Source organism: Callospermophilus lateralis, chromosome 2 (assembly GCF_048772815.1).
Source record: "Callospermophilus lateralis isolate mCalLat2 chromosome 2, mCalLat2.hap1, whole genome shotgun sequence".
Taxonomy (NCBI): domain Eukaryota; kingdom Metazoa; phylum Chordata; class Mammalia; order Rodentia; family Sciuridae; genus Callospermophilus; species Callospermophilus lateralis.
The window spans coordinates 131,016,174-131,088,262 of NC_135306.1; the positions used below are offsets into that span (position 1 = coordinate 131,016,174).

The window sequence follows — 72,089 nt, forward strand, 5'->3', positions numbered from 1 at the left end:
AGTTATATGAATTTGTCTATAGTTTATTCCACTGGTCTTCATTTCTGTTTTTATGCAAATACCATGTGATTTTCATTACCATAGCTCTGTCATATATTTTGGGATTGAGTATTGAGATGTTTCCAGACTTGCCCCTGTTACTCAGGATTGCTTTGGTTGTTCAGGGTCCTTTATTATGCCTAAAAATTTTAGGACTATTTTTAGTTCTGTGAAGAATAACGTTGGTGTTTCGATGAGGATTGCCTTGAATATTGCGTTTGGTAATATGACAATTTTAATTTTACCTATCCATGAACATTTTAAGTCTTTCTGTCTTCTAAGGACTTCTTCAATTTCTTTCCTTATAATTTTCATTGCAGAGGTCTTTCATTTCCTTAGATTTATTCCTAAGTATTTTATGTTTTGGAGGTTATTGTGAATGGAATAGTTGGGTTTTTTTTATTTCTTTCTCAGCAGATTCATATTACAGCATAGGAAAGCTACTGATTTTTGTGTGTTGATCGTGTATACTGATACTTTGTTGAACTTGTTTATTAAATCTAGGAGTCCTTTGATGGAGTTTTTTTTTTTTAGGGGGTCCTCCAGGTATTAAATTCATGCTATCAGCAAACAGAGATAATTTTACTTCTTCTTTTTCTATATGTGGTCCTTTAATTTCCTTCTCAGGCATGATTGCTGTGACTAGAGTTTCAAGAAACACATTGAATAGGAGTGGTGAGAGTTGAGATCCTTGTATTATTCCTTATTTTAGAGAAAATGCTTTCAGTTTTTTTCTTTTTAGTATGATGTTGGCTTTGGATTTAGTTATATGTGGCCTTTATGATATTGAGGTAAGTTTCTTCTATCCCTAGTGCTTTTAACATGAATGGATGCTGAATTTTGTCAAAAACTATTTCTGCATTTACTGAGATGACTATGAGATTTTTGTGCTTGATTCTACTTATGTGATAAATTATTTGTTGATTGAACTAATCTTGCATCCCTGGGATAAATCCAACTTGATCTCGGTGTACTATTCTATTAATATGTTTTGAATGTAGTTTTCTAATATTTTATTAAGGGTTTTGGCATTTATGTTCACAATGGATATTGGTCTGTAGTTTTCTTTCCTTGATATGTCTTTATTTGGTTTTGGTATCAGGGTGATAATGGCATCATGGAAAGAGTTTGGAATGTTCTTTCCTTTTCTATTTCATGAAATATTTGAGGGGGATTTGTATTAATTCTTCTTTAAAGGTCTGATTGAATTCAGATGAGAATCCATCTGGTTCTGAACATTTTTAAATTTTATTTTTCAATATATTTTAAAAATTGTTTAGTTATGCATGGACAAAATATCTTGATTTTTAATTTTTTTTAATGTGGTGCTAAGAAACCTAGTGCCTCATATGTTTGGGGCAAGCATTCTGCCACTGAGACACAATCTCTGCCCAAATATATTTATTTTTAAAAAATTTGTTCTATTTAGTTGTTCATGATAGCGGAATGCATTTCAAATCATCATAAACAAATGAAGTACATTTCAATTCTCTTGTTGTACACGATGTGGAGATGCATCATTTGTGCAATCATACATGTACTTAGGATAATGTTGTCCATCTCATTCCACCATCTTTCCTACCCTCATAACCCTCCCTTTCCTCCCCTTTGCCCAATTCAAAGATCCTCTATTCTTCCCATACCCACCCCCCAGCCCACCATCATAGATAAGCATCCACTAATCAGAGAAAACATTCAGCCTTTAATTTTTTGGGATTGGCTTACTTCGCTTAGCATAATATTCTCCAACTCCATTCATTGGCCTGCAAAGGTCACAATTTTATTCTCTTTTAATGCTAAGCAATACTCCATTGTGCATATACACTACATTTTCTTTATCCACTCATCTGTTGAAGGGCACCTAGTTTGGTTCTAAGTTTAGAAATTGTGAGTTGAGCTGCTATAAACATTGATGTGACTGTGTCACTATAGTATGCTGATTTTAAGTCCTTTGGGTATAAACTGAGGACAAGGATAGCTGGGTTAAATGGTGGTTCCATTCCAAGTTTTCTGAGGAATCTACACACTGTTTTCCAAAGTGGCAGTACCAATTTGCAGTCCTACCAGCAATGTATGAGTGTACCTTTTCCCCTACATCCTCTTCAATACTTATTATTGCTTGTGTTCTGTTTTGTTATTAATTTTAAAGTGTTTTTTATTTCTATTTTCAATTATCAAAGTTCAATTGGCATACATATCACAATATATCATATATAGAATTCATCCATGTGTCCCCATATTTACAAAATATATATTCACAAGATTCACATTTTAATCTTCCCTGTTTTGGATCTTGTATATTTATACATGGTTTCACATGCATTTTCACATATCCTTTTTTAATGACTATTCATATTTTCCCATATTAATCTTAATTTGGTAGCCTTAACCCTAGCTCAGTACAAAATTTGATATTACCCTTTCCATAACTTTGTATATAAGCCTAAAGTGACTTAAATCCCCATACATGAATATGAAATTTAAAGTGTATTTTGACTTCTGTTTTCAATGTTATGTTTGCATACATCTCACAATATATCATATATAGGATTCGTTCATACCTTCCATATTTTCAATATATATATTTATAGGATTCACACTTTACTTTTCCTGGTGTCAGATCCTGTATATTTATATATATTTTCACACATAATTTCACAAGTATTGTTCTTGTGAATATTCACATTTCCCCATGTTAATCTTCATTCTCTAAGCCTAACCATAGCTCAGTATAATATTTCATATTATGCTTTCCACACTTTTTATATAAAGCTAATGTGACTTTTACACATGTACAAAAAGATAACTTTTAAATTATTTTGGCATTTATTTTATACTTTCAATATATATTTTAATGTATATCAAAATATATCATATATAGGTTTCATGCATGCATCCTCATATTTACAAAATATATATTCACAGGACTCACAATTTACTCTTTTTCTTTCCCAAGCTGTATATTTAATATATGTTTTCACACATATTTTCAAAAGTATATTCTTATGAATATTCCTATTTCCCCATATTAATCTTAATTCTCTAACCCTAATCCTGCATCACTACAAAATTTGATATGACCCTTACTATACCTCTGTATGTAAAAATAATGTGAATTATATTTATATGCAGAGTATGAATTTTAAAGTGTATTTTGATATTTATATTCCATATTCAAGGTAAATTTCCATACATATAACAATGTATCACATATAAGATTCATCCATGTGTCCTCATTTATACAAAATGTATATGTAAGGAGTCACATTTTACTCTTCCTGAGTCTGATCCTTTATATTTACATAACTTTTCCATATTTTCATATGTGCATTCCTATGAATATTTATATTTCCCCATATTAATCTTAATTCTCTATCCCTAACCCTAGCTCACTACAAAATTTGATATTACCCTTTCCATACCTCTGTATACAAATTTAATGTGAGTTATATCCATATACATGAATATGAATATTAAAGTGTATTTTGACATTTATTTTCTATTTTCAATGTTAAATTTGCATATATATTACACTATATCACATATAGGATTAATCCATGTGTCCCCATGCTTACAAAACACATTTTCATAAAACTCACACTTTCTTCTTCCTTGTGTCAGATCCTGTATATTTATGTATGTTTTTCCAAAGATTTTTTAAACACATTCTTATGTATGTTTCCTTTTTCCCATATTAATCTTAATTCTTGAAACCTAACCCTAGCTAAGTACAAAATTTGATATTACTTTTTCCATACCTCTACATCTAAAATCTAACATCACATAAACCTATGTATACAAATACGAATTTTTAAAATTTTTATTTATCCTAATTAGGTATATATGACAGAAGAATGCAATTCAATTCATGTTACGCATAGAGCACAATTTTTCAGGTCTCTGTACACAAGGTAGTGTCACACCATTTGTGTCTTCATACATGTACTTAGGGTAATGATGTCCATCTCATTCTACTGTCTTTCCTACCTCCATACCCCCTGCTTTCCCCTCTCTCCTCTTTGTCCTATCTAAAATTCATCTATTCCTCCCATGCTCCCTCACCATTCTGATTATGAATCAGCATCCTTGTATTAGAGAAAACATTCAGCATTTGTTTTTTAGGGATTGGCTTACTTCACTTAGCATAATATTCTCCAACTCCATCCATTTACCTGCAAATGCCATGATTTTATTCTCTTTTAATGCTGCAAATGCCATGATTTTATTCTCTTTTAATGCATATATATACCACATTTTCTTTATCTTTTCATCCACTGAGGGTCATCTAGGTTGGCTCCACAGATTAGCTATTGTGAATTGTGCTGCTATAAACATTGATGTGGCTGTGTCCCTGTAGTATGCTGTTTTTAAGTCCTTTGGGTATAGACCGAGGAGAGGGATAGTTGGGTCAAAACTGACACATTTCCAGTTTCCCAAGGAATCTCCAAACTGGTTTCCATATTGGCTGCACTATTTTCACAGCAATATATGAGTGTGCCTTTCCCCCCACATCCTTGCCAACACTTATTATTGTTGTATTGTTAATAGATGTCATAGTTTTGATTTGTATTTCTCTAATAGCTAGAAACGTTGAACATTTTTTCATGTTGGTTGATTGATTGTATATCGCCTTCTGAGAAGTGTCTGTTCAGTTCCTTGGCCCATTTATTGATTGGGCTATTTTTTTTTTTTTTTGGTGTTTAGCTTTTTGAGTTCTTTATATACCCTAGAGATTAGTGCTCTATCTGATGTGCAAGTGGTAAAAATTTGCTCCTATTCTGTAGGCTCTCTCTTTACCTCAATGATTGTTTCTTTCACTGAGAATACGCTTTTTATTTCGAATCCATCCCATTTATTGATTCTTGACTTTATTTTTGCACTTTAGGAGTCTTGTTAAGTAAGTTGGGACCTAATCCTACATGATGAAGAATTGGGCCTAAGTTTTCTTCTATTAGGTGCAGGGTTTCTGGTCTAATTCTGAGGTCCTTGATCTACTTTGAGTTGAGTTTGTCACATGGTGAGATATAGAGGTTTAATTTCATTTTATTGTGTATAGATTTCCAGTTTTCCCAACACCATTTGTTGAAGAGGTTACCTTTTCTCCAATGCATGTTTTTGATGCCTTTGTCTAGTAGGAGATATCTGTATTTATGTGTGCTGGTGTCTGGGTCTTCTATTGTGTATCATTAGGTTAGGGCTCTCACAACCCATTGGCCTACATGTCTATTTTGATGCCAATACCATGCTGTTTTTGTTACTATTGCTCCGTCATTATAGTTTAAGGTCTGGTATTGTGATGCCTCCTACTCCTATTTTCTTGCTAAGGAGTACTTTGGCTATTCTGGGTCTCTCATTTTTCCAAATGAATGTCATGATTGCTTTTTCTAGTTCTATGAGGAATGTTGTTGGGATTTTAATTGGAATCTCACTAAGTTTCTATAATGCTTTTGGAAGTATGGCCATTTTGACAATAATAATTCTTTCTACCCAAAAGCATGGGAGATCTTTTCATCTTCTAAGGTCTTCTTCAATTTCTTTCTTTAGCGTTCAGTAGTTTTCATTGTATTGTTCTTTCACCTCTCTTGTTAGATTGGTATCCAAGTATTTTATTTTTTTGAGGCTATTGTGAATGGAGTAGTTTTCCTAATTTCTCTTTCAGTGCACTCATCACTGATGTATAGAAATGCATTTGATTTATGGGTATTGATCTTATAGCCTACTTGTTTTAGTCAGTTTTTCTAATGCTGTGACTAAAGGATCTGACCAGAACAACTAGAGAGGAGGAAAAGTTTATTCAGGGGCTCACAGTTTCAGAAGTCTTAGTCCACAGCAAGCCAGCCACATTTATCAGGGCTTGAGATGAGGCTGAACATCATGGCAGGAGAGTGTGGCAGAGGGAAGCAGCTCACATCACCGTGATCAGGAAGCAGAGAATAAGAGAGTGAGAGACTCCACTCTTCAGAATCAAAATGTATACCCCATAGCCATGCCCCCAATTAACAACTTCTTCCAGCCACACCCAACCTGCCTCCTTTTGCAGGAATCAATTCACTGATTAGATTAGGACTCTCACAACCCAATCATTTGTTCTCTGAACCCTCTTGTATTATCTCATACATGAGCTTTTGGGGGAAACCTCATATACAAACCATAACATTGCTACTTTGCTGAATAAATTTATTATTTCTAGAAGTTTTCTGGTGGATATTTTTGGATCCTCTAAATATAGAGTCATGTCATCAGCAAATAGTTATAGTTTGAGTTCTTCTTTTCCTATTTGTATTGCTTTACTTTCTTTCCTCTGTCTAATTGCTCTGGCTAGAGTTTTAAGGACTGTTGAATAGAAGTGGTGAAAGAGGGCAACTCTGTCTTGTTCCAGTTTTTTGAGAGAATGCTTTCATTTTTTTTTCTATTTAGAGTGATGTTGGCCTTGGGCTTAGGATAGATAGGTTTTATAATTTTGAGGTATGTTCCTACCACTCCTAGTTTTTTTTTTAGTGTTTTAACATGAAGGGGTGCTATATTTTGTCAAATGTTTTCCTAAATCTATTGAGATGATTATTTAATTCTTATCTTTAAGTCTACTAATGTGATGTATTACATTTATTGATTTTTGCATGTTGAACCAATCTTGAATTCCTGGAATGAACCCCACTTGATAGTGGTGCACTATCTTTTTAATATATTTTTGTATGCAGTTGGCCAAGAGCTTACTGAGATTTTTTGTGTCTATGTTCATCAGAGATATTGGTCTGAAGTTTTCTTTCCTTGATGTATCTTTGTCTGGTTTTGATATCAGGGTGATGGTAGCCTCATAGAATGAGTTTGGAAGGGTTTCCTCCTTTTCTGCTTCATTGAATAATTTGAGGAGTATTGGTATTAGTTCTTCTTTGAAGGTCTTGTAGAACTCGGCTGAGAATCTGTCTGGGCTTTTCTTGGTTGGTAGGCTTTCAGTGGCATCTTCTATTTCATTGCTCAAAATTGATCTCTTTAAATTGTCTTATGTCCTCTTGATTCAGTTTGGGTAGATCATATGTCTCTAGAAATTTGTTGATTTCTTTGAGATTTTCTGTTTCATTGTAGAATAAATTTTTCAAACAGTTTCAAATTGTCTTCTGTATTTCAATAGTGTCTGTCATGAAATTTCCTTTTTCATCATGGATTTTAGTAATTTGAGTTTTCTCTTGCTTTCTTTTCATTAGTTTAAGGATTTCATTAGCTAAGGGTTTATCAATTTTATTTATTTTTCCAAAGAACCAACTTTTTGTTTTGTAAATTTTTTGATTGTTTCTTTTGCTTCCATTTCATTGATTTCAACTCTGATTCTATTTATTTACTGAATTCTACTACTTTTTGTGTTCATTTGTTCTTCTTTTTCTAGGGCTTTGAGATGTAAGGTTAGGTCATTTATTTGTTGGCTTTTTATTCTTTTAATGAATGAGCTTAATGCAATGAAATTTCCCCTTAGCACTGTCAGAGTGTCCTCCTGTCCACAACCCCCTCCAAACCCCTAGTGGAATGTGCTGAGAAATAAAAGCTAAGGGAAATAAAATGGTGAGAAAACCACAGAACACAGAAAGTAGTTTCAAAAGTGGGGGCCGGTCGGGCAAGCTGCTTCTAGACAAAATGGAGCTCGTGCCTGGGAAACATTAAAGAGTTTCTATAGATTTTTTTTTTTCCAAAAAAGGCTAAAGGTGGGCTGTTCAGTTCCTAATAGGTTACGCCCATCTCCAGAGCTACTATGAGGAACCTTCCTACCAGAATGGAGGGAAAGGACATGTGCATTGGGCAATCTTGCCATGAGAGAGCCACGGAAAGTTCCCAATGCCAGGCCTATCTTTCCCTGGCCACCATGTTGAGAGAAGATCTTCGTGTATTTCATGGATGGCTTCCTGCAGTGTTCTGGAGATTTTGATATATTGTATTGGCATTCTAATTTACCTCTATGAATTATTTTATCTCCTCCCTGATGTCTTCTACTATCCACTAATCATTTACTAACATATTATTTAGTCTCCAGGTGTAGGAGTAGCTTTTATATTTTTATTTTATCATTGATTTCTAATTTTATTTCATTATGGTCTGATAGAATGCAGGGTAGTATCTCTATTTTTTTGTATTTGTTGAGAGTTGCTTTGTGGCATAACATATGGTCTATTTTAGAGACAGATTTGTGTGCTGCTGAGAAGAAAGTGTATTCACTCGATGATGGATGAAATACTCTATATATGTCTATTAAGTCTAAATCATTGATTGTATTATTTATTTCTACAGTTTCTTTGTTTAGCTTTTGTATGGAAAATATATCCAACGGTGAGAGAGGTTTGTTAAAATCACCCATTATTATTGTGTTGTGATCTATTTGATTCTTGAAATTTAGAAGGGTTTGTTTGATACATGTAGATGCTGCATTGTTTGAGGCATCAATATTTATGATTATTATGTTTTGTTGATGTATGGGTTCCCTTAAGCAGTATGAAATATCCTTCTTTATCCCTTATAACTTTGGCTTGAAGTCCACTTTGACTGATATGAGGATGGACCCCTGCTTGTTTACCTGGTCTATATGAGTGATATGTTTTTTCCTATTCTTTCACTTTCAGTCTGTGAATGTCTTTTCCTATGAGATGAGTCTTTTGAAGGCAGCATATTGTTGGGTCTTTTTTAAAAATCCAATCTGCCAATCTATGTCTTTTAATTGATGAGTTTAGGCCACTAACATGCAGGGTCATTATTGAAATATGGTTTGCATTCCCAGTCATTTTGGTTTACTTTTGGTTTTTAACTTGACTTGGTTCTCCTTCGATTGGCCTTTTCTTTAGTGAAGTTCCTCCCTTTGCAGATTTTCATTGTTGTTGTTTTTAATTTTCTCCTAATGGAATAGTTTGCTGAGAATGTTGTGTGGTGCAGGCTTTCAAGTTGCAAATTCCTTAACTTTTTTTTTTATCATGGAAGGTTTTTATTTCAAATCTGAAGCTTATTTTTGCTGGATATAAGATTCTTGGTTGGCGTCTTCTTTCAGAACTTGGTATATGTTGTTCCCAGACCTCCTGACTTTGAGGCTCTGGGTTGAAAAATTTGCTGAGATCTGTATTGTAATCTGAAACTTTTCTCTTTCAGCTTTTAAAATTCTATGCCTATTCTGCATACTAGGCATTTTCATTATAATGTGCCTTGATGTAGATCTGTTGTAATTTTGTACCTTATGTATCCTGTCAGCCTCTTGTATTTCATTTTCCATTTCATTCTTCATGTTTGGGAAATTTTCTGGTATTATTTTATTGAAGAGACTGTGCATTCCTTTGGTTTGTATCTCTGTGCCTTCCTCTATCCTGATAATTCTTTGATTTAGTGTTTTCATGTTGTTGCATAATTCTTGGAGGTTCTGTTCATGGTTTCTTACCATCTTCACTGTGTGGTCAACTTTATTTTTACGATTATATATTTTGTCTTCGTTGCCTGAGGTTCTGTCTTCTGAGTGATCTAGTCTGTTGGTGATGCTTTCTATTGAATTTTTAACTTGGTTTATCATTTCTTTCATTGCTAGGATTTCTGTTTTTTTATTTTTTAAAATCTCTATCTCTTTCTTGAAGTAATCTCCCTTGCTACCTGCATTTGCTTTCTATCTCTTTCTTGAAGCAATCATTTGTTGCCTGTATTTGCACTTTCATATCTTCCTTTACTTTGCAGATCATTTTAACTATGTACATTCTGAACTCTTTCTCTGACATTTCTTCTGCTGCACTGTCAATGTATTCTATTATTGTAGCATCTTGGTTTGTTTGGGGCACTTTCTTCCCTTGTTTTCATGTTATCCATGTGTCTTGTCCTCAAGCAGTGCAGATTTGAGGTATTACAGTTTTTACCCTATAAACTTATAGTGTCCCTGGAGGTTTGCCATACTTCATCTTCAAGAGGGAGATTCATAGTCACAGCACCCAAAGCAAACACTATGCAACTTCAAACCAAACAGCTCCTATTTAGACAATTACAATTTTGTTGCTATAAACAGAAATGATGTGTTCAATTATTATCTACAATGTAAACAGTAGGCTTGAAAAAGGGTCTACAGTTTCTAATGGTGGACAAAGAGAGAATGGAGGTGGGTGGGATGTGACATTTTTGAGGTAGGAGGTGAGAATATAGAGGTATTAGATAATAAGAAGAGTGAGGGAGAAATCAAAAGAAGTTGTATCTTAGAAGGTAAAAAGAGAGAAAGAGACTCTGAGGAAACATAAGTGAGAGGAAAATATATAGAGAGAGTAAAAAAATATAAAAAATAAGAAAAAAGAGATAAAGATAAAATGTAAAAATAAAAGAATATATGAAAAAACTATAATATACTATTCAGACATCTCAGTTCTGATAGTTTGATGCATGAAAAGTACTTGGTTTCAAAAATGTTGGGGATATAAGAGTGGACAACAAAAGAAGAAAAAAGTCTCAATGAAAATTGAACAATTGTTTCTGTTGGAGTTCAGTATCTTACTGCTTCCCTTCTCACCTGGTAGGTGGGATTGTCTGTTGTTTGCTGGTATCTCCATTCTCAGGATGGTGAGGGATACTAGGGTAGGAGGGTTAGTCTTGGAGGTAGAACTCCTGGAGGTAGGTAGGGTATAGTGATTGCTGGTCCCCATTGGCAGACTGCACCCCAGGAATCTCCTTTGGTGTCCACTGGTGAGATGTAGGAGCCTGGTCTTAGGCCCTTATATTATCTGTGAATCCCACAATTCCTGGTCTCTATATTTGTATATTTCCTGCCCTGCCCTTTTACTTCCTAATTAGGAACCTCTCTCTCTTGAGGTCTTGAGGGCTGAACATCTGGACCTGTGGGCCCATAGGTACCATGATGTTGGGATTCCAGGCCCCAGTTAGTGACCCAAGATAAAAGTTGCCCCAACTAAAGATGGCAATGATGGCAGTGGAGGTGACACAAGATGGAGGTGGGGCAGCAAGGGCAAGCTGTGCAGTGGTGTTGGGCGGCATGTTCAGAGATGCAGTGCTGTGGCGGGTAGTACTGTGGTGGGTGGCTGTCTCCAAGTCCTGTCTGGTGTCCTAAGGTGGAGGCTACCAAATGGAAGGGGCTATGGCAATGGCTGCTGTTGGTAGATTGGGAGCAGCTCACTGTACTGCGCCACACTGGGATTCTGCATGGGTTGCTCATGGGAAATTTCCATTGGTTCTGAATGATAGCTTTCCTGGATATAGCAATCTTAGCTGGCAACTGTTTTCCTTCAGAGCTTGAATTACCATCTCATTTCAAGCCCTCCTGGCTTTAAGAGTCTGAATTGAGAAGTCTGAAGTAAGTATTATTGGTCTACCTCTGAATGTGATCTGACATTTTTCTTGTACAGCTTTTAATATTCTGTTCTTATTTTGTGTTAGGTATTTGGATTACAATGTGTCTTGAAGAGTTTCTTCTTTGATCTTGTCTATTTGGAGTTCTATATGCATCCTGTGTGTGCATGTCCATCTTGTTCCTAAGGTTTGGGAAAATTTCTGCTATTATTTCACTGAAAAGATTTTCAATTTCATTAGCCTGTGTTTCTAGGCCCTCTTTTATTTCATTGTCTCTTCAGTTTCATCTCATAATGTTGTCTCAGAATTCTTGTATATTCTGATCATGATCTTTTTCCCCTTTTACTGTCTGCCAAATGTTCCAGCTCAAATACGCTGTTTTTGAGCCCTGAGATCCCGTTTTCTGTGTAATCTAGTCTGTTGATTATACTTCAAGTGAATTTTTCATTTTATTTATTGTCTTTCATTTCTAAGAGTTCTAATTTTTTTCATTTCAGAATTTCTATTTCCTTATTGAAATTATCTCTCTCCCCTGTAATTTATCTCTTAGTTCATTCATTAATTTCTTAAATTTTATTTTAGCTCATTAATCATTTAAATAATAAATTTAAAAAATATTTCTCCAGAATTTTATCCCCTTTTATTTCTTTTTTTAAAATATTTTTTTTAGTTGTAGATGGACAGGATTTCTTTATTTCATTTATTTATTTTTATATGGTGCTGAGGCTCAAACCCAGTGCCTCACAGGCACTAGGCAAGCGCTCCACCACTGAGCTACGACTGCAGCTCCTCATCTGCTTCTATTTCTGTGTGTTGCTTTATTGTGGGGTTATACCTTTTAGGAGAAGGCATATTTGCCTGTTTCCTTATGTTTTCAGAGGTCTTGGACTTGAACTTCTTTTGCGATGGATTCCGCCTTTGTTTTGTTTTTGTGAGGATGTTCCTTGGTATGTAGTTGTTTCTTTCTCTGAGCTTTAACACATGGGCTCAGTGTAATACAAGTGTTATTTTCAACTATCAGTACTTCTCAGTTTGCCACTAAAGAAATGCAAAATTTACTCTTACTGGACTGCTATAATATTGTGTGTTTTCCTGCATCTTCTTTTTGGAATCTTTCTCTGATTTTGCTGGAGGAATAGATGGCTAAGAGTGGACCCATTGCCTGCCTCTAGTCATTCCTACTTGGTGCCTAGTTATTGGTTTCGGGTGTTTGTCTCTCCTGTTTATGTGTTAAAGTATTGTTGAAGCTTGAGCTGGGTTGGTTTATGTGTGGAGGAAGATGAGCTGTCACTGTGCTGAGTTGTGGGTGTAGTTCAGGTATGGAGCCTCTACCTTGTGAACTTATAGTCACCTCTCAGCCCTTCTCAGAAAAAGGGGAATCAAGCAACAGAAATAACCATAATGATCAATATACAGTATTAGAATAAATGTCTGGTGCCTATTTTGGCATGTTCACTGTTAATTACCACAAAAAGAGTAATGGCAGGGTCAGCATTTAACAACAGAATCAACAGTAAATATCCATGAACTACATTGATCACTAAAGTAAACAGTGTGTGTCAACTATGCCTTCCCATGTTACTGACAACCATAGCAACATGACTGGTGGGGCAGTAAGTACATAAATAAAATTGTTCTTAAAGATAGTAAAATTATTGTCCATTAAAATAAAATGGATAGTCAGGTACAAGAAAGTTTAAAATAAAAGGCAGGGCTGGGGTTGTGGCTCAGTGGTAGAGCACTCCCTAGCATGTGCAGGGCCCTGGGTTAGATCCTCAGCACCACACGAAAATAAAATAAAGATATTGTGTCCATCTACAACGAAAAAATAAAATATTAAAAAAAGGCAAAAAGAGTCAGGAAAGAGGTAGCAAGTGATGGCTATAAAGAAGGAAGAGTAAAAAATAACTAGAAGAAATAAAAAAAATAAGTGAGAAAGAGGGAACAAGAAAATCTGGCTGTTGAAGGGAGGAGAGAGGAGAGGAATAATAAGAGAAACAATAACAAGAGCCACTACAAACAAATTTAAACTAAAACACCTAAACAAAACACCTTACCCCTCTAAAATCAAATAGCAAAATAACAAATGGTTCATGAAAGAAAAAAGTAAAAAAAAAAAAAGAGGGAAAAACATGGTAAAAATGAAGGAAAAAAAAACATATTCATGAGCCAATCAACACAGCTGGAACACAGACATTCACATTCACACATTGACACTAAAGCTGGAAAATTGAGAAAAGGAAAAAAATCTTAATGAAGAATGAAGGGGTTGTTTCCACGGTGGTCAAAATTACTGACAGGAATGGATGATCACCATTCATGATAGACTCCTCTTTCTTTTTCTTCCTGGGCTGTGCACCCCTTATTGAGAGCAAGCACTGGGTGTTGTTAAACCCAACTTTGAGTTGTTCACTAAGCTGTCAGCTAGAGTGTCCTGCAAGAGAAGCTGGTTATATTGGCCCTCAGATTCCCTTTTCACCAGTTTAAGAACAAAATGGGAAGTAGTGACAATTGGAGTTTTATCCATCCAAATTATGTAGGTGCCCTCCCCGGGCGTGGCTGAGGCAGAGTTCTAAATGTGAAGTTCGGGAAGCTGGTTGTTTAGTTCTGACTGACCTTCCCAGCTTTGTCATGAAGTGTCTGGTGTACAGAGAATATCTCCAGCCACATTTTTGCTAGGCATATGATGATTTCCACTGTGCATCTAGTTCTGGAGCAGGGGGTCCTGAGAGCCCTTTCTTGGGGCAAAGCAACCAACTTTCTGTTTTTCTCATATACTCCACCCCCAGAAAAGTGCTCTTCTCAGGATCAGATCCAGAGTGCAAATGTGTGCACCTGACCACCTTCTGGTATCTCTTCAGCTAGTCCTGCAAGCTCCCAAACTCAAAGGTAAAACAAGAAGCACTCCATTCCCATATCTCCAGGCTGAGCACCCCTATCAGTAATTTCCTCTGTGCACCTCCTCAGTCATATCCCACCAGGAAGACTCTAGATCTCACAGCAGGTACATGCAGAAACAGTCCTAATGCTTGTTATGAACTCCCCTGCTCCCTCCACAGATAGCTGTATAGAAAGTTTCATCAGAAAGCCACCACACAGGGGCTCCTAGGTGGCATTCTATCTCCTCTCCAATCTCTCTCCCAGAAGCATGGAGCACCCCTCACATGCTTCCTCTGCATCTCTCAAGTTCAGATGGCCTCTCTGTTCCACCAAACCTGATACATTAATGGTTATTCATGAATAAATTTTACAAGTTTCTGTCTGTCATTTAGACTTTGGGGAATAGTTTTAAGTATTTTTTTTCAACAATTTTGTCCAATTTTTAAATGATTTCTATTGTCAAAAGGAATTACCTGGGCTGGGGATATAGCTCAGTTGGCAGAGTGTTTGCCATGCATGCACAGGCTCTGGATTCAATCCCTGGCACCATGAAAAAAGAAAAAAAAAAAGAAAAAAGGAATTAGCTGACCTTTTCTATGCCATCATTATAGAAATCCAATTCTCTATTTGATGTTTAGAATAATTTCTATTTTGCTGCAGAGAATTCACCATATGCTTGTCATTATGAATATATTTTCCTTTAAAATATCTGAATATTTATAATAGTGGCTGCTTTAGAGTTGCTTGCTTGCTAATTGCAACATCTAGGTCATCTCAAAGTTGTTTCTATTGTTTGACTTTTTCCCCTTAAACATGGATTGTATTTTTTTGTTTTCTTTGTGTGTTTAGTGATATTTGATGGATTGTATACTGGGCATTACAATGGTATTTAAAGGAGAAAAGATTTCTTTTGGCTTACAGTTTAACAGCTCTCAGTGCATTGTTGGCTAGCTGCATTGCTTTGGGCCTGAGGTGAGGCAGAACACCATGGTGGAAGGACAAGGCAAAAGAAAGCTGCTCAGCTCATGGCAACCAGGAAGTAGAGAGAAAAGGAGAAGAAAAAAGCAGGGACAAGACAAAGCCCCAGTGGCATGTCCCCATTGACCAACTTTCTTCAACCATGTCCTACTTTCTGCAGGTTCCTCCACCTCCCCATAGCCAACTCAGCCATGGTGACTTAATTCTTCATCGAGGTTAGTGCCCTTGTGATCCGGTCATTTGCTGACAGCTCCACCTCTGGACAGTGCTGCACTGAGGATCACGCCTTTAAGTACAAGAGTCTTTGTGGGGCATTCCAGACCCGAGCTACAATAAGGAGACTCTGGATCTTGTTTCTCTGAAGAGTTTGTTTTTCTAGTTTTTGGTCTTTGCAGGCAGTTAGCCTTGATATCCCCTATAGTGTGCATCACCCCAAATCTCTACTGTTCCCAGAGCTGCTGCCTGCTGTTTTCAGGTGGACTCTCTGGGCTTCCCCAGCATATGCATAGTTTAATAATCTGACAAAGCGTTGATCTCAGCGTATATTCAGATTTTGGGTCCAACTTTCTGAACCTCCCTCTCAATTTTCCCCCTAAATTTCCAGCTACTAAGGAAGACCTGAACTTTGCCCTCTGAGCCTTGTGGGAAATGTCTACAGATACAAAAACCTCAAGCTCCCAGATCACACCAGTTGTGATGATATTTTAAGAGTGGACTACAACTCAATTTCTACCTATTTTTTGTCATTTCCAGTACATTCATATAGTTGTTTTGAGATATTTTTCTGAATTTTTAGCTATTATATGAATATCATTCAACCCAGTCCTTCTGCCATTATCACTCTATATGAGATTTTATGGTAATTTCTCACCTTAGTCTTTCCACGCCAACAAGTATTTTAAATTTGGCCCCATGTCCAAGCTAACTTAGATTTTAATTCTTTTGAGTAACTCTATTTTCTACTCATGGCTCAGGGGGAACAGGAAGTTTCCATCACTTCTCCCACACCAGCTGGAATTGAGTCCAACTTGCACCTTTAATTTGGTAGCATAACCAGGCTTCTAGCTTTGGGTAGGGGTCTCCACCAATGGAACTGGCTTCCATATTTATAAAGCATCTATCATGTATAATTAACCCTATATTCCCATGAGCAGTACTGATATTACCTCCTACTCACCAGTTGAGCTGTTAGTTTACTTCTTGGTTTTAACATCTGGATTTTCTCGTTTATTAGTTTTAAACACCAAAAAATTTCTTAGTTTTAACATCTCTATATTTTGTAATTGGTGTGGAGAATTCTGTATCAACCCAGTCATGCATCTTGGACAAACCACCAGAATAAACTTTGCATAAGGACTCCATAAAGTGTTTTTCAAAATTCAGCTTCTCTTATGCATTAACTACTTGAGAGATGGCGTGCAATTTAGTCAACTTAAAGTTAAAAGCTTATTTAAGTGTCACTGTGAACTGAAAATCAAGCAGAAAAGATGAGCACATTTCAGACATGTTGAGAATTCTAAAGGAAATTGTAATTTTATATATAAATGAAAACATTCAAGAAACACTGATGAGATGCCACTACATAGCTATTAGAATGACCCAAGTCTGGAACATGAACAATACCAAAGGCTGGGGAGGATGTGGAACAATGGGAACTATCACTCATTGCTGGTGGGAATAGACAATGGCACAGACAATCTGGAAGAGAGTTTGGCAGTTTCTTACAAAGCTGAGCATACTTTTATCATATGATCCGGCCATTGTGTGCTTTGGTATTTACAAAAGGAGCTGAAAATTTACATCTGCTCAACAACCTGCACATGGTTGTTTATAGCAACTTTATTCAGAATTGGCAAAACTTGGAAGCAACCAGAATGTCTTTTAGTAGGTGAATGGGTAGGTAAATTTGGTACATGCCTACAATGAAATGTTATTCAATACCAAAACGAGGTGAGCCATAGTGCTATGAGAAGATATGGAGGAAAATTAAATGCATATTATCACGTAAAAAAAGCTAACCTGAAAAGATTACATGTTAGCTAATTACAATTATACAATATTCTGGAAAAGCTGAAACTAAGGAGATGGTAAAAGTATTAGTGGTTTTTAGGCATTATGGGGGAGGAACAGAAGAATAGGAACACAGATTTTTGGGGATGTAACACTCTTCTATGTGATATTATAATATAAACACACATAACCATACATTTGTCTAAACCCATAGAATGTACAACACTGAAAGTGAAACTATAGACTTGCACTCAGGACAATAATGATATGTGAGTATAGTTTCATTCATTGCAACACAAGTACTCCTCTGGTCAGGGCTGTTGATAATAGGGGAGGCTATGCATGTATAGGACAGTGGGAGTCCCGGAGATCTCTATACCTTCCATTCAATTTTGTTGCAGTCTAAAACTGCTCTAAAAATTCTTCTGAAAAACCAAAACAAATGACAGGAGTAATTAATCTGTTTTCTCATTTCTCTTAGAAATGAGAAACTTTTTTTCTCAAGCTTTCTCCACTTCCTACTTTTGGTAGTTGAATAGTCGTTTCAAGTCCATCTAGTGGTATTATTTTAGTCTGCTTGGGCCGCCATAACAAAAGCCACAGACTGAATGGCTGGAACAATAGAATCCATTTCTTCATATTCTGGAGGCTGAAGTCCAAGATGAAGATGTCAAAAGGGGTGGTATCTGATGAGGCCTCTTGTCCTGGCTTGTAGACGTCTGCCTGCCATCTGTGTATCATACGGCCTTTCTTCTGTGTGTATACAGAGAGTGGGATCTCTTCCTCTGCCTAGGAGGTTACTAGTCCTATCAGCTCAGGTTCCACCCTTATAACTTGGTTTTACCTTAATTACTTCCCTAAAAGCTTCAATTCAGTGGATAACAGATATCCCTATAAATATTTTGCTTAAACTTCCTTTTCTGTTTTATCACATTTATGCCATTTGTTTTGATCACCTATCTTGAAAAAAATGACCAGAGTAGCTTCCTGTATTCATCCTAAGAGGAAGTTATTGTGGTTGGACAGCGATTAGAAGCTTAAGATACTTTAAAGTGTTTTGAATTTAGGTTTTGAATGTGACCTGGGTCAGTTCATAGAGGAAGAAAACTAAAAAGGAATTTGATGGCACTTTGAGTAACCAGTCAGCCCCAGAGGGGTGGAATACATGACTTTTGATGAAAATATATTTTGGAGGGTAGTCAGGAGCCAGGATAGACATTTTAACATACATCATTCTGAGAGATTTGTCCAAGTGTTGGGAATACCCTTTGAAAAAGCCAAGAAACTGTTGTGAGTGAGATAGAGCAACTGGCAGCTGTTTTTTTTTTCTCCCCTTCTTTATAATAAAAGCTCATTAAGTGTTATTTGGTGAGTATGCAGAATTGGAACCATACAGTGCCAAAAATAAACATATAAGAGGAGATATAGAATGGAAGGTCACCATCAACAACAACAACAAAAAAGCACCGCAGTGGGGGAAAAAGTACAAAGAGGGAGCGAATAGCTAAGCAATGGTGCTAGATCATTTTTCATGTATTTTCTCCAAGGAGAAATAATTTTTGAGCCTCAGTGCCTTGGCAATGAATAATTTTTATTTTGTTATCCCCCAAATTCATTTTATTTATTACCAACTGGGGCATGATCTTGAAAGTAAGAAATAAATTACTGTTGCCAAAGAGTCCAAAGAAAAGTGGAGCTGTTTTTTGATGAAGGATGACAACATAAGTATTTCAAAATAATACTTTAATTTATTTTTTTCTAAGTCTTTCCAACTAAACTAAATAAGGAGGAATGAGTTGAAATTACTGCAAGAAGCAATTAGGTTTGACAGAAGGGAGAAATTCTCAGAGCAGTCCCAGCATGAGGTTTTAAGACATGGAATTGTTTCTCCAGGAAGGCTGAGAAATTTCTCTCCTTGGAGGTGCTTGTTGGGGAAGCAGGGCCCAGTGGGTACTGGGTACTTGTCTCATCCTGTGACTTAGATGCAAGGAGAATCACTAAGGTGCAGTAGTGAATGTCAAGTCTCTGCTAGGATCAGACAAATTGGGGCCTAATTCCATCTAGGCCAGTTACAACCTGCATGTTCTTAGACAATTAAACTTCTCTGAGTCTTAATGCCATTATGTGCAAAATGGGTTTGTTGTAAGGAGTAAACAATATATAGTGCTTATGCTTTAGTAATTGTTCAGAAAACAAGTACCCTAATTGTACCTATAAGATTCCCTACACAACTCAGAAAGGGATGATGTGAAATAACATCAGGGGAGCAGATCATGCCCAACTACAGGACTTTCCATTCACTCTCCCACTTGTTTTCACAACCCTGGCAAGCTTTATTCTTGGCATTCATTCTCCCCTTTGTTCTCATTCTTGAGGATTTTGCTTTGGTTTGTGATGCATTTGTTTAAATGGCACCCAAGCAAGTAGCTTTGAAGGCCATTGCTCCTGAGAATGTTTTGGGGTACCAAGATGTGTACACTATGTTCTAGCCTGCCTTGGGTACAGACAAGATGCCTTGACATGATGTTGGTTCCTAAAACTAAGCTCCCTCCCACACTGAGGCACCACCACCTCTTATTTGATAAACTTGCTCCCACATTGGAAGAAAAAGCATCTTTCTCCCATTCTTTGTCATTACTACCTCCTAAGAGCATCGTCCTGAGTAGTTAGCTCCTCTTTGCTGACCACAAGAGAAAGGAATGGAGTTCTTTTTTGTTATTCTCATGGGAATGTTTATGTGTATGATCGTGTGTTGGTTACATTAGAATTTTACAGGGTCTCATTTTTAATAATCATTCCTTTAACCTGAAGGTTTTGTAAAAGCAAAAACTTAAGCTAACATGTAAATTTTCAGTTATTAATGCATTAGCTTATGTTCCCAGCCACTGGAATTAGTGTGAGGCAAGTCAGATGCAAGGACACAAAGGGAAGGAGGCACTTGCACAGCTCTGAGAATGTCTATTTAAATTTAGTGCTCATGGAACCTCACTCTGCTCCCCTACAAAACCTGGTGGTTTCCATACTGGCAATCCCCATGCCAGTCTTACTACCCCCAATTCCCTATTCATGCCATATCTTGAATTGATGCAAACAGAACCTGTCCTCCCTGATTAAAACTGTCAATGGCCCCTGTCTCTTACCAAAGCCTTGCCTCTTAACTTCTCTTCCTGCTCAGCTGGACTGTTTATTTGAAGTTCCTTAGACGTTCTGGATCTTTGCAAAGGCAAATGTTCCTACTTGGGAGTCCGTCTACACATCTACTATCCCCCAACCAAAGCCAACTTTTTTTTTTTCCTTTTTCTTTTTTAACTCCTGTTTTTCAAGTAGCAGCTCAGGATCATGCCCTCGCATTCTGATCCTCCAAATCGAGGTCAGGGCCTTCTTCTGTGAAAGCAAGGAAGCCTGACCTTGCAGCTCCTTGTGTCACTTGCTCCCTGGCTTGTCTGTCTCTCCTGTTAACTGGGTTGCTGCTACCTGAGGAAGGAATCAATGCCTTACCTTTCAGTGAGACTCTCTTGAGTGCCCAGCATAGAATAATTGGGAATAAATGTTGGCAAAATGTGTTACATAGACCATATTTTACAAATGCTTCTGCAGTTCCTCCTCTTAACCATTTTTTCCTCCATCCCAACAGCTCCTGAGACATTGAGACTAGGCCACAAGTCTTATTGCCTCAGAGAAGCGAGTTGCCAACTTGGAAGAAAGAAGCCCAGAGAGCAAGGTTGATGGTAGATTGGACACAAAATCAAGCTCCTTCCAGGCAGGAGTTGGGGGGGGGAGGGAAAGAGGGAGAGAGGGAGAGAGAGAGAGCAGAGAGAGAGGAGTGACAGAGAAATAAAGACAGACAGACCGACATGGGTGCTGGAAGGAAGAAAGGAGGACAGAGGTGAAGGCAGGAGGGAGGGAGGAAAAGAGAAAGAGACAGAGAAAGAGGTAGAGAAGCCAGTGTCCTTCCTAACCCATGCTTCTCTCCCAAAGCTTGAAGGGCCAGAGGTAGAAAGGTTAGGGTACTGGGGACACCTATGCTGGTGCTCTTTTTTCTCAGGTATGAGCTGAAGAGATTCCAAGCTTCAAAGAGAGGCACATACCGTGTCTCACAGGGCAGGGAAGCAGGAAAGCAGACAGATGGAGATCCTGTATGATTATCTATAATTATTTAATTGTTCTTATTGTGTCCCAGATGTTCCATCTGCCATTTATTTCAGGTACTTCTTAGGTACCCAATTTCAGTATAAACCGTGTGGTTCCATTTCTGGGAAAAACAAAAACAAAAAGCAGAGGAAACTTTGTACAGAGGTAATAGCACCTGAGATATGCTCAGAGCCTGTGAGCTCTTTCAGCTGTCCTTCTGGTCCTTTCCCATTAGGGGTACAGGCCAAGAGACACAAAGGAATCAAACTGCTGTGAAGCGGGCAGGCTTTTTCTTCAGCAGAACATAAAAAGCACCTGTGGTAGAGTGGGTGCTTGTGTGAAGCAATTACCCTGATTTGTGCAGGAAGCGGGAAGCAGATGAAAGGCATGAAGTGGAAATCAAGGGCAGAGAGATGAGAGCGCTGGGTATTCACATAGGCATTCAGCCATTAATTCATTAAATATGGGTTAGCACCTGTATTTGCCAAGCGCAGTGGCAGGAAACACATGTAAAACTGCTAAGGTCTGATGTTTTTCTTTTAGGAGGCTAATACTTTGGTTAGAGGAGATTAAAAAAAAAACACACATGAATATATCAGACACACAGGCAATATATTTGAGGGAGTACAGAAAAGGGAAGATTCATTCTACCGGGAGAGGGGAAGGTCTTCAAGATAGGATGAATCTAGTTAGTGCTCCATTTCCACTCTGTCTTATCTAACACCATACTGATCTGTCTAGTGCAGTTCAGTTTTGACATTAGCTTCCTGGAGGGAGCATAGATCCTGCAGGCTTAGAGCAAACTCCTCTATGGGACTGCTGCCACTTCAGATGCTAGATGCAAATTCCAGGGGTTCCCAGGCCACCTTATGACCACCTGGTGGCAAATTTAGGGGTTCCTATTACTCCTTCAGGCTGGGTAGTTTGCTACAAAGACTCACAGAACTCAGGAAGGAGTTATTCTTGGGATTACAATTTTATTGTCGAGGACACCCACAGGGTGAGGTCTAGGTAGGACCTAGAACCTCTGCGCTCTCTCTCCAGGGAATCAGGGTGTGCCACCCTCCTGGCACATTGGTCTGTTCATCAACCAGGAAGCACCAGGGAGCTTCAGTATGCAAAGATTTAATTGGGATTTTATTATGTGGGCATGACTAATTAAATTATTGGTCATGTCATCAAACATGACCTCCAGATCTCTTCTCCTTCCCTAGACTCCAGGGAATCTAATCACATGGTTGGACTAGCTTCCCTCCTCTTGCTATCTAGGGACCTACCAAAAGTTACCTCATTATCAAAAAAAAAAAAAAAAAAAAAAGATTATTGGCATTAAATTCACCATTTTAGTTTGGGAGCCATTTTATGTAGAGGCTCCAAAGTTTCGATTCTGAGCCAAAGCTACTTAACTTCCCATAAGAGCATGTGCCTCCTAAATGATCGACCCCACCCCAGCTTATGACATAACTCCTAAACAGCTTATGAAATTCCTCTTGCGGGCTATAAAGCTGCCCCGTGAGTGCCCACACTATGCTGCTCTCCTCGGAAGGGCTGCCTTGTCAGTTTGCTTGTGCTACTGACAATCAATCTGCATGAGATTCCAGTGTGTGGCATGGTCTTTGGACTTTGCGTGAACTCTGTGAGTGTCCTTTCAAAGATACTCCCATCACTTAGAAAATTCTAAGAGTTTAAAAGCTCTGTGACAGGAATCCAGGATAAGGAGGATACAGTGTTTTAATATAGTACATTTCATTTAAAAATGTTGACTAGAAATTCAGTAGATGGATACCCTAAGTGAGTCACCAACTTCCTGTATGACTTCTAGAGGCCTTATATGAGGCTTTGTCAACTCTGGCTTGAACCATCTTTGCTTATTCTGCCCAACGCAGGAACTGTAATTTCTACTATTATGACCACTAATAACTGAAGTTAGGGTGGAAATGAACTTAATTAACTTGGTGAGGAGGTGGATGAGCAAAGACTTATTTAAAATCCATTACCAGGTTAGCTCTAGTGGACAGCAGGATCTCGGGAGGGAGATAGCTTTAAAGCAGAAAAGGCCATGGTTTAATGGAGTTTGGTTCAAAGCTCAGCGGGCCGCTTACCCAGAGATCTTAGCTAAGTAACTTAAGCTTCCTGCCATGTATTCTCATGTGTAGGGTGAAGAAGGTTTGAGACCAGGTGCTCTCTAAAAGCCTGTGGCTAACACTACATATTGGCCCATATCACATCCATTCTGAAAGGCAGAGAGAACCCCAGAGTTGCTGGTCTAAACTTCGGGACCTAAGCCAGCCACCTACCTCCATGTGAGCAAAACAAGTCCATATGTATCTGAGCCGCTGTTAGTTGGATTTTCTTTATATGCATTTGAACCCAATCTAGTATGAGGTTTCTATACATCTAGGGTTCTAACTACTTATTGAAGACTGATAATGTATAAAGCACTTGTGAGATGCAAGAATAATTATTAAATATAGTTATGCCTTCAGGAATGTGCAGCATTTGGGGAAGAGAAGAGCACAAGGCATGTTGTATCCTCTTTGAAGTCAGGCTATTTGGAATCAAAAGGCTCTGACACATATGGTGTATAATGTTGAACCAGAAAACTGCACCCACTCTTGGTAAACTCACTCACAAAATGGTGACAGTAACACTGACTTCCCAAGGGATATGGTAGGATGAGAAAGATAATACAGATGTTAATGTATGTGTATATTGTGGAGGCTGAAGGTTAATCTTTATAGGTCTATTCAAAACACAACAGCTTTGCATTGCCCTGAAATCCAAAGAATTTAGAGTATGCTTACTCTCTACTTTGTTTTGTGTTCTAACAAGTGATTTTGCAGAGCGAGTGAGTCACATTTTCCCCAAGGCCAACCAAACAGCTCTTAATGTTGTTTATACAATTACCTTCCTTTGTTAAATTCCTTATGTCCTCTTATTGATAGTGTTTTATGGTCCTCCTGGTAGGGAATTATTTCTCATATTGGATAAGTTGAATTTAAAGTACAGTAGATGTCAGGAATTTAAAAATACTTGAAGAAGCAAAGAAGTTATTTTATGGCCAAGGAATTCTAGAGAACTGTGGAAAGGAGAAAAGACCATGCTCCCCTCCCCCACCAAAACCAAACCAAACCTAACAAAACAAAACAGCCAAATGTCAGGGTTAAGCTCTCTTCAACCTTTTTTATAAAAGCACTAATCCCATTTATGAGGACCGAGCTCTTATGACTTCATCTCTTCTGAAAAGGCCTTATCTCATAATACTGTTAGATTCTAACATATGGATTTGCAGGGCAGGGGGTACTAATACTTAAACCATAGCATGTTTATACTTCCCCCTTAATTTTGTTATGAGATACTGTAACAGTGTTCCACTTTATGCTTTGGATATAACCCTTGCTGCTCTACCATTGCAACTTATTTTTAAAATGGACATGTTTCTTTTTCTTTCTCTTTCCCTTGCTCGTCCCTTATCTTTCCCCCTCCCTAATCTCAGGGGAAACAGGTTACTTTTCTTCCCCATCCTAGACAGAGTTATTTGCCCCTGAATACATACCCACTATAGGAAGGAAGTAATCCAGACTTTGGGGGTGGTACCAGAAGAGCACAGAAATGACTGTCTCTCCAATTAACAAGTAAATTACAACTCCAGACTGAGAATACGTGGAATGTAGCCTTTGAGTCACCTCTTTAAAATCTCCCTGTTCTTGCTGATGGGCAGAATCACAGCCTTTGAGACAGAACTCCCCTGTGTTTCTCCTTTGCTAGCAAAGCAATAAACCTTCTTTTTCCTTTTTCTCAAAACTGTATCTTCATTATTGGATTGGCATTGGGGACAAGGACTGAGCTTTTGGTGACACCTTGACTTTGGACTTCCCAATCTCTAGAACTATGAGAAATAATCTTTTAGGATTTGTAAATTATCCAGTTAAGGTATTTTGTTATAGTATCCCACACAGACTGAGACACATAACACAATGAAACATGGGAAGAGCTCAGATGAACACTGCCTAGGTCCCATAGGACTCTAAAGGACTCCTGAAGGTTCTGAAGCTGTAGGTGCCACATGGGTTCACTGCCCTCATGGGTAATGGTGCCAAATCGAGAGGGTGGTAGTAGAATTGAGTTGAAGAAGAACTTTATTGAATGTCATGGATAAAACATTTAGTGCAACTCCTGATGCATACAGGTCCCCAATAAACATTTTCTCTTGCCTTTCCTTGTCTGCTTCCTCCCCATTCTGCCCAAGGCAGTCCAAATCGAGCAGAATTGGAGTACAAAGGTGAGACAGTGCAAATGGCCTGTGGAAGTAGTCCCATGCCAGAAGCAGGGAGGGATGGGAGCAGAAGCGAGAGTCTTGAATTTTACCTGAGCCCCTTGATCCTAAGAAATGGGGAAGGGTAAGAAATTTCTTTACCTGTGTTAGCTGCAGGTCAGGCTGAATAAATGTTAGCTTCAGGGTAAAACTGAGTACCCATCTCCCACCCCCCATTAGCCCTTCCTTCTCGGCATGGTTTTTTGGCGCCTTTTCCCTTTACTTCCTATTGTTGGTTTTCAATTTGAAACTCGCGCCTAATTCACTTGAAGGCAGAGATGACACTCTTAGCAACTACTGTGTGACCCAATCACTGTACGCCAACAAGGCAGTTTGCAGACTCAGAGACCCTATTAGACTTAAGCAGCACAGCAAAGGGCTATAAAAACCTTCTCCTGCCAGGCCCTCCTCTCTCTCCTCTTTTTCTCCAGTTGATCAGATACTGCCTCAATAAAGATCTCCTGGTGGCTCCGAGTGTCGTGGTCATTTTCCTTTCAATCAGCAACAGTTTTCTGCAAAGAACAACCCTTCTCCTTATGATCTAATAAGATTCAAAGATGCTCTTTTTGGTTACCAGGACAAGACCAGATAGAGACATTCCAAATTCTCATTCTTTGCCTCATAGTGATTAGATTACTGTTTTGTCCCATCAGATCAATAGAAGCAAAATGCTTATTTACTAAACTAAAATTATCTTTTTTCCCTAGACCTCTGAACTTTGACCAATCTCTGCTTGAGCCAGCAGAGATTAAGGGTCTTTCCCAGAAAAGAGATTGGCCTCAGGATAAAACATCCTCTCAACTACTATTCCTTCATCTCACTACACTGGGTTCTTTCTAACTGTATGTTCCTCTCTATAAAAAAGAAATCTCTTTTAACTATTAGCTATTAGAACTATATGTCCTACCTATTGCAATAGTCCCCCTGCCTCTGTTACAACAGTCTTTTCCCTTCTTGCAACGATTCTTCCTAAAAAAGTCTCTTATGCAGTCCAGATCTGGCTTTTATTGGAAACAGTTTTGTGATAGACAGCCTCCAAGATGGCCTCAGGGATCCCTACTTACTCCCCTGTATAACCTCTACTCTTTGAGTGGGTCTTAGTAGGCTGGACCTAACTCTTTGCTTATAACGACTAGACTACATGGCAAAGGTGATTGATGTCATCTTTGAGATTAGGTGGCAAAAGACTAATTTCTGCATTCTCTTTCTCTGACTGTCCTTGGTTTGCTGGTCTTGCAGAAACAAGCCACTGTGTTATGAGCTGTCCTATGAAGAGGCATGTGTCATGAGGGACTAATGGCAGTTTCTGGCTAACAGTCACTGGAGAGCTGTGAGCAGGACAGCTGTGAGCTTGGCATCCTAGTCAATTCTTAAACTGACCATGGAACTGAGTGATACTTTGACTATATCTTCGTAAGAGACCTTGAGCCAGATCAATTAAACCATTCTTGGATTTCTGGCCTACTGAAAATGTGTGAAAATGAATGTTGTAAGCTACTAATTTGGGGGATAATTTGTTAGCTGGTGCTATGGTTTGAAGGTATCCTCAAGAACATGTGGTGGAAACTTTAACCCCCAATACAACAATGTCAGGATGTGGGGTCTAATTAGAAGTGATTGACCATAAGGGCAGAGTGACTAGATTAATGCTGTCATCATGGGAATGAGTTCCTTATAAAGATTTGTTCCTCTTTTACTCTCTCTTCTGCCTTCTTACTTTCTCTTGTCTTTTTACCTTCCACCATGGGATGATACAGCAAAAGGGTTCTCAGCAGATGCAGGTAGCTTGATATTGGACTTCCCAGACTCCAAAACTGTGAATGTACCCAGGCCTAAGTATTCTGTTGTAGCAGCACAAAACAAAGACAATGGCAACAGATAACTAATACAAAGTTGATCTTGGGAATTGTCTTCAGGAGCCCAGGATCTGGTGAGACAAAGTCTGCCTCCTAGGGGGAGTCCCTGGGTGGCTGTAGGAAGGGCAGACCAAGCATGGTGTTTAAATACAGAGAGACGAATGTATACACGGACAATGGACAGACCATGTATTACAATGGAGCTCTGCACCAACCAGGCCAAGAAGCCAAGCCACAGCTTCTGTAGCAATTGTCCCCAAATGGTGAGGACTTGGTCCCTGACTGCCAGCTACCTTTTCTTTGTCCTCACTTCCACCTCAGATGCAAGCATAGGAAGACATATACTCCCCAAATCAATCACATAAGATGCTTCGCTTTTAATCATTCTGCCTCCAACTTTTCCATCACTCAGACTCCAGTCTGAACATACCTGGAGCTATCCACACACCCTATTTTTTTTTTTTAACTATAAAGTCTTCTCCCTCCTCTAACTGCTTTTGAGTCTCGGCTAAAGAGCTGACTCTCTTGTAACAACCTCTGCATAAGCATCCTGTGCGCTCTCATTTGGGAGGTCTTTATTTCCACAGCGTCCTCTGTCCCCAAGCACATGCGTTCTGCAGCTTTCTGCTGGTCACCCTATGAAGGCTGACTTTGCTTGTTGACCGGAATCTTTACTCTAAACAAATTAGGGAAGGGGAAGGGAGTCTATAGATAAAATAAAATATTACTTTCTCTTTCATTCCAGTGCTCAAAAGAGTGACATGGATTCAGAATGAAGTTATGGGGCTTTCCTTTGTTCAGACTGTGAGAGAAAACTCTGGGTTGTAAGCAGGGTGGAAAGGGTAGACTCTATCCCCAGCCCAGATTACTGTTTTCTAAGAAATAGGGCTAAAGAAGGAACTTGAAGTCTAACTGCCTATATTATGGATAGAAAAGTCTGAAGAAAGAAAGAGAATCCTAGGGTGGCAAAATAAGTTTCACTTCACATACCATCAGGATAGGGGCACCATGGACAGTTCAGGATGGAAAACTCACCCCCTCCTCCCAGCAGTCCACTCTTCCAAATCTCCCTGTCTCTACTCTGTACCACTTAGCAGAGCCAGATGGTAAGACAGTTCTGCTATGCCATAGGAAGCTAGTGACGGTCACTGTGTGTCTGCAGCTATAGTACTCTAACATCCAACAGGGCTGTACAGGACAGGTCATTCTGAAGGGAGGTGTAGACGGCGGGGGGTACACATTTGAGGCCTTAATGAGAGAGGACTGAAGAATTGTAGAGTAAATTTGGGAATCCACATATCTTTGAAGCTCCAGGAAAAAAAAAAAAAGCTTTGTTCTATTATTCAAAGAACAAAAGCTGGACCCAGGGAGGGGCAGCTAATAGTTATGTCCATGCTCATTTCTAACACCCTGTGATTTCCGGCAGTGAGGCTGACTTACCTCCTCATCAGAATTCAGTGAGGAGAGAGTGAAAACTCAGGAGTGCAGTGTGCACCAGAGCTCATTCACAGGCTGAGGAAACCATGTCTCTGCAGGCCATAGGTTCCTGTGGAAATGTCCTTAGAACAGTGGCCACAGTGGAGACGTGTGAGATGATGGATTCCCCCCCTGCCTGTTTCTTTCTTGCTGGTAGGCGACTAATTGTGGGAGAGAAAAAGGAGGCATCATGTGGGTTATATCCATAAAAGAATCTTGTTCTGATTTGTTTGACCTTCCTTATCTCATCTCCTGGCCTGAGGAACCTTGGGGCTCAGGAAGAGATGTTCTGTGCTTGATGGTGTTTCCTGAAACACAGGGTGGTTGTAAAGATGGGAAGAAATATCATATGTGGAAATTCTCAGTGGAGAACTGAGCTCATAGGAAACCCTCAGTGAATTGTAGTAGACTCACATTGAGGACCCAAGACAGGATGGGAAATAAAAAACTGCTATTGGCTAGACCCTTTTCCTCAGCAGTGCTCTGGAAATTTTAGTACAATTGCAATGAAATATAGAGAATTTTTCTTGCCATTGGGTTAGGTCAGGTAGGAGAGAGAATAGCTTTGCTGAGCTTTCTTTTCTTCCTTTCCTTGTAGTATGGGCCTTTGCCCAAGCTATACCCCATCTTCTTCCTATTTCACCAAATTCAACATATTTTTTTTTTCAGAACTCTGTTCTCCCTGGTAATAATTCATGTTGCATATTATTATTTTTTTTTGTGATTTTGTAGCAAACTTTAATAAGTACTTTATGTGGTTTAGAAGTCTCTTATCCAGTGTGGCTGGATCATGTTGCATATTATATGTCAGTGAAAGAGTGCTGATTACAGTTGTTAAATTAAAATTAAATATTTTGGGAAGTAGTCTCCCTCTCACTTCTGAGCCTCACTGAGCTAAGAAATGGTGGTTACTTAAAAGTGAAACGATAGTAACATATTATTTAATGTCTTGCTGTGGTGATTTTGATGGGGAGGGGGAAATAACCACATGACTTATATCCACAGAGAATAAACTAAACTTAGCTATTGGTAAGAAATGGGCATCTTCTGCTTGTTTCTTTGTTCTGGTCTATGATCTGACTTCCTGGGGCTGTTTTCTGAAGTGCCAGATTCTACCCCAGGAGAAATTGCTCCTTCTTTCTAAAGCTCACCTTTGAATAGAAATAATCACAGCCTGATAAGTACTGAGTTTCTTCTGGATGAAGCAGAGGGTCTGAGCCCATCAGCTTCACAATCAGCAGCTGTTCTAGGATTCAGAGCCATAGCCTCTGTCACTGCAGACAGATGCAGAGCTTGGAAAAAGCTGTAAAAGATTTAAGATTTTTGCTTTGTCATGGCTGGGGCCAACTTCTACTCTGTTTATAAAATTTCCTGACCCTGGAAATAATCCTGTCTCAGTTTTTTGAATCTCGCCCTTGGGTGGGTTTTAGTCTCTGGAAAGTCTGCTCTTGCCATATGGCTGAGGATACACAGGCTGTTTGGGCTGTGAACTTGGAAAGCTGACCATAAAGCCCAGCTGCCTAGGACTGGCATTGTGGCCAGAGTACTCCCAAGGGTCCAGAGATCTGGGCTTGTAAACTCCAGCAGGTGGCAAAGTTCTGATGTCAGTTGAGCTGACAGTTTATATTTGAAGCATTTTAATTCTATAATCATTCTTAAACACTTTTTTTTTCTCCTGTCTCAATGGAAGAGGGTCCTACCTCTGCTAACCTTTGTGTTAGCTCTGGATTACCCACTCCTTAAACTCATTTCCTCAGCTCTCTGCCCTCTTTTACCTTCATCTCTACTAGCACTTTGAATTCATCCTGCAGACATGCTTCTCAATTGCAAAATGATTCCTCAAGCTACCTGCTCTGGTATTGTGTCAATCTCTGAACTAGCCAACTTCTCCACCTGTGTGCTTCTTTTCTGACAATCTTCTTCTTCTTCTTTTTTTTTTTTTTTTTTTTTGCCGGCAGGTGGGTACCAGGGATTGAACTCAGGGGCACTTGACCACTGAGCCACATCCCCAGCCCTATTTTGTATTTTATTTAGAGACAGAGTCTCACTGAGTTGCTTAGCACTTCACTTTTTTTTTTTTTGGCTGAGGCTGGCTTTGAACTCTTGATTCTTCTGCCCCAGCCTTCTGAGCTATTGGGATTATAGGTATGCACCACCGCACCTGACTCTAACAATCATCTTCATTACAATTCTTATAATTTTTTTTGTTTACTTATATTTTGCCTGTATGCCCCATTACAATATCAGCTTTTGGAGGGCAGCAATCTCATGTTTGCCTTATTCATTACTGTGCCTTGTAGAGATAAATGAGGACCATCCAAGTTGAGAACAAGCAAAGGCTATTTATTCAGATCGTGTTATAACAATGTAGTCAGTCAACCTCACTTGCATTTTGGCAGAGATTCAAAGGCAGGCCGAGCAGTGGGAAAGAGGAATGGCAGGTCAACCCTGGGTGGGTGCTATTGATAGGTGAAGATGGAGGTAGACTAATAAAAGCAGGGTACCCTGTATTTGGCTTTCCCCTGTTGGTCCTTCTTTGGAAGCAGGAGCCCAGAATAGGGAAGCTGTAAGTTATTAATCAGTTTCTGGCCATTTGGGGTCAGCTGGTACAGAGATTATTCTTTGGCTTCTGGGACTGATTTCTATAGACAGTAGGTTAGCTGTGAGTTAGAGTCCTGTTTTATGCATATTTGTTTGTATATTCAGTCGTTCAATCCCCAGGACCAGCACAGTGTCTAGCATAGAGTAAGAACACGGTTAAGTATTTATAAATTAATTGATAGGCAGATGGCAACTCAGAATTTGACATTGTGCCCCTGAGATACAGCTCCCTCTTTACTAACTCCATTTCCTTCTTTACTAGCCCCATCTCCCTGTCACTTCCTAACTGTGGGTAAGTTGGACAGACTCTCCACAAGCTTTTCATGCATTTCACAGAGAACTACTAAGTTCCATAGTGCCAAAAAGCACTTCCCAAGGAAATTGAGCTCTGGATTCTTATTTCTAGCTTAGACCTCTATTCTGCACTGCAGGTCAACTGTCTGATGGACATCTCAATGACAATGTCCCACCAGCCTCTCAAGGCCCATCATCAGCCCCTCCTCCCCGGGAAGGCTTCTCTCTTTTTTTTCTATTTGTTTCACTTACGGCAAAAACACTCCTAAAGTGGTTTTTGGTTATATGGGAAAGTAAATCAGGATAAATGTGAGTAGAACACAGGGAAGGAGGGAAAATGAAAATTGTGGGACTGGTGGTATTAGCAGGAAGAGGACCCCTTTGGAGTACATGAGGGGGCTGGGCAGTCAAGGCATATCAAGGACTGGAGCTGGGAAAACGATCTGATGTGAAAGATACAGCTGGGAATCCCAGAATAGTATCTGAACCTGGGTACTTCAACAGCAAAAGCACTGGGACATTGGGAAGCACCTCAGAAAGCAGTCGTTTCTGTAGGGGGAAAGAGTGAGCAGGGACGAGGTGGAGGAGGCACAGGAAGGGTGTTCAGACAGTGAGGTGTATGGGACATGATCCCTGTGCATGTGTGCCAGGTGAGACCTCTTCTGCACTCAGGAAGGGGTAGGGATCTTAAAGTAAGAATAGTATACACCAGAGACTCTCACGTTTGTTTTTGCTTTTTTATCTGCCATCTAGGATTTCCCAGCATTTTCTGAGGAAGGGCTTGAACAGGGTTGGGTGTTCTCATCATGGAAAAGTGATTGGGTTGCATCCAGTAGGAGCATCTCCTCTACCTAAGACCCAGTGCAGTCTAGGGTAGGGAAAGAACCCCCTACATTGCAAGCTTTGGGAGTTGAGTTATCCAAGGCTATTGGCCTTGGTGATAGTTCTCTTTCCCACACTCCATCTTACACCTGTCTTTGTGACACTTCATGCAAAAATATGATCTAAACTTCTATAGGTTCTGTCTTCCTAATAGTTCTTGAATCTGCCCCTTCTGGTCTACTGCCTGTACTGTAGCGTGGCTTCCTACCTCCTAGAAATTCACTCTAATTGGGTGCCTGGAACCTTCATTTCTGATCTCTCTCCTGAAAATCCATCCTACACAATGCCCCTCATTCCCCTTGTCTTCCATTTCACACTCTTTATTTTATTTTTTATTTTACACAACACTTGGATCTTTTTAGAAAATCTGCAGTTGCAGGACACAGAGGGTGGAACCGATACCTGGGATCCCACTAAAATGGTTGTTTATTTTCAAGACCCATATGTTTTTACCAAAAGTGTGTGAAGAAAACCACCTGAGCAAAGAGACTTAAACAATATTTAAAAGATGAAAAGCATGAGAAAACACATCAAAGGGAATAGGGGAGACCAGAGAAAGTGGAGGAGCAGCTATAGTGGAAGAAAATGATCTTGCAGTAGAACCTTGGAGGGTCTGGGCTTATTGCTGGCAGGCATGGGGAGCAGAGAGGGAAAGTCTGCACTTAGACTCACCTCCATTCCTCTGGTCAAATCAGAGGTCAGGTAGCCCAATATTAGCATATGGATAGGGGAACTTACATGGAGGAGCTCTTCTCTAAAAAAAAAATAAATAAATGAAATTCTGGAGAGTGCTAAGTTCACATTGTGGGTTTTAGCATTCTAGAGAGAACCATCCTCATTCTGGCAATATAGATCCTACCAACTCAGTTTGGAGAGACTGAGTATAAAAGATGATGGCCAGACTAATTATAAAAACAGATCTCTAGCCCATTATCTATAGTAACAAGTCCAGAAATCAGCCCACACAGAATTATACTATCTGTAAGTTAGACTTGTAGAAAGTCAGATCACTCTCTCTAGCAAGTAGCTCAGGGACCTATACAACAACCCCTATAATAATCAGCCCTGAACAGCAAGGATTTGATTAATAACTCCCATCTTCCCTGGTTGTTATTTATACTTCCGGCTTAGGACCAACAGGAGAAAGCCAGACTGATCAGTGGGGTACCCTGCTTCAGCCCACATCTAGCATTGTTGACAACAGTCCCCATTCAGGGAAAACTTGAAGCCTTCCTTCTTTCCCACTCTGAAGTTTGCCCACTTCTCTATCTGCCTGTGATTTGCCAGGATGCATGTGAGGGTGGTTGACTCCCTTAGACACATAAAGCATGCTCTGAATAAATAGCTTCTGCTTGTTCCTGTTGGAGTAGTCTTCATTTATTCCACCCTTTGAAGTAAAGTCTTCTAGTCATCAAACCCTCCCCACGTATCCAGGACCCCCAGTAGCTGTGCAATGGAGGGGAAAGGAGACCCATATATTCAACCATGGAACAAACCAAATGAGCTACAAGAGTCAACTGAGCCCCCTGTTCTTGAATATGGACAGTCAGCCAAAGTCACCAGACGTGAAAAACCCAGCAGCCATGGCAGAAGACCAAAGAATAGAGCAGGGTGACCTTGGAGAAAACACATCATTCAGAGACTAGAAACAAGCTTTTGAAAGAAATTTTAATTAGATCTTCGGTGAGACTTGAGAAGATATTGCATCCACAAAACCGAAAAACAGCAGGCTGTGAAAACAAGGAAAATAAAAAAATCCTCCTGGAAATTAAAAGTGGATTACTAAAATTAAAAAGATTGCAAGATTAACAGAATAGAAAGCCAAAAGATGGTCTGAATCTGTGGCAGAAAAGATAAGTCTCTTTTTGTAACTTCTTTGTAGCTGAATTCAGAAATGGTTAGAAGTGAGTACTCTGTGTTGGGGCCCTGGAGTGAGGCGTGGGTGTTAGAAGTCCTTGACCTGTGTGTCAAAGGACCATGTACATGGATCACTCCGATGGCAATAGATGATCTAACTGAAAATCTGACAGTTTACTCGGCTGTTCCTGGTTTTATGGATGTAATATGTCTCCTCCCAATCACATTAAGGGGTAGAGCACAGACTCTCTTAACCATGACCTCTCCAAGGGGGACCCAGCCCTCCCTCCCTCCTCACATCTGCTTCAGTTCCACTTAACTACCTACAAGGCTATTCAATATAAGCCTAGGAGTTGGAGCTGTGTGTGTGTGTGGGGGGGGTCAGACTTAGCTGGTTTAAAACTTAGCTATGTTCTAATTGCAAAAATGGGGATAAGAATATTTGTCAAGGCTTTAATGGGGATCAAATGAACTACCTAGTACATGCCACACACTTAGCAGGGCCCCTGGGCACACAGTAAATGATCAGTAAATACTAACAGTTATTAGGGCTCCCAGAACTAGCCTTGTGCTCACCCCAGTTTTAAATCTACTTTTGCTACTTTTTAATGCCTAAAACACTTTAGAAAGTCAATAAACTCTAAGCTCTATTACCACCTCATAGTTCTTCCAGTTCTCAATTTTGAAATGATGTTGCCTATATGTATTTTTGAAGCCACAATTTATGGAAGTAACTTGGGGCCTTAGCTGTGTTTTTTTAAAAATGTTTTTATTAGTATAATAGAGCCTCACATAATAGTAAGATTCATTTTTACATATTCATAAGTGCATGTAACAAAGTTTGCTCCTTGTTTGCTGGTGGGTGGGTATTAGGGATTGAATTCAGGGTCACTCTACCACTGAGCCACATCCCTAGCCCTATTTTGTATTTTTATTTAGAGACAGGGTCTGACTGAGTTGCTTAGCACTTCACTTTTGCTGAGACTGGCTTTGAACTTGTGACCCTCTTGCCTCAGCCTCCTGAGCCACTTGCATTATAGGTGTGCACCATTGCGCCTGGTCAAAGTTTACTCCTTTCAGTTCCAGGTACTTTCCCGTTTTCTTCCCTTCTCCCTCTCTCTGTTCGTTTGCCAATAGGCACCTACCTAGGCTGGTTCTATAACTTGGCTATTGTGAATTGCAGTGCTATAAACATGGGTATGCATACATCACTACACTATACTGACTTTAGTTCACAAAGGTTAGCCAGCAGAGTTTGAATCAGCATTTCCTTTCTGTTCTCAGTGAACTGCCCTCCTCCACAGAGTTTAAACCTCATCAACTGTGAGGCCATCAGGATTCTGACCTGGTTCCTTTCTCACAGACTTGATGTGAATGGCCTTGTCCCCATTGCTGCCATCTATCTTGTACTCCACACCCTGAGCATCAGACTTGGTTTTGTGATTATAATGCCCTACCTATGTCAAGGTTTGCTCAGTGAATGAGCAAGTAAGTTCAAGGTAGGTGCAGAAAAAAATGGAGGCAAAATTTGTTTGATGAGTAGAATACTAGTGTTTGGCAAGAATAAGCACTTGAAAAGAAAAGCCAGCCAACTCAAATGCTAAAACCTTCTGTTGCAGAAAGGATCAGGGAAAGGCACCCTGTAGCACTGGAGAGCACGGGGCTTCGTACTCCAGAAGGTTTCTAGTGGGTGGATGGACTTCCGGTCCACTCACAGAAGGACTTGAAGTCAGTGCCCCTGCTCCAATTCAATTCCGATGCCCGTCTCATTCTGTAGATGTGGCACTGCCTGAGAAACACAAACCATATCCCAGCAAGGATACTGGCTCACCCACCCTTCCTTCCTTCATTAGTTCATCTGGGCCAACTACCTCATTCCTCTCAGCAGATTAAAAAAAAAAAAAATCAAGACCTTCTTATAGGAAGGTCAAAAGAGCTGCTAAAAGTCATACAGAGAGTGGGAAGGCCAGATGAGAGCTTGGGTTTCCCAAACTCCAGACTAGTGTACTGCAATGGTGGGGAGGAAGGGGTTGAAAGGAAGGGGGGACACTGGATGCAGTTGAGGTAACCGCCTCAGTTTTGGTGTCCACAGTAGAGTTGATGGTCTGGGAGCCCCACCCCTCACCTTGGTTTGGGTCTTTGGTATGATGCATCACTTGTTAAAAAAAGGGGGACTATGTGGAGAATATTCCCATCAGAGGCCTTGAGAGGATATGTAGCAGATACTAAGAAATGAATGATACCAGCTAAGTAACAGTCTAATGTTGAGGCTTCAGTGCAACAGGCAAACCAGCTCTTTGTGCATCGTGGGTCCATGCCTGTGGGCTCTGGCAGAGTGACACAGAGAGGAGAAGTCAGTTGCTATTTTATTGGAGGCACCATGGTAGGATGGGAGACCAGACTGTCACCATCAGCTCTGCCATGGAAAGGGTGGACATGGGCAGGACCAGAAGGGCATAGGGTCCCATCATAGCCCTTATTCTTATGGGCAGGAGGGGATGGGACACCTTAACAGTTCCCACCCCAGCTGTTTCCCAGGCCAGCTTAGGCAGAGCACAGAAGAGCAGCGTAGAGTGCCTGGGACCCAGTGTGCAGGGTTCAGACACCAGCTGCTGCCACTTCTGCTCCTTTTAGTGAATGGCCTGAGGAAGGAGATGGCCTTGGCCTGGTCACTGCCAGTGGGAGCAAGGAATACGGGTGGGGGAAGGAAGGGTCCTCAGGAAAGGAAGAGCAGGAATAGAGAGAAGGGAATGGGGACATAGGCAAGCTCCCAGGTTGGGGCAGTGTTAGCAAAGAGGCGGGTCACAGCCACGTTGGGGTTGCCCTGAGCAGGCTCAAACCACTTCTGGAGACATCTCCCACTGTTCCTGTGCTCAGGACTTGCCTTGAAGGAGTTGCTCCAGATCTTCTCACACAGGTCAGTTGGGGTGGGGAAGTAATGCGGGAAAGGGTGACAGATGTCCCCTGCAGGGCAGCGGTTCTTTCCTGTGGTGGGTTGAGGTAGACAGCTTACTTCCCACTGCTTCCCCATGTCCCCATCATTTACCCTGGGGTGGGGGAGACACAGGGAGGTTTGCATCTGCACCCAGATTGGAGAACCCCCAATGGGTCTGCCTTCCTGTGGGGCCCTGTCAGTGCCACTCACCCTGACTCCAGTGCCAGCTGCTGTACCAGTTGGATTTGCAGGTATAAGAAGTGCGACAGTCTGCCCACCACTCCTCACAGTCTTCCCGGCACAGCGGCACCCCCACGATGCGTTCTCCCTGCCCACTGGGCCCCACCTGGGTGCAGGCATAGTGAGAGACAGGAACATGAATAGCAGCAATTTGAAGCCTACTAATAGTATAATGGTACTTGTGCCGGGTACTTATACCAACTGTACATCCTCCCTTGTAAACTTTCTGAGTACTATTATTTTTACAAATGAGAACAATGAGGCTAAGTGCCTTATCCTAGGCGTATAGCTAGTAGGTAGAGAAGATGGAACTCAAACTCAGGTCCGTCTAATTCACCAAGCCTCCCTTGGTGATGGTCCCTATCCTTCTGTTATCTGACCAGCCTCCCCCATGCCATCCTTCAGGATCAGAGGCAGCTTCCTCTTCACACCTTTCTCCAACAGAGGCCTCTGGTTCTCCTCTTGCTCATAGGGATACAACATTTCCTGCTTCTACTAGTCTCCCGGAGATACCAGCATATTACCGGATGGAAGCTCCAGCTCTTAGTAACAAGGTATCATAGGAATTTATCATCTATTTCCTCACCAGCTGGATCCAGGGCCCCAGGTTAGGGGAACACTGATAGAAGCAGATGGCCTGGATGAAGTGTTTCTGACAGCTTGGGGTCAACAACCCACAGTGAACCAAGGTGAAGTTGTGGAGTGGGGACACCTCAAGGTGGGCTTCCCAGCTTGTGGTGGCTGTGCAGCAGGCATTGTCCTTCCAGGGGATACACTGAAAGTCAAGGGAGAAGTAACAGGCATGGAGAGGCAGGGTGGGTGAGTGTCTAGGGCAGAAGGTGGCAGAGTAAAAATGCACCTTAGGAGAAAGCCTGAGCAACTGGGGTAGCTTGAGGCCAGCAATCCCCACGGAGGAGGAACCTTAATAATCTTCAATATTCACCTATAGGGCAGAAGGCCCCTGCACACAGACCTCCCTGCCCCAGGCTGCTGCAGTAGCTGCTACAGTCCTCTGGAACATAACTTCTGGGGTTTCAGTGTCTGAGAGGGCAGCAGAGGTCTTGGGGAAAGAGCAAATAGAGAGGAGACCTCGGAGAATCAAGGTTGCATTGATTCAGAGGGACTCACAGGCTAAATGCCAGCTCTGTTCCTCCTCCCGCATCCCTGTGAATTGGCTTTAAGAGTTTGGGGAGGGAACCATTAAGTCATGTTTCCCCAGGACCTGTTGGTAGGAAGGCTTGTTTTGACCTGTGCTGAACCAACTCTGGGCCTCTTGGATCACCATCTGAGCCATTCCCCAAGTGGCCAGTGCAGCTCAGAAATGGAAACTTGGGATCACTTTCAAACTAAGGAAATAAATGATCTGGATTGGTTGGGATCCAGAGACCATCTTGGCATTTGTGTTTCTTCCATGATCTGCCCTCTATCACCCCTGGGCCAAGTCTGGACTTTATACCTCTACATAGAGCTCGTCTTCTGGGCCAGGCTCTCTCTTGTGGTGTCGGGCATTCATGCAGACATTGAGTGGCGCGTCTCCAGCCCAGGTGGGCATGACTGTCCACAATCCTAGCAGAAGTTGCCACCATTGTGCCATGACCTGATGCAGAGAGGAAACTCATGATGCTCATACAATGAATAGGACAAACCACTCCACTCCCTTCACCTGTCAGGCCCTGAAGAGTACAGACTCCAAGCCTCCTTCAAGTGGCTGAATTACTGACTGCTCCTAAGACCCTCTGGGGCAACATTATAGAATGTCAGAGCAGATGGAATAATCCTTTGTGGTCTGATACCAACCCCAACCATTGTCTTGATGCAGTCCAATAAGGGAGAGAGACAAGCCCAACCCTAAGGGGTAGGCTGGGGAGCATGGTTTCAGCCTTTCCTGCAGGAACTCTCCCCATCCCTCCTCCACTTGGAGTCAGCGTTTCTAACTCTGACATATGGGCTGGGAATTTAGAGCTTTGAAATTGGACCACAGCCAACCCCCAAATGCTGGCTGAGTATTCAAACAAATGCTCAATTACTAGAATCTCCATGGAACCAAAGGGCATGGTGGGATGGGACAGTGTAGCCAATGCAGGCCTTACCCTATCAAGTATCAGCCCTAACTCCAGTCCTAGGAGGGGTAGATTCTCAGAGCACCTTGCCTTCTCCCTGAATGCCTCTAGCTAGAGTCTTTTCCTTAGAACAGAGGTTCTGCTTCTACCAACATCAACCCATCTCAAACCCATTATGAGTATAAGGCTGGAGAGCCAGACATGGGGTGTATGCCCAGGATGAGGACTTGAAGAACCTTCTGCAACCAAGCCCAAGCTCAAGCCTCAGGACAGGAAGATGGCTTCATCATCCTGGTGTTTATTGAGCACTGTATTTCCAACTTGGTTTTGTATTGTACTGGCAATTCAAGCACCTAATTGCTAAGTAAAAGGGACCTTCAGTCTTCACAATCCAGGACTCTCTCCTTTCTTGTCCCCAGGCCTGGTAGGAGCCTACCCTGGACCCATGATAATGAAACTAAAAACTGGTCTGAGTTTAGGGCCTCATACTAGGAATGGGAACCTCACTCCTACCTCCAGAGCCTACTCTCAAATCTAAACCTTAGGCTGCTCTCTCCACAGCACCAATGCTAAGCTCAAACTTGGCCACCAAGGTTTTTTTTTTTTAAATGTTTTAGTTGTTGATGGACCTTTATTTTATTTACTTTTTATATGCGGTGCTGAGAATTGAACCCAGTGACTCACACCTGGGAGGTAAGCGCTCTACCACTGAGCTATGACCCCAGCCCCACCAAGGATTTTTAAAGAGCCAATGTAAAGTGAAGAGAGCACTCTCTTCATACTCACTTTCAATGCAGGAGCCTACCAGTTGCTTGTCCCACCCCTGAGCTGTGAGTAAGGCCAAGGGGAACTCCACCCCTCACGCATTTATTTCCTGGTCCAGTTCTACAAGATCCAGGTGCAGCAGCAGAATTGCAGGTGTCTCCAACTGAGCTCCGCTTCCTCTAAGAAGCAACACCCTGCGTGGGAGAGGCCCAGGTCCAGCTTACCTCTCACCAGCTGGATGACTTTGAGAAAACTACTTAAACACTCTAAGTACCAGTTTTCCCATATGTAAAGGGAGCTATTAAAACATGACTGCTGGGAAAAAGAAAGTTCATGAAAAGGACTTGGCATAGCCTCTGGCACAGAGTAAGTCTTATTGGTTTTAATTCTTCGATTCTCTGAAGCTCTCTCCCTCCCACTCCCTCTCAATCCCTCTCCCCTGTTCTGTTCTGCAGTTCTACATGCCCCTCCTCAGCTCCCTTACCTGTGGACTGCGTAACAGTGTGCTCTCACAGATTCCTGCTGGAGAGCAGACCCCACAGCACACAGGATGAAGAAATGGGGTGCCGGATTGAGGACTGAGAGTTTAAATGTATGACCAAAGCCAAAACAAACACAAAACATTCCCCACAACCCACACAATGGCCTCCATTGGCACACAGGGACTGTTGGCCTCTGAAATATTCTCAGAGTGCTCCATCGGAAATGGAGCCCATATTTTTGCTCATTTCTATGTTCCCTCTCCAAAGGAGAAGTAAGCAAAGTCACTGAAGTTTTATTGGTAAATAGGAAATGAAAACAAAACACTGGCAGAATTTTTAACTAAAGAAAATAGAGCACAGTCTGTTGTTGAACCACACAGACGATGTGCAAAACGTGTTAATCATCATGTTGGAAAATGACATTTTCCACATCTGGGTTATCACAGCCCAACTACTGAGCAATAATGAGGACCAGGCACAGGGCTGGTGCCATCTGTACACAGTCTGGCTTACCACTTGCCAACCTCTAGCCTCAGCACCCTCCCCATTCTAGATGTGGGGAAACTGAGGCTCAGCTAGGGAGTGTGGCAGAGGTAGGCTCTGAACTCAGGGATTGTGATTTCATATCTGATGCCTAAGGCCCAGCTGGAGGTAGTTCCAATACAGTAGTACTATCTAGGTCTCATATCTGCTTTTTTAAAAGTTAGATGCCATAATCAGATTGTGGATGTGTGTGTTGGGAGGTGTGTATGATTTTCTGGGGGGACAGCGATGATTACCAACCCAACATCTATATCCTGCCATAAGCACATCTGGGAGTCTCCTCCTTGGGATCAGAAAGCAAATGGTAACAGCATTTCTGCAGCATGGGTCTCAGGGCACCCACTGGAGAGGCCAGAAGCAGGCACTCACATTCTGTTCAGCTCCTCACAAATATTCAGGGAGTGCTAAACCTTGAAGAGTAAAAGATTTGGGGTTGAACGTTAAGCTTAAACTGGCTGTGGATGTGGCAAGGACAAGAATCCAGAAATGAGTCACAAAAGTAATTACTGAAGTGGAAAACTGTCCTTCATATGGAGGGAAGAAGGACAGGAAGAACTCGCTAACAGTCTCTAGGACAAAGCTGTAGGAAATGAGCTGAAATTACAGCCAGCGCAGATGCAGGTGGAGGGAGGAGGAGGAGGTTGCCTTTCAGAACCACGAGGCTGGCCAGCGGCATCTGCTCCCTAGAGAGGCAATTTGAAGCCCTTGAGCAAAGCTCATTTTGCCTTATTGTGACTGAGTTTTCCAAAGAAATCTGTTTCCTGACTGAAAGCTGATAAATCAGAGCTGGCTGTGGATGGAACCATTTGAAGCAGTCGATCCAAAACAATTTCATCGTACAACAAAAACAACAACAGCAAAATGACATTTAGATAGCCAAGGGAAGAGGCACGGCACTGTTCAGGGTATTCTGATGTGTTGAGAGGGTGGAGTGGATGGAGCCATTCCACCCCCACTCTGATTTGGGACCCTGGGGGATACGGGGCAGTAATGACTCTCTTTCCTTTCCCATCATGAGGTCACCCAGTGGGCTGAAGTCCACTGAGTTCAAGAACAGACTAAGACAGCAAAGAATCAACATCAGAAATCTCTTGCAGATTTGAAGTCAGAGGTCGGCTGAGGGTTTATTGGTGACTCAGACATCTTAACCTTATGAATCCTTCTTACCCCCCCAAATCAGTGACCATCCATGTTTGAGCTCTTAATTAGTTTGTATCAAGGGCAGTAAAACAGGGGTGTTATTTATTCTTATTTCTTTCTTCCCTCTATATCCATCTAAATGCCAGAACTGTTGATGATTTTCTGAAGTCAAGTTCTTTTGTCCCTTTTGTTGCAGTCAGGTTATGATCAGTTCTTCCCTCAGTGACTACAACAACCTTCTAACTGGCTCCCTTGCTCCTGCCCACAGCTTTATCCATGCAATAGCCAGAATGATCTAATTTCCCAGTATTTTATTATGAAAGTTTTCAAGCACAAGGAAAGTTGAGAGAATTTGACAATGAATACCCACATAACTACCACTTTGATTTTACCCATACCATTTTACTTTCTTTATTATCTGTTGAACTAACCATCCATCTTTGGTGGAGGTTGAGCAATCAATCTTATTTGCACTTCAAAGGGAAGGGCAAACATCAATATACTTCTTTCTAAATAATCCACTCATGCATATCATTAATCAGAGTTCAATATTTGTTTGAAGTCTCTTTTTTCCCAGAATGATATTTTTAAAATATAAAAATATTTACTATACTTCCCTGTTTAAAATCCTTGTAGATGTTGAGATGAAGCTCAAATCCTTAACACGGGCATGGACCATTTTTAATTTAGTCCCTATTTACTCTTCTATCTGAATCGGTTTTCTTGTCTTTTTCTACACTTGGTTAACCCTGATGTCTGCCTCGCTCCATATCAGTGGCTTCTTAACTCCCTCACAGCCTGCCTGGTGTCTGATAATTCCTACATATCCTTCAACTTTTGGAAAGGACAGTGCCCCTGATGGAAGCTTGTGTGGTCTCCCAGGGGCTGGTGAGATGTTCCCTTGGGGTCTTAGTCCTGCTGCCCTCACTGATCCTTGCTGCTGGGAATGAGTGCTACAGCCTCGCCCTGAGTCTCCTGTCTACATGGCTGGGTGAAGACACAACCTGGCCAAGATTGGATATTCATAAATGTTTGTTGAGCAAACAAAAAGAAACACCTGAGTAAAATAAAATGACATTTCTTTCCCCTGGAGGATTGAACCCAGCTAAGCTGTACTAAACCACTAAGCTACATCTCTAGCCCTTTTATTTTTTTATTTTGAGACAGGGTCTCACTGTTTCCTAGGCTGGCCTTAAATTTGTGATCCTCCTGTCTCAGTTTCTGAAGTTGCTGGGATTATAGGCATACACCACTGCATTCAGCTAAGATGGTATTTCTTAAAACAGACGAGGAATAACCATACCTCGTCTGTCTCTCCTCCCTTCTGTCTTCTTTCCTTCCTTTTTTTCTCCTTTATTCTATCTTCATCATCCTTTTCCCCTCTAGTCTCCAGTGATTTCTCCCTCTCTCATCCTCTCTCCATCCTCTTCCCTCTTTCTCCTCTGTCTCCCTTCCTTCTCTCTCCTCCTGCTCATTCTCCCCTCTAGTTCATCTTCACTGCTCCCATCCCTATTCCTTTTTCTCTCCCCTCCTCTGCCTCCTTTCCCTTTCTCCTCCACCCCACCCGACCTCTCTGTTCCTTGCAATCTTCTCTCTTACCTCCTTGCTTTTAGACTGGAGCATCTTGAGACTCTGATGATTGCTGTGAGATTTCAGGGTGTTAATGCTGGGGCCTTTCATCACCACTTGAAGGAGGCTGCTTTGTAGGACTAATCAAAACACAGAAATGAGTGTGAAGCCTCTCAGGTGTTGGAGAGGGTCCAAGTAAGGAAGAACAGAAAAACATCAAAGTTCTATGGGAAAGACATTAACTGAAAATTAGAGACAGGAGAAATCTATGCCACACAGAACAAATCTCTTTTCTCTCCTGCTTATTTTCTTCTCGTGGTCAATGGTGCCTTCTGTCTTCATCACACTTTCCCTGTTGCTAATGTCCCATTGTTATATTCAAACCAGGATGCTGCCGCACCTACTACATAGTGTAAATGTAAGTAAGGTTTGCACGCACTTCTTCAATGCAGAGTTCTTCTCAATATGTTTTCAATGTGTCCAGATCCCTCCCTGGAGGTGTCCCTTTGACCCGTTTCTCACCAACTACTGAACTGTATTCTTCTTCCCAGCCATGCTGCCTGAAGACCTGTGTACATTCATCGTGGCTCCTCTGTGCCACCTCACTTTTTCCCAACCACTGCTGCCCAGCTTCTTCACACCCTTCCATGGAATCAACTCTTGCCAAATTCAGCAGTCATCTCCAAATTGTTCGAGCCAATGGAAAATGTTCATCTATAACGTATTTGACCTCCAAGCTGCCTCTGACCAAGGCTATCCCCTGCCTTTTTGAAACTAGCCTCTTCTTTGATTCCCAGAGCTCCACTTTGCCCTGGTCTTCCCTCTCCATCTCAGCTTGTTCCTTCTCAGTCTCCTTGAGAGCCTCTATTTCTTCCTTGCCATTTAAGCAAATTTTTGAGTTCTGTCGTTGAGCCTCTTCCCTTTCTTGGGTCATGTAACCCTCATCACTTCCGTGATCATCTTCATATGAGTACTCCCTAAATCTCTCCCTCCAGTCCTGACCTGTACGATCATGTATCTACGTGTCCCTAGAGATATCTCACTTGTTCTTCTCACAGGCTCCATGGTCCTCACTATTCTTGTCTCCCCATTCAATCTGCTTGTCTATGCTGGTCAACAGGACCCCTTTCCCTGCAGTCACCCAAGGCAGAAGGCTGAAGTTATTCTGGACGCCTCTTTCTCCCCCACTTCATGTAAGAGCTTTAACACAACATGTGAAGCTCTTTATGGTTACTACTGGTTACCACAGAAACCTCCTCCCTCTATGCCCATCCTTGCCCTACAAACAAGTTATACCAATCTACTTGCTGCTCTCTGTATGAGCCACTGCTCTGCACCTCTGCACCCATAGCTCCATCTGTCAGAATGATTTTACCTGGCTGCTCATCTGTAGGTTTCACTGAGGCACCAACATCTCAAGAAAGCCTGCTTTTGTTCCTCCCTTTAGTGTCACTTCTGTGGACTCTCATGGCATCCTGTGCTTCTTTTTAGAATTTCCTTTATTAGAAGGTAGTATATTTTCTGCATGTTTGCTGCCCCCACCCTTAGACTCTGAGTTCCTTGAGGGTGATTTTTTCTTATCCTTCTGTTACCAACCTCCACCTGACACAGTTTATGGTGTGTAGAAGGGCCTCTAAATGTTTGAATAAATGAGTGAGTGAATTAATGAGAGACCAAGTGAATGGAATGTGCCTGGTACAACAATCCACAGGGCTTGAACCTGAGGTAGAACCCAGCACTTTTTCCTTATAGTCCAGTTTGCAGCGAATATCCCATCCTGCCAGCCCAATATTCTTAACGTTGAAAGTGTGTTTGGGCTGGGGCTGGGGCTCTTTGGTAGCACACTTGCCTAGCATGTGTGAGGCACTGGGTTTGATTCTCAGCACCACATATAAATGAATAAAATAAAGGTCTATCAACAACTAAAAATATATTTTATAAACAAGTGTATTTGGACAAGGCACAAACATACACAACAGCTCCTCTCAGAAACATTCCTACATATCATCTTTTAGACTAGTATGATCTTACCTGGCTATAACAAATATAGCCCAGTGGCCTTATCCAGACAAGGCCATCCAGAGCATGACTCTTGGTACCACTGTATCTTCCCTTCATCTCCCCTATTCCACCATCCAAAAGATGTGAGGCAGGGCTGGTTAGCCTTAGAATTGTAACCATAATCCTATCTTCCAGTGTGATTTAGAGTCAGGGTCCACACTTCAGCTAAACTGAGTTATCCTGAATACTTTCAACTCTCTGTGATAATTTTTGCTTCAGATTCTTCACAAATGCCGGTTTCTTTCCTTTGGGACCTTCCCTCCCACCTCCTTAAAAACAAAGTGCTTTCTTTTAGCTGATTCCTTAATTTCTATACCTCAGTTTAAAGATACTCATACTCAAGGAGACCAAAACTTGGGCTAGGATTCCTGCTGCTACTCTCATAGCCTTTGGGCTTCCTTTATAATAACACTGGTCACACACTATTCTAGAATTTCCTGTTAGCAAGTGTTCTGTACTAGGCTGGATACCCCTGGGCAAGTAGAGACTGTGTGTCTCATTTCATGGGGTAGGCGTTCAGCAGATATTTGTTAAGTGAATGAATGGTTATTTTTTGTAAGAAAGATTCTTTCCTGTGATTCATTTTCACTTAGAAATATACCAGGAAAAATTCTGGGAAACCTTGAGTTTTTTTGTGTAAGGTCACAGTTACAAGTGTAATATACATGTGTGATGTGCAAGCCTGTGGATTTCTGCCCTTTTAAAAATTGTTGATCTGCCCTTCATTTCCTTCTCACCTATTACTAGAGGGTCCATGCCTGGAAGGTCTTGCTGGGCTCATGTTCCTGACTCCCCACAGTTGTGTAAACCAGGAGACTTGGCAAGTGTGTTTGGTGAGTTGTTTTTCTCTTAGACATACATACAATTTCAAGTTTGAAAGATGGAATCAGTATGTTTTATCAACAATAAGATTCAATATACATCCTTCTAGATTTCTTTTAGTCTTTATGTCTTTTTCCTACATTGAAAAAATGTCTGGCAAATCTCACAGAAGAATTGGAAGGTCCACAGTGTCTTTTGTGGTTTGTAGAAAGAAAATAGTGGAAAATAACTTATTTGGTGGTGGTAAATATTTGAATGTATCTATGTGCTTACAAATGAAAAGAGAAGAAAATTAACTTTCAAAAGATTGTGGGTGAATAGCCTTGTAATGCAATGGTTAAATAGTTGCCATTTCTAGAAAAGTAAATTTTGTGCATCTTCAGTGACCTCTGTTGTAGACCAATGGGATGTAACATTTTGTGATGCTCTTGAATCACTTTCTGTTTACATAAGTCTTAAATCTCTGAAAAATATTAATGGGGATTATAAATATTCAAGAACTCCCATTTACAAAACTAGATTTTAATTTGTTCAGTGACCCTCATATTTGAACTGGTGATTGTTTCTTTCTTTCTTTCTTTTTAATCAAAGCTTGTGGTATTTCTGGTTCCCATGGAAACTGGGGCTTCAGAGGAACCATTGAGGCATCTTGCTGTATTATTCTTAAAGACAAAGTAACGCATTCTCAGAAGTGTGGAAAGTCTGTAACTTCTACGAGTTTCCTGGCATGGTGGCCTCTTTGAATTGGGAAGAATTTTCCTGGGGCTGTCTCTATTGAAGAATGAGTTATTTGTATGGAGTGAAATAACCTAAGGCATCGATGTAGCTGTTCTGAGAGCTGTGGTTGTACCTATACCAGGCAGATGGAGAGGGTGACTATGATTTCTCAAGTGTGTACTCTGTTGAAGGTCTGTACAAACCCTCAACAGATCTCATCTTCTTGACTGTCTTCTAGTTAAGGGAAAAGATTGTCTTGTGAACATGTACATATTCAACATAGTTTAAATTGATAGATTAATGATTGCTGAATGAATGGATGACCAAACAACCTTGCACAGGTATTAGAAACCCATTTTACATATGACCTTTGAGGGATTAAATAAATTGGTCAGTTTTATCTCTTTATCATCAAACTTAAGATGTGTTAGTAATACTTAACTTTTTATCATGGTATTTAAGCTACAAGATATCAAAGGGAAAGAGTGAACATCACCCAAGGATTTGCATCCTCTCCTGGGGATGAGATTGGAATGTTTTCAGTGGTACATAGGATACAGCAGGATAGTTATGTCATGTTAGGAGGAAGCATACCTTTGCTGTCAATATTGGATAAGTATGGTTGAAGGAGGTGTGTATGTGCTCCATGTTGACCAGGATGATCAGTTTTATGTATATAATTGTCTGGGCTCTTGTCTCATTGTTCATCTCAAACTGTAATCTAGATGTTGCTATGAAGGTATTTTGTGTACCTTTATTTTTTAAAGTCTATAATCAGTGGTGAGCAATATAGGATTTGTGTTCTAGTCTATCTACCTAAAGTCTATGTTCTTCCTATTCTACATTAAAGAGGAAAAAAGTCTATGAATTATTTTTCTTGCACCTAAATCTAATTAAATTCTTGGGCTGGGGCGTAGCTCAGTGGTAGTATGTGTGTGCTTTGCATGCATGACCCCTGGGTTAGACCCCTGGGTTAGACCTCTGGCTTAGGAAAAAAAAGAAAGAAAGAATAAACCAACAAAGTGCTGAACATCTGCCTTATGGTTGGCACTAGGCCAAGTACATCACTTAGGCTATCACACAACAACTCTAAATACCACCACCAACTATGGTCATGAAACAGCTGGGGTTTAGAATACTTCTCTTTTTTGCTTAACTTATTCCTGCACCATTCCCTAAAAGCATATTCCCTAAAGGTCTGGTCTCCAAAACAACAGCTTCTTTCTATGACCAAAAGATTTGGGAAACACACATGCTATTGCTACCTCTGAAAGGAGTCCTGCAGGAAAGAAATGTCTTAAACTTTATTTAACCCAGCATTTTCAGACATTTGCCTATAGCAGCTCTTTTGTTTATTTTGCCATTGACATCATGGCATGACTGTTCTGTCAACTGTAGCTGGGAAAATGCTGGCCTGTTAAGTGGCATTGCCATCAGCTTCACAGAAATAGCTGTGAGCAGGTGCCCAGACAAACTGAGCATCCAGGTCATGACTGACACCTAGATAATAGTCTACATTTGTTTATATTATATATTTGTTAAAGAAAAACGTATGTGGGCTGAATTTCTCTTTTTATTGTGTTTATTATATTTTATTTATTCTAATTAGTTATATATGACAGCAGAATGCAATTCAATTCATATTACATATATAGAGCACAATTTTTCATGTCTCTAGTTGAACACAAAGTATGGTCACACCATTGGTGTTTTCATACATGTACTTAGGGTAATGATTTCTGTCTTATTCCACTGTCTTTCCTACCCCCATTCCCCCTTCCCCTCCCTCCCCTTTGCCCTATCTAAAGTTCATCTATCCTCCCATGCTCCCTTCACCATCCCTATTATGAATCAGCATTCTTATATCAAAGAAGACAATTGGCATTTGTTTTTTTGGGGATTGGCTTACTTCACTTAGCATTATATTCTCCAACTCCATCCATTTACTTGCAAATGCCATGATTTTATTCTCTTTAATGCTGAATAGTATTCCATTGTGTATATATACCACATTTTTTAACCCATTCATCTACTGAAGGGCATCTAGGTTGGCTCTACAATTCAACTATTGTGAATTGTGCTGCAGTAAACATTGATGTGGCTTTGTCCCTGTAGTATGCTGTTTTTAAGTCCTTTGGGTATAAACCAAGGAGTGGGATAGCTGGGTCAAATGGTGGTTTCATTTCCAATCTTCCAAGGAATCTTCATACTGCTTTCCAGTTGAGTTGCACCAATTTGCAGTCCCACCTGCGATGTATGAGTGTGCCCTTTTCCCCACATGCTCGCCAACACTTATTGTTGTTTGTATTCTTAATATCTGTTGTTTTGATTGGAGTGAGATGAAATCTTAGAGTAGTTTTGATTTGCATTTCTCTAATTGCTAGAGATGTTGAACATGTTTTCATATATTTGTTGACTAATTGTATAACATCTTCTGAGAAGTGTCTGTTCAGTTCTTTGACCCATCTGTTGATTGGATTATTCATTTTTTGGGTGTTTCTTGATTCCATAACTATGTATAATTAGAATGCACCAATTAAAAAAGAACAGAAAATGTCATCATCTTTTAAAATTTACTTTGATGAAATTTTCTTTTATTTTTTAATTGGTGCATTCTAATTGTACATAGTTGTGAAATTCATTGTTTCATATTTATATATGCACACAATGTAATAATTTAGTCAATTTTGATTCCCAGTTTTTCCCCTTTTCCTCCCCTCCTCCATTTCTTTCTAGAGGTGCCTTTTTTCCCCCCATTAGCTACATGTCAGATTCTATTGACGGCAATTCTTGCATCTGTTGGCAGAATTAGCTAGAAGACCACTCAATTCTTTTAATTCTTTTTTAGATTTTTTTTCTTGTGCCATTTCGATACTGTCCTTATTTCCTTTTTCATATATTTTGAAATTGTTTTCTTAGTGGTAATGAAGATCCAATTAACAACCTAAATCTCTAACAATTTGGTTTGAATTGATATCAACTCTCTGCTCCTGTACAGCTCTACCTCTACCTTTATGATTTTCTTTCTTTCCTTTTTTTTTTTTTGTGGTGCTATGAATTGAACCCAGAGCCTTATGTATGTGAGGCAAGCACTTTACCAACTGAGCCACATCCCCAGCCCCAAGCCTTTGTGTTGTTATTGTTATTCATTACATCTGTATGTATTGTATAACCATTAACATAAGTTTATAATATTTTTCTGCACTTGTATTTTAAATAATGAAAGAAAAGAGGATATGTGATCCCAAAATACAATAATCCTGGCTTTCACATTTACCTGTGTAGTTACTGTGATTGGTGTTATTTATTTCTTCATCTAGTTTTGACTAACTGTCTAATATCCTTTCACTGTATCCTGAAAAACTTCCTTTAACATTTTTGTATGACAAGTCTGCTAACAATAAACTCTGTTTTGGTTTATTTGGCATTCCATAATTTACCTTTAATTTTTGAATAACACCTTTGACAAATCTAAAATAGCTTTTTGATAATTTTATTTTTCTTTTAGTGCTTTAAATGTGTCACCTCATTGCCTTCTAGCACCCATGGTTTCTGATGAGAAATCAGGTGTTAATTTTATAGAAGATTACTTGTACCTGACTAGATAATTCCCCTACTAATTTCAAGTTTGTCTTTGTCTTTTTTTAATTTTATTTTTTGATAGTTTAATTACAGTTCATCTCTGTATAGATGTCTTTCAGTCTACTACTTGGAGTTCATTAAACTTCTTGCATATGTTTTTTGTTTTGGTAGCAGGAATTGAACTCAGAGGCATCTGACCACTGAGCCACATCCCCAGCCCTATTTTGTATTTTATTTAGAGACAGGATCTCACTGAATTGCTTAGCTCCTTGCTTTTTGCTGAGGCTGGCTTTGAACTTGTGATCCTCCTGCCTCAGCCTCCTGAGCTGCTGGGATTACAGGCTTGCACCACCATGCCCTGCTTTGGATATGTTGATTTGTGTTTTTCATCAAAGTTGGGATGTTTGGGCCATGATTTCTTCAAATATTTTTTTCTACCTCTTTTTTCTCTTTTCCTTCTAGAATGCTTCTTGGTATGCTTCATGATGTCCCATGGGTTCCTTAGACTCTGTTCAGTTACTCATTATTTTTTCAGTCTGGAATATTTTAATGGACCATTCTTCAAGTTACTGACTCTTCTGCCTGATAAAATCTGCAATTGAACGCCTTTAGTGAAGTTTTATTTTAGTTATTGTTTTAGTCAGCTTATTGTGACCAAAAGGCCCGACAATAACAATTTTAGAGGAGGAAAATTTTATTTGGGACTCATGGTTTCAGAGGTCTCAGTCCATAGCTCCAGGTCTGACATCTGGAGCACATGCATCATGATGTTCTCTCCCAAGGGCTTGTGTAGCTCCACCCCTATAGCTTTGCTGACTGCAACCCACACAACCCACATAACCTTTCTCTTTGCTTGTTTCTGCTTGATTCCTGCAGATTTCTCTCTCTCTCTCTCTCTCTCTATATATATATATATATATATATATATATAGAGAGAGAGAGAGAGAGAGAGAGAGAGAGAGACAGAGAGAGTATATATATACTTTCTATATATACAATATATATATATATATTCATATATATGTATGTATATATACATACAGAATTGAATTCAGAGATGCTCTATCATTGAGTTACATCTCCTGCCCTTTTAAATTTTATTTTGAGATAGAATCTTGTTAAGTTGCCCAAGTTAGCTTTGAACTTGTGATCTTTCTGCCTCAGCCTCCTGAATAACTGAGATTACAGGTATGCACAACCACATCTGGAATCTTCTTTCCTTTAGCACCTTAAATATGTCATTCATTCCATGCTTTCTGGCCTTCATGTTTTCAGATGAAAAATTAGCCTAAGATTCTTCACATGCTCCCCAGGTAGGACATGAAAGTTTAGAGAATGACTTCTTTGAAGAGACCTAACTTCATCTTGCCTTTCAGTTACTAGAAGACAATTCAGGGAGGGTTTCCTGCTATCACTGTCCTCTCACTCTCTTCCTCCCAATGAATGCTCTTACTGATGAATGATTGAAAAAAATTCTTTGATAGAGTCTAATATTTCACTAATACATATTTTCCTTGGTGAAAAGCCAGACGTTTCTTCCTTCCACCTGCATAGGCCTTGGTTTCTCAGTTTGTGAAGCAAGAGAGCACACCAGCAGTCAGCTTCTTTCCTTTTATCAGTCTTGTCTTCACCCTGTGATGGGCACCTATTGCTTTACCTGCCCAGATGTTCACCTACTTTCAACTTGAGAATCCCTTCCTCAAGGTCTGCTCTTCTCTCAATAAAGCTCCTTCTTTTGTTTTAGGGTCCACACCTTGCTATGATTGTTTTGTTATAGGGATGAGGTATAGACCCACTCTGTACCAATGTGGTCCTTCCTTGAATTTTTAGATATGGTATCAAATATGTCAGGTTAGTCTCCATTTGGTCTGCCATGGACTATTCCTTTGTGTCCTCCTAAAATTCATATATTTAAGTCTAAATCTTCAATATTATTGAATTTATATGTGGTAACTTTGAAAATTAATTAGGTCAGGAATGTCAAAACCTCATGGGGGATTCCTGCCCTCATAATAAGAGACATGAGGGTTCATTCTCTTGCTTTGGTCCCTTTAATTTGAGGTTATAATGAGAAGACAATCATTTGCAAACTCAGAAGAAGGCCCTTGCAAGAACCTGATCATGCTGGCGTTCTTATCAGACTTTCCAGCTGCCAGACTGTGAGTATTAAATTCCTGTTGTTGAAGACACCCAGTATATGGTACTCTGTTAATGGCATCCTGAATTGACCAAGATAGATGCCATACCTAAAACTATGTTCACATCTTTTGCCATATAGAAAATTTCAATTTGCATGAGAGAAAATATGATGAGAAAGATTGGAACAGAGCAGAGCACTGATATGATCAGGGGACAAGAGTCCTGGCACCACTTTTTCCCCAAGTTTTTTTTTGTTTTTTTCTGAAGACCCTGACTTTCCCAATTCTTTCATGGGGCACAATACTTCAAATAATGTATTCCCCCGCACCATGTTTTGAGTTGGATTTCTGCCAATTGTATTCAAAGAATTACTAATATCTAAACTTCCTTTGATTTTTTTTCTCTCTCCCTGGAAGTGTGATTATTTCTTTTTATGAAATTTGGAGTATAAGCCACCACTAGGGAGAAGAATAGAAAATTGCTTTAAGTGGTAGCCTGCGTAGTCCAGTATGAGGTCCACTTAAATCCCAGAGGGGCAAGACTGCTGTTGTCTGAGACTTTTTATCTCTAGGACTATAGAAATCAAGAAGATAAAATCAAGATAAAGAGGAGGAAGATATGGAGATCATCTGTGCTAAAACATGATTTCTAATTAGAGAAAGATTCATTTAACATCTATTTATTGAGAATATTATCATGTACTCTGTCCTGGACTAAATCATCAACAATGTTTCCTACTTTGTAGCATTTTTGTAGTTCAGCTGCCTTCCTTTGGCTTGGAATCATACCTAAGGAAGCCAAAGTCTGCAACGTTGATGTCATGCTTCCAAAATAAAGTAGTCTAAGGCCTTGCTCAATGTCTTGATGAATCAAAAGGTTAGGAGAACAGTTTTAAACTATTCTCTCCTCCTCTTTCTCCTTCTTCTTCTTTTCTCTCCACTTTTCTCCCTTTCTCTTGTAGACAGCTTCTCTCAAACTCTTGCCTCCCTTTTTCTGAGGCCCTCCAAACTTAAAAGTTCAATCTGTATAGGTTTTATTTATTATTTTGCTTCTTCTTCAATTTTCTATTTTTCCCACTTCCCCATAACTTTCTGCCAGTTCAGGGCTGGGGCCCTGGCTCAGTGGTAGATCAGTTGCCTTGCAATGTGAGGCACTGGGTTCAATTCTCAGCACCACATAAAAATAAATAAAGATGTTGTGTCCATCTACAACTAAAAAAATATTTTAAAAAGATATCTGTTTGTCCAGTTTCTCTTGTTATTCTCATTATCTGTCATTCTAATCTGAATAATACTGCCTCAGTGGCCAATGGGCAAAACCACTTGTCCTGGCAGGTGATGGTATGAGAGAGGTGGTGAATATGCCACAACTGGTGCTGGCTGAGTCACTTGCCATATAAGAGAGGTTGAGGCTTGCATTTGAATTTAGGTCTGTACAGGTGAGCCCCAGACACAACTCAAAAAATCTTCTGCACAGGTTTGTAAACATACCATACTGATCCAGGCAAAATAACTTGAAAGGGTAACATCAAAACCTATAGACCTTGGGGCCTATTTCCCTGCCCAGCTAGGACTTCGAGAAATGTGAGTGATGTATTGTTGTTTCCTTTGGCTTGAAGAATTATTTGCTAAATAGCAAGCATTTTGTTTGCTCCTTATTGCTGAAGAGCTATTACAGAAAATGTCAAGTACTCTGTCTTTCTCCAAGACTGGCTGCCAAAATTAACAAGAGATTTTAGCCTAAATATTCAGCAGTTACAAGAACCTCCTCTTCTCAACTCTGTTTCTCATGAATCCTCCCCAACATCCCCTTTCTCTCTAGAGGAGTGTGGAGTTGGAGAAATGTAGATTCCAATTTCCACATGCATTTATTCATTTATTTTAACATTTCATGGATTTCATCTATGAACCAAATTGTTTTAGGCACTAAGAATAAAAGAAGGGAATAAGAGGAAAAATACCTTCTCCCACAGTATGTATATTCCACTAGGAAGAGCCTCAGACAATTAAATAAATAAATAAGAAAAGGGTAGATTATGATATAGAATGAAGAAATTAAAAGGCTGATGCCACAACAAATTTTAGGGTTTGCAGCTACTTCCATTTGGGTGGTCAAGAAAGGTTTCTTGGGAGGTGATACTTGAATTTAATGATAAGAAGGACTCAATTCTGTGATGATCTGAGAGAAGAATCAGAATCTACTGTGTACAAAACCCTGTGCTGGATATATTGAGAGACAGAGAGTTGACTGAGACAAATCTCCATGCCTCCAGAGATTAAAACAAGATATCAAAAAGCAGTAAGTGATGAGAAACTCTGACTAAAAAGAAAGGTATAAATGCAGCACCTCGGTGGGGCGGAGAGGTGGCTCTTGCCCTACTTATCTTCCTTGAGAATGACATGTCCCAATGTGAGAAGCAGCATAAAATCACAAAAGACCACAGAACCAGATACATAAGTTTTGAAACAGAATCCTTTTGTTCCATTGGCTTATGATAACATAAAAACTGCAAATTTATCATCTTTCCAGAAAATAAAAGCAAAGAAATGTGAAATGGCACTTGGACAGGTTTTGGTCAATGACACTGCAGTAACACCATCTGCCATACTGCCCTGCAGTGTTTGTGGGGAGGGGTTCCTCTCCCTTGGCTTCTTGTCTTCGTGTGGCTGGACATCAGTCTCATGGCCACACCCTCTCATTCAAATGCCCCAGTGGAAGGGTGGTGACTTTGAGATGAGGGGCTAGGTGTATGTGGTCAGCCCCACTGGCTTCCTTCTTGGGGTATCTGCTCAGCATTATGGTTTGTGTCTTCTTACTGTAAGGTTTTCACGGGCAGGTTCTACTCAGAATGCTTACAATTGTTTAGTATTTCTTGGGTTAAGAACTGTTTAAGGTTTGCTATTAGGAAGCCACATTTTCCAGTATTTATTGTGTTAGTTATTAAAAACAAAAGAAATAATAGCATTTGAATGTCCATCTACCTTACTTCTTCTCTGATTCTCAGTGATTCCCAACTCACATGGAAAAAAAGTAATGCTATTTATTTTATTCAAAAAAATTTTTAGTTAAAATTGAATATAATACCTTTATTTACTTATTGTTATGTGGTACTGAGGATCAAACCCAGCACCTTGCACATGCTAGGCAAGCACTCTACTGCTAAGTCACAACCCCAGCCCCAGTAATGCTATTTATTTAGCCTATCTTAGACCTTTACAAAAATTTATGCTTTTGCCAACAAGATCATATATGTCCACATTGGACTCAAGTCCTTCTAGTTTTGTATTAATTAACATGTAAATGTCTTGCCATTCTTATTTTGATATCTTAGTCATGGCTGGTTACGGTTTATTTCTTGGGAGTGGCATTTATTTGAAAATATGTCAAAAGAGTGTTTCTTCCCCTTTAGTGGCAGTGTGTTAGTGTCTGAGGTAAGAAGAAATAGTTCTGACTTAGAGCAGTGTTTTTCAAGGTATAGATCTAAGCCCACTAGTCAACCAAAATATCAGCTTAATGGGTCATGATAGCATTATGATCAATAGCATAGAAAAGAAATAGTCAGAATATATCACACATAGAGGATTGTTTTATGAAAAAAAAATTAGTTATTTTTGTGTCATGAGAAAGAATTGGGTCATAACAGAAGTATTTTGTGGCAAAGCCTAGCTAGTTGTTTACCAATGCAAATGCAGATAAGCAGCATTGCATAGATGCTTTTTTTCTTAGGATGTTTACATGCCTATGACTGCTTATCAGTAGAGGTGATGAATACTGCTTCTAGAACTGGCCAAACCCTATCACATGGTCCGCCAATCTTACTCTTCCTGACTACCGCCTAGAGGCTGGACACTGAGCCCAGCAAAACCATGGGAACCATGTGAGGAAGATGGCATCCTGAATGACTAACCCTCCCACCCATTGCACCAAAGGGACTCTAGGATCATGAGAGGGAAAATACTTCTGATATGTTTCAGATACTAATGTTTGTGGTGGTTTACCTGTTAGATCAGATAACATTACTCAACAAGTAGATTTTTCTGACTGTTTAATAGCCACTATTAAACCATTAATGTTCAGGACCCTGGACAGTACCACACCCACATCAACCACTCCCAGGAAGCAGGAACTATTAGGGCAAGTCGGCAAATTGTGTGTGGCAAAGCCACTGGTAGGTCTTTTACTATATTGCTCTTAAGATCTCAAAGGAGCCACATTTTGTTGAGAGGAAAGGATACAGGGACCTTTGATGTGTTGATTTTGCACAGTCAAGATGAAAAATGCTAAGGCACTTCAAGTTGGAAACCAGCATGAAAAACAAATAGAAGCATAGGATTAAAGAAACCAAGTACATTTGGTGACAGTGAGCCAATTCATACAGAAGGAGAATAAAGTTTCTTTACTTTAAATGGGAGATATCACATTTTATATAGATAAGAAAACTAAAGCACTGAGGGATCAAACCACTTTCCCAAGATCTCATTGCTAGTTAACTGAAAAGCCAGGGTTGAACCTAGACAGCGTGCGGTTGCATTCTGGGCTGATGGTTGTATGACCTGGAAAGAAGGCTTTCCATTGTGAACAGCCTCTGCACCATGCTAGACTTTGTAAACAGTGGTTTTACGTTTCCAGGAAACGAGGACTGCTACTGGGATTCAGATGGTTTAAATCCATTTTTGTGTTAATATACTTTTAATTAGTTCGTAAGTTTTCATATATACTTAGGAGGCAACCTGGTACAGGGTAGGAGTTACAAAACACTTTCTTGAAGATAGTCTTTCTTTCAAATTAAATCTCAGGTATAAACCCAATCTTTAGTACCTGGTTAGAGCAGAGGTAGAAGGCCTGGGGCTCCATTTTGCCAGGAAGCTGTGACACACCATCCCTCCTCACCTTACCTAATGTTATGGGGGCACATAATTTGAAATCCACCAGGACAGAGGATAAGGCCTGAACTTTTGGGTTAAACAGGCCTACCTGTCTGCTTTCTTTCACTTTATTTTTTCATTGACTTATTCATAATATTTATTAGACTGTATGCTATGTGCACTAATTTGCTCTTGGCTTATCAGCTGTGTCATTTAAACATCTTTTTTTTTTTCTCACTGGGCTTTAGTTGCTTTCTCTGAAAGTATACGTGGTGATAACTGCCTCCTACGCCCCCACAGTCATGAGAGAGCATGCACACATGGCATCCAGTGAGCCCCTGGCGCTTGGCGAACATTCAGTGGATGTTTATTCCTCCTTTCCTTTCTATGCCAATTTTCGCAGTACAATGTAATTCAGAGTAAGATTATTTAGAAAAACTGTATTGTACACACACACAGAAATAAAGTCAGTTTAAAAACACCTCTGCATGTCTCCATTCCATGTCCTTCTCTTTCTTTCACACCTGCATGTAGCTTTGGAAGGCTTCCTCTTGGTTCCACTCTCATCTCCAGTTTAGTACCACTTCTCATTTCCTCTTCTTGGCCACAGCAAAAAATCCTCCCTTTACCGATCTTTTTCTCATTTCCTCAGCCTGAACTTCCCAACTCACTTTCTCCATATCTCTTCCATGTTAGCTGATCCCAGCTTCTCCCTTAGTACCAGCTGAGCAACCTTCCTTTCATTAAAAAAGTTATCTTCAGAGACTATAACTAATAATCGTTATAAGTCCCAGAATATCCAGCATCCTTTGTTGTCTTAGGAGTCCACCTTCATCTCTCTGGTTAAAATTAGTTTCTTCCCTGCTGGTAGAAGACTAAACACAGCCAACTTGGAGAATGACCATTAATGACTGGGGTTAGAACTAAAAAGACTTTTAGCAGTTGTCACTAGCAATCACTATAGGAGATTTAAAATCCTATCACTCAAGTCAGCTAAAATTAAAACTGCAAACATTTCAAATTTTCCTTAAGGCTAACACTTCAACCATTATACAGATAGTGTAATGGCTAAGAATGGAGGCTTTGGAGCTAAGCCACCTATGTCCAAATCCCAACCCTCTCTCATATTAGCTGTGTGACACTTGGCAAGTATGCCTAGACTTTCTTGTCTGAAAAATGAGTACATTATAATAGTGCCTATCTCATTATAATCATATACTATATAAATATAGTAATTTAAGATGGTTAGAACATTGCTTAACATATGAAAAGCCCTCAGTGAGTGTTATCTATTATCATTATTTTTTAAATGATACTCTGAATAGTGTTTCCAGAGCTCTGAAAAGTACATGAGCAAAGCTCAGGCAAATTATAAAAAAAAAAAAATCAAACATTTTCCAAGGTTTGTGTGGGAAGGAGAAAAAGGAAAAGGAATGTCTAGAAGGTATAATCTTCATAAATTCCTTTAACTCTTAGAATGATATAGGGATTATATTCACATTCTTGAGTTTTTTCTTACCTTCTCCCTGGGGCTGTGGTAGGTTTTCAATAATGATTGCAGAATGAATGAAAGAGAGAATGGATAGAGGATTGAGTACATGAATAATTGGATAAATGAGCTAATGAACAAATATGTGGACCACTGGTACTAGAATGAACTAAATACCCATGTCCCCTTCCGTGGTTTTTGATGCTCCGTTTTGTCATGCTCAGTATCTTCACCCAGATACTCAGGTCTGCTATGTTCCAGTCTCTTCCAAATTAAGAAAACTGAAGATCACTATATTCCACCTTCCATCTTCTTTTCACACATACCCAAAAGTAGGGTTCTTGGCCTTTGACTGTGCTTTCTGGGCTACTTTGTGACTTTGCATCTGTTTGGTTTTACTCTGGGGTCTGCAGGTCTTCCTCATTACTGGGCACAGATTTCCAGGAAGACAAAATAGGAGCCTACCTGTCCAACATAGAGGAAAATAGGTTCTAGTGCTGTTCTGGGAAGAACAGATGGTGCTTCATGATTCCTCTTTCCAGAAAAACTGGAGGACACTCACAGACTAGAACATTCAAAGGTAGCAGAACTGAATTTTCTTGCAAAAACCTTGGATTCAGTTTTCAAGGTAGAATTTCTGTGTGAGGTTATGGAGTGTTGGCATACCTTCGGGGTATTTCTGTGGTGCACTGACTCTGTGAGGTAATTCCTGTTTTTGTGACATGTCATTTTCATGAAGCACAATGTTCTGATGGTACAAGATCATGTGTGGCATATAACTTAAGAAATATCTCAGGAGTGACATGGCCAAGTGGCTTCCTACACTTTCCCTATGATACTGCAAGTTGAGGTTGGCTATACATGCAATTTGGTTAGACCAAGGTAGATCCCACAGGGTCAGGGAGGAAGGAGGCTTGTCACTTGTGCCTGTACTTGCACAAGTCACAAAGTTGGTACTTAATTAATTCACAGGACACAGTGAATTTGGATTGTAACAATTCTAACAACTTATTGCTATACTCATGTTCCTTTTCCAATTTCATTCAGAGAGGAAGTGACAATCACAGGGATAAAGAAAGAGGAGGGGCTGGGGTTGTGGCTCAGTGGTAGAGCACTTGCCTAGCATATGTGAGGCACTGGGTTTGATCTTCAGCCCTACATATAAATCAATAAATAATAAAGGTCCATCGACAACTAAAAATATTGTTTAAAAAGAAAGAGGAATTGTTAATAACTATATACCAAAGTGCTGTGTCAAATGTCAAGTGTTCACTGTTGTGTTAGTTCAATGACAATTATTATTGTTTATAAAATTGGCAGAATGCACGGATCTAGTGTATAGAGCTACCCTCATGACAGACAAGCCCAGTTAAAATTAGCTTGACACACTGACTCCAACAAAATAAAATGTAATATGGATCAATGTAAAATCCTACCCTTAGGCCCAAATATTGAAAAAAAAGTGAGGTTATAGATTGTAGCTATTCAGAGAGCTGTCATTAGGTCAGACAAACCAGATTTGAAGTCCATTTCTACCACTTACATTATTGGTTTAATTGTCAGACCTCTGTGAGCCTCAGATTTCTCATATGCAATATTGGTTGAGTATACTAGCCTTGAAGGATTATTTAAGTATTTTGTACAAATTAATGTTTATTAAGTATCTAGAACTTTAGTCAATTCTCAGTGAATTATTTCTCATCCTTTTCCCCACCCCCACTGGCTTCTCTATCCCTCCAGAGGGTCTCATGAGCTCCAAGAGAGGTACATTTTTTGTTTTTAATCACAACATGAATCACAACAAGGGGTCTGTGTCACTTCCACTTTAAGATGTGTTTTCACTTCCTTTAAATATTTATATGACTTAGGACTTTGACTCTTGGCCATAGTTTAGCCTATTCCTGATTCCCATCCTGTTTCTTGACTTCTTTCTCCATGATATTCTCCCTGATATGTCCTTAGTTTTTGCAGGGTGTCTTCCTGTGGAGAAGGCTGAGATGAAGTGTTCAGGCCTTGTGACTAATACTAACAGCAAGCAGTGCACTGACTCTCTGCAATGCTGTTGTCAAGGTTGTTTTAATGCTATCTCCAAAAACTTCCACTCCTGTGGCAAAAGGGAGGGTAAAATGGTGTGTGTGTGTGTGTGTGTGTGTGTGTGTGTGTGTGTGTGTGTATGGGGGCAGGGTGAGTTGGCAGAGAGAAGAGAAAGGAAAGAAAATGTAATTGCGCTCAAGTATGGTACAATTTTGTAATTTCTCTAAATGCAATTACAAAAAAAAAAAAACAGGCAACTGGGATGCGGATGTGGCTCAGCAGTAGGGCGCTTGCATAGTGAGCAAGGCCTTGGATTTGATCCCCAGCATTGTTAAGAAAAAAACAAGAAGCAAAAATATAGGCAACTGAAATCTGCAGATAATTATGGCTTAAGTAATATGCTATAAAATTTTTACTCAGACTGCATTAAAAAGTCCATTATAGGTACCTTATCCCAAATAATGTGTAGTTAGGGACTGCCTGGCCCAGTAGAAAAGATTCAGGAATTGGAGGCTTGGGTTTTAGTTGTTGTTTTGCTGCTGACTCTCTGTGTGACCATCAGTAATTACTCCCTGGTCCTCAGATGTCTCATCTGCAAATTGGTGATAATATTATCTACCTGGCAGCATGTGAGGAATAAATGAGGCAATATATACAGATTGTCTGACACTATGAGCAGGTCTTTTTTGGTCCTAACACCTTTATTAATAAGTTGAGGATAAGGATACCTGCCTTGAAGATGTTGATGTTGCTAAAAATGAAGACATGCTTTGGACAACTATCGATGTACAGTGCTTGCGTCCAGGAGTCCATTCTCAGTGAACATCTAATCTAACAGACAGCATGACACAGCAGAATCTGAGGAGCCTTGGGGCTTCTGATTATGTGGAAAAAGAGGCTTGGGTCTCTATGGGTGTGTAGGAGCTTGGGCCTGAGGTTCTAGCAGGAATCAACATTAATAACATAGAAATTAAATTCCTGAGACCTAGAGATTCCACAGGGTCAGGAGGAAGGAGGCTTGTCACTTGTACCTGAACTTGCACAAGTCACAAAGTTGGTACTTAATTAATATTTGTACTCAGCCAAGGAAGCAAGAAAGGAAGTCTGTCAGTCTTGACCTCATAAAGGTGGGGTATATTCTCTGAGAAATAGCAGAGCTGAGTTCTTTCTTTTTATTTTTGTTTTATTTTTTATTGGTACATTATAGACATACATAATAATAGCGTTAATTTTGACATAATCATAAATCATATAATAATTTGTTCATTCTCAGTCTCCAGTCCTTCCCCTTTACCCTCCTCCTTCCCCTGACCCCCCTCCTTTAATGGTCTCTCTTCTATTTATTTATTGGGTTTTTTTTTTCATGCTTGTAGATATTATTTTCATTATTGGGAGAAGGGTAATCAAAATATAAGCATTCTTCTTCTCCTTTGTTAAAATTCAAATAATACCACTCTGTTAAATGCAAAAGGCTCTCTCAGTAATGGACATTTTCTGATGTAGTATTGTAAGAGGTTGCTTTTAATCTTGAAGAAATCAAGTCTCTTCCCTAATCAGGTTTGGTTTTTTGTGTGTGTGTTTTTTTTTTTTTTTTTCATTTCCATGATTGGTTTGCTGAGTAAACCCTTTGAGTCCATTTTGTATTGGCTAACACTCAGTCATAGTTCCCTGCATGCAATTCATCCCACTCCAGTGTGCGCAGGCACATCAAACCCAGGGCTGGTCTGCATTCCTCACAGCTCACCAAAGCCCCAGGCAAATGAATCTAAAGCATATGACCCACTGCTTGAGAGTTGCAGCTTGAGTTGCTGATGAATTTCAATAATAAACTTAATAAAACCTTCAATTTTCCTCCAAAGGATTAGCTAAAGAGGCTAGGAAGTGATTCGCTGGAAAGTGATGTTCTAGGTGACCATAACCAAGGCCTAGTTTTGAAAAAGCACTATTTGCTTTTGAAATTGGATTTTGACAAACTTCAGGTAAAAAAAAAATCACTTCAAAAGTATCCATATTTTATTTACATATAACCATTTTGCATACAGGATTGAATTTTTATTCAATTTCTTCATATAAGGTCTATATTTTAACTGGTGGGTCATTTAGATGCTTTTCATAAAATACTAAGTACCCTCCTATTCCCAGGCAGTTTGAATGGCACATGTTTGTCTCCTCACAGAAAATGAATATAGTTAAAACCTTAATGAACAAAGTGAAGATTAAGATCCAGTATTAACAGTTTCAGGCAGATATAGGAATAATATAATATGAAAAAAATCCAGTAATAACATCGGTCTGGGAAGCATATCAGTTAGTTATTCAACTGCCTACCTGTATATAATACAGCTGCTGGAGAACAGAAAGCAAATATGATCTGAAGGCCTAGGAAAGGAACCCTGACTTCTAAAACATTAACCATTGCTTATTGCTTCTATGGATGTACAATTCCTATATGGGGTTCATTTCTTTCCTTTCAAAACCACTGATTTCTTCTTTAACCCTCAGAGAACTGGTATATTTGGGAAACTAAGCAAACAGAAACAAAAACACCTAAAGCATTTATCTTGGCCCAAAGTCTCCAGAAGATTAAAGTGCAGGAATAGTCTATAATTTGTTACATAAGTAACTGTATTCCAAATTTTCTTAAAAGAAACATTTTTTTTCTATATATATCCCTTTAAGTTCTTTCCTCTAATTGCTCTGGCCAGTGTTTCAAGAACTATAATTGAATAGAAGTGTGAAAGAGGGCATCCCTGTCTTGTTCCAGGTTTTAGAGAGAATGCCTTCAATTTTGCCCTTCAGTGGATGAATGGATAAAAAATGTGGCATATATACACAATGGAATTTTACTCAGCAATAAAAGAGAATAAAATTATGGCATTTGCAGGTAAATGGATGGCATTGGAGAAAATAATGCTAAGTGAAGTTAGCCAATTGCCCAAAAAGGAAATGCCAAATGTTTTCTGTGATATAAGGAGGTTGACTCATAGTTGGGTAGGGAGGGGGATCATGGGAGGATTAGATGAATTCTAGATAGGGAAGAGGGGTGGGAGGGAAAGGGAGGGGGCAGGGGATTAGCAAGGATGGTGGAATGTGATGGACATCATTATACAAAGTACAAGTATGAAGACATGAATTGGGTATCAATTTACTTTATATACAAACAGAGATATGAAAAATTGTGGTATATGTGTGTAATAAGAATTGTAATACAAAAAACCCCCAACAAAATACATGTATGAAGACATGAATTGGCGTGAACATACTTTTTATACAAAGATATGAAAAATTGTGCTCTATATGTGTAATAAGAATTGTAATGCATTCCACTGTCGTGCATTTAAAAAGATAAAATGAATTTAAAAAAGAAAAATAGACTTAAACCATGTGCCAAGTTTTAAATTACATCAATAAAATGCTAAAGTAACCAACCAAAAAAAAGCATTTTCTTTGGTTTCTTGTAGTTTTCCAGTCAGTCTATTTTTGTCTCTTCCACTTTCTCTGTAATGAGCTCCTTGGTCTCTTTCATCCTGTCCTGCAGATACTCCTTGACAGGTGGCCATGTCAACATGCAGCTATGAGTAAGCAAATACTTCATAGTAAAGGGCATTCCTCCCAAGGTCATGGTATAGTGGGCAGGTGTTGCAATCTTAAACATGGCATACACTATGAAGGCATTTCCACCCTGGGAATTTTTCAGGATATTTACTATACTGTCAAGTAGCTTAAGAGACTCTAGAAAAGGAATGGAAATAATTTCTTTTATGGCTGCATAATAAAATGTTTCAAACTAAATACCAGAAATTCTTAGATGCACAGGAATCAAAACTTTCCCATGTTGTTTAAATGTTTTTTTTTAATTGATGATAAAGACCAATAGATTTGTCTTGTAAAGGATCAAGATCTTCCTTTTTTTTTTTCCCCAAAGAAATTCCTCTGGCTGAGGCACAGGATGATAAAACTCTTTCAGATAAAACATACTGCTCACATTGTTGATGGCAAAGGACCCTCAATGGGGTGGCTGAGTACCCAGTGACTTCCTTTCCTTTGCAAGGTACTGGGCAGTAAGTAAATGTAGCCACTGTTTTTTGAGGGCCTTGAACCCTCAATTAATGATTCAGCATTATTCAAAAGTAATAGTGCTTTTATGTTCTGATGGTGTGCAAAGAAACCAGGTTTCTGTGGTTCCAAGCATGCCCTGTGTGCCAGCCGAGCCACAGCCTGTGGTATGTTCCATTGCATTTTGAACAATGGTGATGGATTTCAGTTTCTAGAGAGTAGACTTCCATCAAGGATTTCTGGGCATGAAAATCACTCACATCAGGAACTGACTGAAGGACTATGATTTTTCTCTCAGCTACATGACCTTGGCAGTTACTTATTTCCTTATCACCTAGGACACAGGGACTGTGAATCCCAAGGCACAATCTGTACAACCGCACTTTGAATACCATGACAGTGTAACTCAGCAGAGCCACCTAGAAAGGCATAGGCCAGAGTGCCAAATCTGCAGAGCTCAAGTGAACAATTGGCCCAGGCCCTGAGCCATGCCCATAACAAATGTGCTCCAGCCGCCTGTGCCTCTTTGGTGCTGCCTCTCTGCATTATTTTTAATTGGTTCTTTATAGTTACACATATAAGTGGCATTCATCATAATGTATTCATACATGATGTTATTTGTTTGTGAGGTTTGTTTATGAGGTGTTCCCCCCAATTTTTCTGAGATGAAATGACTGGATTCTGAGAGCTGTAACCTAAATCCTCCATTTGAGTTCAAATGGACTGGCAGGTGGGGTGTGGTTGGAGGAGGTGAGTCACTGGGGTCATGACCTAGAAAGGTACATCTGCCCTGGGCCCTCTTCCTTACCCTCTGCTTCCTGGCTGCCAGGAAGGGAGCAGCTTCTCTCTGCTACGCCCTTCCCCCACTATGTGCTGACTCACTTTGCACACAGAACAGTGGTGTTGGCTGTCTATGGACCGAGACCTCTAAAAGTGTAAGCCCCACGTAAACTTTCCCTTCTCTAAATTGTTCTTGTTGGGTATTTTGATCACAGTGATGCAAAAGCTGACTAAAACACATGTATATATCATAATTTGGTCAGTTTCATTCTGCAGTTGCTCCCCTTACCCACTCTTTCTGCCTCCCCTCAATCCCCTTCCTCCACTACATTGTTATTTTCATTTCCATAATATCCACTCCCCTAGCATTCCCTCACCCCACTTATTTCTCTCTAGCTTCTGAAAATGAGAGAAAACATTCTGTCTTTCATTTTCCGAGTTTGGTTGATTTTACTTAGCGTGATATCCTCAAGTTTAACCAGTTTACCAGCAAATGACATAATATCATTTCTCTTTATGACTGAATAAAACTCTCTTATTTATACATACCACATTTTCTTAATCGCTTCATCTATTGGCGGGCACCTGGACTGGTTCCATAACTTGACTATTGTGAATTGCACTTCTATAAATGTTGGAATGCATGTATCACTATAGTATGTTGATTTTAGTTCTTTTGAATAAAGAACGAAGGATTGGGATGGCAGGGTAAAATGGCGATTCCATTCTTAGCCTTTTTTTAAAAAAAATTTCTTCTTTTTTTTTTCTGGTAGAAGGGAATGAACCCAATGGAACTTAACCAATGAGCCACATCCTCAGCCCTATTTTGTATTTTATGTAGACACAGGGTCTTACTAAGTTGCTTAGGACCTGCTAAGTTGCTGGAGCTCACTTTGAACTTGTGATCCTCCTGCCTCAGCCTCCCAAGCTGAATTACAGGCATGCACCATTCCACCTGGATCATTTTTAGCCTTTTGGGGAACTCCATACTGCTTTCCAAAATATACACATTTACAGTCCTATCAACAATGTATAAGTGTACTTTCCCCCAAAATCCTCACCAAGAGTTATCATTATTTGTATTCTTGATGATTGCCATTCTAACTGGGATGAGATGAAATTTAATTTAATGTAGTTTTGATTTGCATTTTCCTGATTGCTAAGAATATTGAACTTTTCCTCCATATGTTTGTTACCCATTTATATTTATTCTTTTGAGAAAAGTCTCTTAAAAGTCAAATACTGTGACACATGCCTGTAATACCAGAGGCTCAAGAAGCTGAGGCAGAAGGATTGCAAGTTCAAAGCCAGCCTCAGCAGATCTTGGTAGCTAGAACGATAGGGAGGCACTAAGCAACTTAGTGAGACCCTTTCTGTAAATAAAATATTTAAAAAGGGCTGGGGATGTGGCTTAATGGTTCAGCGCCCCTAGGTTTAATCCCTGGTACAAAAAAGGGAAAAAGAAAAAGTCTTTTGAGATCTTTTAATTATTTATTGATTGGGCTTTCTTTCTTTCTTTCTTTCTTTCTCTCTTTCTTTTTTGGTGTTTAGTTTTTGAGTTCTTTATATATTCTGGATATTAAGCCCCAGTTAGAAGAGTAAGTGCAAAGCTTTTCTTTCATTCTATAGGTTCTCTCTTCACACTCTTATTTTTTCCTTTACTTTGCAGAAGCTTTTAAATTTATGCTGTCCCACTTATTGATTCTAGGTTTTATTTTTGTGCTTTAAGAATCTTATTAAGGAAGCTGGTGTTTGTGTCAATGTGTTTGGGGAATTGACCCTGTGTTTTCTTCTAGCAGTTATAGTGTTTCTGGTCTAATTTCTGGGTTTTTGCCCCACTTTGAGTTGATTTTTGTGCAGAGTGAGAGATAGGAATCTAATTTCATTTTCCTATATTTGTATATCCAATTTTCCCCACACCATATATTTAAAAGGCTATCTTTTTTCCAATATATGCTTTTGGCACCTTTGTCAAGGATAACTATATCTACGTGGATTTGTATCTGTGTCTTCTATTCTCTTCCATTGGTCTTCATTTCTATTTTATGCCAATACCATGCTATTTTTGTTACTATAGTTCTCTGTAGCATAATTTGAAAGCAGGTATTCAGATTCCTCCAGCCTCAGTCTTCTTGCTCAATATTGCTTTGGCTATTCTGGGTCTTTTATTCTTCCATATGAATTTTTGTTTTCTAGTTCTTTGAAGAATGTTACTACTATTTTGATGGGAATTGCATTGAATCTGGAAATTTCTTTTGGCAATATGGTCATTTTGACAATATTAATTCTACCTATCCAGGAACATAGAAGGTTTTTCCATCTTCTTGTGTCTTCTTTAAATTTCTTTCTTTAATGTTCTATAATTATCACTGTAGAGGTCTTTTTGGTTCCTTGGTTAGATTTATTCTCAGGTTGTTTTAAAAAAGGCAATTATGAATGGAATTGCTTTCCTGATTTTTTATATTAATTTTGGGGTATAGGAAAGCTATTGACTTTTACATATTGATCTTAGATCCTGCTACTTTGCTGAATTTTTATCAGCTCTAGAAATCTTCTGGTGAAGTTTTTTTGATCTTCAGTTTTATCATTTTTAAGCATTACATTAAAAATTACTAGTAGAACACAGTCAACCAATTTGGTAATTTATAACTATGGCTATAATTTATTAAGCACTACTTATAAGTCCAGCATTGTGCTAAAAATTTTATGAGTATTGTTACTTTTTGGGGGGGGGGGGGATTGGACTCAGGGGCAACTGAGCACTGAGCCACACCCACAGTCCTATTTCATGTTTTATTTAGAGACAGGATCTCACTGAGTTGCTTAGTGCCTCACTTGCTGAGGCTGGATTTGAACTCAAGATCCTCCTGCCTCAGCCTCCCCAGCAGCTGGAATTATAGACATATATCACCTGGTCTGGCTGTATTGTTACTTTTAATATTTACTATACCCCTGTGTTGAATCAAAGCCCACTGATTACCTATCCTTTAGACATAACTCACCTCTCAGTAACAAAATTTTGCCATTTTTTTGATATCTGCAATGTTCCAAGCCTCAGGATATGAATTCTGGTTAGTCTAAGATAATATGCCAACTTTATTTCCCAATTTCCTAGCTCTTATAAGAGCTAGGAACTATAAGAGTTGTCACTTGCTATTGTTCTAGATACCAAGATCTAACAGGAAGTTCAGTATAGGGACTTCTAGAAATCCTTCCTGATAAAAGGAAAGATAAGATTGCTTTGAATTTAAATGTGACCTATAGCAATCATCTTACAAGCATGGGGCAATAAGAATGAGGAAAGAGTCAAAACAATTAGAGAGGTGTCATTGAGGTAGTGGGCCAGCACAATTAGCTACCACTTCCAGAGCTTTTGTTAAGTGAGAAAAACTATATTTCTTTTTATTTAAGCCACTTAAGTCAGGTTACTTTACTTGCAACAAAAGAAGCCAACTCTGTGATGTTAAATACTATCAATCTCATTTTTTAGATGAGTAGATGTAAGTAAGTAGCCCAAGATCATACAAGTAATAAATTGTGATGCTAAATTAAAATTTACTTCTATTCAAATTTAAAGCTGGTCTTCTTAACCATTATGCTATTATAACTTTTAATAAAAGGTTATGTTTTTGAAATACTGAGAACTCTTAAAAATGTAATACTATAAGAACACAGAAATATAGGAAAAAGTAGATGCTTTCCATAGCCTCCCTGGAGTCCATGGCTTATGGAATCTGCGATGTGGATTTCCAGTTAGAAGTTGGAATACCTCTGCAGACTTATTTGATATTGCATTTGGAAGTTTCTCCAGAAGCCTAAGAAGACAGGTGTGATAACATGGAATCAAGCCAAAGAGGAAGCAGCTGGGATTGTGGTTTTGAGGTCGAGACTACTGGTTTGGTAAGAGAGTGTGAAGCAATATGGGCAGCTAGCTTGGGAGATGAATTAAGAACCAGTCCTAATGCTCACTTAGTAGGCATTAAACATCCACTTCTATTCCCTGCACAGATCCAGGGATCATGGCAACTCAGGCAAGATGCAATGGGAGCTGGGCTGTTTGTATTCTTGCAGCATGCATATCATGTAAACAGAAAAAAGGGAGAATTTACCTGAATCCATACCCTAACATACAGTTAGTGGTAAGACACTAGGGGCCTGCACAAAGACTATGGGATACAGCTGGATCCTGTAGTTTCAGATTTTCTACTGGGAAATGAGGGCAAGAATACTTTCATTAAACTATAACTATGTCTAGGTCCCAGAAAACAAAAATGGATAATTTTCTGTGCAATGTGCCAGATGATGAATTTGTCTTCAATTCTCACTATGACCTAATTCTTGAGTCATTAATTTTAATAATTGAAGCTCAGAGAGAAACCTTTCCAGGATGTACAGCTAGGAAGGTGTACATTCTATTCAATCTGTACTCTACCCACTCCTAAGAAGCTCAAAGTGAAAGGAAACAGATACTTCTTCAATTCTTTAGGGAGAAGGTGATTAATGGTTTATGGCTCTTTGTATTTGATCTCAGCAGGGGAAAGGATTTGTGACAATCCTAAAATGCATACATCTTGGCAGCTGTCACCACTAAAATGGCAGGATTAGGAGGGGGAGTTTGAAAACCTGGGCCAGTACAGAAAGCAAATTTTTCTTTCTTTTTTTTAAAAAAATATTTATTTTGTTTTTTAGTTGTAGTTGGACACAATATCTTTATTTTATTTATTTATTTTTATGTGGTGCTGAGGATCGAACCCAGTTCCTCACATATGTTAGGCAAGTGCTCTACTGCTGAACCACAACCTCAGCCCCTAGAAAGCAACTTTTTCCAAAATCACTATAGATCTGATTCGGATGGTTAGGTTCAGAACACATTTTTCCTTCAGTATCCAGGAGCTGTGACCCAAACCTGCCCCTTGGGACAGGCTGGGGTGGAGGCAGAAATGACTACTAGCGTGTTTCAGCTTGAAGGATGGGGGCAAATGTTGCCTGGCAGTGGGTATCAGAACAAATGCTGCACCCAGCACAGGTAGAGTTTAGGCATGGTCCTTGAGCAGTTTCCATGCTTCACTTTGGATTCATTGAACAGAATCTGCTTTCTATATTGCTGACTCCCTTTGTAGGATTGGTTCCTGGACCATGCAGTCGAAACCCACAAGATATATCACATGTCCTCATTATACCTGCTGTACTCAC

The 72,089-nt window shown here is 39.8% G+C and overlaps 1 protein-coding gene and 1 pseudogene across 1 annotated transcript; both read right to left on the bottom strand.

Annotated features, from left to right (window-relative positions):
* Positions 1–37,333: 37,333 nt before the first annotated feature.
* Positions 37,334–39,386, bottom strand: Izumo1r (IZUMO1 receptor, JUNO). Its single transcript, XM_076843872.1, has 4 exons — positions 39,249–39,386; positions 38,379–38,567; positions 37,763–37,898; positions 37,334–37,602 (listed from the first exon to the last, which is right to left on the bottom strand). Exons 1-4 carry the CDS (start codon positions 39,384–39,386, stop codon positions 37,334–37,336), a joined length of 732 nt encoding a protein of 243 aa, XP_076699987.1.
* A 26,078-nt stretch (positions 39,387–65,464) lies between these two features.
* LOC143387847 (protein FAM210A pseudogene) lies at positions 65,465–66,299 on the bottom strand (annotated as a pseudogene).
* Positions 66,300–72,089: the final 5,790 nt, after the last annotated feature.

What these genes read in the sequence shown, in the direction of transcription:
- Izumo1r (XM_076843872.1), bottom strand. Translation starts at nt 39,386, where the DNA reads ATGGCACAATGGTGGCAACTTCTGCTAGGATTGTGGACAGTCATGCCC. An exon ending in AAGACGAGCTCTATGTAGAG is followed by an intron (nt 38,568 to 39,248) that starts GTATAAAGTCCA and finishes CTTGACTTTCAG; the next exon opens with TGTATCCCCTGGAAGGACAA. An exon ending in CAGCTGGCACTGGAGTCAGG is followed by an intron (nt 37,603 to 37,762) that starts GTGAGTGGCACT and finishes AACCCACCACAG; the next exon opens with GAAAGAACCGCTGCCCTGCA.